The sequence below is a fragment of the Andrographis paniculata genome, unplaced genomic scaffold (genome assembly GCF_009805555.1).
Source record: "Andrographis paniculata isolate CXL003 unplaced genomic scaffold, ASM980555v1 Contig86END, whole genome shotgun sequence".
NCBI classification, from domain to species: Eukaryota; Viridiplantae; Streptophyta; class Magnoliopsida; order Lamiales; family Acanthaceae; genus Andrographis; species Andrographis paniculata.
This window is the reverse complement of record NW_026137624.1, coordinates 4,450,678-4,522,766: the sequence shown is the minus strand read 5'-3', so window position 1 is coordinate 4,522,766 and position 72,089 is coordinate 4,450,678. Positions and strand designations below refer to the sequence as shown.

At 28.4% G+C, this 72,089-nt stretch overlaps 7 protein-coding genes across 16 annotated transcripts; 2 read left to right on the top strand and 5 right to left on the bottom strand.

Moving 5' to 3' along the window:
* Positions 1 to 1,967: 1,967 nt before the first annotated feature.
* On the bottom strand, positions 1,968 to 3,861 carry LOC127242487 (xyloglucan galactosyltransferase XLT2-like). Its single transcript, XM_051262049.1, has one exon. It carries the CDS (start codon positions 3,725 to 3,727, stop codon positions 2,279 to 2,281), a length of 1,449 nt encoding a protein of 482 aa, XP_051118006.1. The 5' UTR covers positions 3,728 to 3,861; the 3' UTR covers positions 1,968 to 2,278.
* A 10,635-nt stretch (positions 3,862 to 14,496) lies between these two features.
* LOC127242102 (ABC transporter F family member 4) lies at positions 14,497 to 17,896 on the top strand. The gene is made up of 2 exons (XM_051261465.1): positions 14,497 to 14,639; positions 15,369 to 17,896. Exon 2 carries the CDS (start codon positions 15,377 to 15,379, stop codon positions 17,519 to 17,521), a length of 2,145 nt encoding a protein of 714 aa, XP_051117422.1. The 5' UTR covers positions 14,497 to 14,639; positions 15,369 to 15,376; the 3' UTR covers positions 17,522 to 17,896.
* Positions 17,897 to 29,893: 11,997 nt separating this feature from the next.
* On the bottom strand, positions 29,894 to 31,617 carry LOC127242344 (classical arabinogalactan protein 9-like). The gene is made up of 2 exons (XM_051261849.1): positions 30,943 to 31,617; positions 29,894 to 30,160 (listed from the first exon to the last, which is right to left on the bottom strand). Exons 1-2 carry the CDS (start codon positions 31,528 to 31,530, stop codon positions 30,074 to 30,076), a joined length of 675 nt encoding a protein of 224 aa, XP_051117806.1. The 5' UTR covers positions 31,531 to 31,617; the 3' UTR covers positions 29,894 to 30,073.
* Positions 31,618 to 39,086: 7,469 nt separating this feature from the next.
* On the top strand, positions 39,087 to 42,804 carry LOC127242350 (bet1-like protein At4g14600). 5 transcript variants are annotated; one of them, XM_051261859.1, is made up of 5 exons: positions 39,087 to 39,281; positions 39,714 to 39,763; positions 39,864 to 39,996; positions 41,995 to 42,051; positions 42,514 to 42,804. In XM_051261859.1, the coding sequence occupies exons 2-5, from the start codon at positions 39,741 to 39,743 to the stop codon at positions 42,673 to 42,675; spliced, it is 375 nt and encodes a 124-aa protein (XP_051117816.1). In that variant the 5' UTR covers positions 39,087 to 39,281; positions 39,714 to 39,740; the 3' UTR covers positions 42,676 to 42,804. The 5 variants fall into 5 exon arrangements, with proteins under 5 accessions (XP_051117816.1, XP_051117815.1, XP_051117813.1 ...); XM_051261858.1 differs by having other exon boundaries at positions 39,706 to 39,763; XM_051261856.1 differs by having other exon boundaries at positions 39,628 to 39,763.
* Positions 42,805 to 50,270: 7,466 nt separating this feature from the next.
* On the bottom strand, positions 50,271 to 51,533 carry LOC127241937 (probable membrane-associated kinase regulator 1). Its single transcript, XM_051261222.1, has one exon. The coding sequence runs from the start codon at positions 51,430 to 51,432 to the stop codon at positions 50,488 to 50,490; it is 945 nt and encodes a 314-aa protein (XP_051117179.1). The 5' UTR covers positions 51,433 to 51,533; the 3' UTR covers positions 50,271 to 50,487.
* Positions 51,534 to 56,745: 5,212 nt separating this feature from the next.
* Positions 56,746 to 59,055, bottom strand: LOC127241916 (protein CONSERVED IN THE GREEN LINEAGE AND DIATOMS 27, chloroplastic). Its single transcript, XM_051261185.1, has 6 exons — positions 58,656 to 59,055; positions 58,410 to 58,562; positions 58,252 to 58,329; positions 57,939 to 58,070; positions 57,183 to 57,355; positions 56,746 to 57,049 (listed from the first exon to the last, which is right to left on the bottom strand). Exons 1-6 carry the CDS (start codon positions 58,932 to 58,934, stop codon positions 56,887 to 56,889), a joined length of 978 nt encoding a protein of 325 aa, XP_051117142.1. The 5' UTR covers positions 58,935 to 59,055; the 3' UTR covers positions 56,746 to 56,886.
* A 2,853-nt stretch (positions 59,056 to 61,908) lies between these two features.
* On the bottom strand, positions 61,909 to 68,623 carry LOC127242473 (acyl-CoA-binding domain-containing protein 1-like). Of its 6 annotated transcripts, none has more exons than XR_007836803.1 (5): positions 67,918 to 68,621; positions 67,717 to 67,807; positions 67,579 to 67,630; positions 62,268 to 62,441; positions 61,909 to 62,182 (listed from the first exon to the last, which is right to left on the bottom strand). XR_007836803.1 is itself a non-coding variant. In XM_051262031.1 (4 exons), the coding sequence occupies exons 1-3, from the start codon at positions 68,421 to 68,423 to the stop codon at positions 67,580 to 67,582; spliced, it is 648 nt and encodes a 215-aa protein (XP_051117988.1). In that variant the 5' UTR covers positions 68,424 to 68,623; the 3' UTR covers positions 61,911 to 62,169; position 67,579. The 6 variants fall into 6 exon arrangements, 4 of the variants coding, with proteins under 4 accessions (XP_051117988.1, XP_051117987.1, XP_051117986.1 ...); XR_007836802.1 differs by having other exon boundaries at positions 61,909 to 62,169; XM_051262031.1 differs by lacking the exon at positions 62,268 to 62,441 and having other exon boundaries at positions 61,911 to 62,169; positions 67,918 to 68,623.
* Positions 68,624 to 72,089: the final 3,466 nt, after the last annotated feature.

Sequence of the window (72,089 nt, the reverse complement as noted above, 5' to 3'; positions counted from 1 at the left end):
GATGACATGTTATTGATTAGTCCTTGTGTGAATACTATCAAGCATGTTAATGACTGTTTGAGCAATAAGTTTGACATAAAATATTTGGGTAATGCAAAGAATATTCTTGGTACGAACATTATTAGAGATAGGGCTGCTTTTACACTTTTGTTAAATCAATCTGCATATATTGAAAAAGTCTTAAAACGATTCTGTATGTCCAATGCAAAGTCAACTAATGTGCCTCTAGCTTCTCATTTTATGCTAAGCAAAGACCAATGTCCTAAATCTGAATCTGATATGAATTATATGAAAGATGTGCCATATTCGAATGCTATAGGCTCTGTGATGTACTTGATGATTTGCACTAGACCTGATATTGCATATTCTGTGAGTTGTTTGAATCGTTTCATGTCTAATCCTGGAACTGAACATTGGAATGCAGTCAAGTGGTTATTTAGATATTTGTGTGGTTCTAGTAACCTAGGGCTAAAATTAGGAAAATGTGTTGAAGGAGTAAAATTGAAAGGTTATGTGGACTCTAATTATGCGAACTATAGAGACAATAGAAAATCTACAACATCCTATGTGTTTACTTTGTGTGGCTCATGCATGAGTTGGAAATCACAACTTCAACATATTGTTGTTCTATCTACTACTGAATCAGAATATGTTGAGATAACTGATGCACTAAAGGAAGTGTTGTGACTAAAAGGTTTGCTTTCTGAAATTGAAATACTGCGTGACAATGTGACAGCCTATTTTGATAGTCAGTCTGGAATTCAATCATGCAAGAATCCTGTTTTTCATGATAGAACCAAACACATAGATGTTATGTTTCATTTTATAAGGGACATGGTTGCAAAGGGGTCAGTTAAGCTTGAAAAAAAATACCTTCTCAATTTAATCATGCTGATATGGGAACCAAATCTCTGCCTGTTTCCAAGCTTCAGTTATGTTTAAATATGTAAAATTTTGATACATTGGATTAGAACCGTGTCTGCTCTTCATTGATAGCATGTATTATTTCTCTGTGATTAATATATGCTCTACAAAATTGACTCCGTGTTAAGATTGCAGGAATAATGGCGATGATGATAGCATGTTCCCACTTTCGATTGCCCTCCAATGTAACCACGAGGGTCGACTAGAAACAAGGTAGAGATTGTTGGTGTGTTTCAGCGTCGACCAACACCCAAACCCAGATCCGACCCGACCCGAACCCGAACCGACCCGGTTTGTCTTTATCTCCCTAAATCAAAACCGATCTCTCCCCCATTCTGTTCGATCTTTTTGAATCTTTCTCTTATCCGTTCCGTCATTCACGATGCTATCCCTATTTCTTCGAAATTGATCGAGTCCGCCATGGGTGTTGATAAGGTAAGGTTGTTCCCTACTCTTTTGGGTTCTATCCATCCGCCTCTCCTCTATATATATGGGTTTGGGATTTTGGGAGAGTGACGAGTTCGCTATTCTGTTCTATTATGTGAGCGACAATCCTACTGCCTTAGCCTATCGACTTCTTTCGTTATTTTTCCGTCCTGATACTGCGTGTGCGAGGAACGCTATAGGGTTCTTGGGTTACTTCGTGTTAGGAACCACCGCAATCGACACCTTTGTGGGTTACCTCGTAGGACAACTTGGAGTTGGCGAAAGAGTGGCTACGATCTGAGCCTACTTTACCGATTGATCTATTTTCTTTTCAATTCTTAATACATATTTTTGTTTTACATTCTTAATCATCAGGTTTTACCCGCACTAATTATTTTGGTTGAGAATCTGTGCAGATCACCCAAGTTCAGGAAGATCAAGAATCTCAACAGAGTCATTAATGATCTAATTTGTTTCTTTTAGCTCTAAATTCCAAATTTTTATTATTTGGATTTTTTGTTTTTCAAAAAAATATTTTTTTTATTACAAAACATTCAATTATACACTATTTTAATATCAAATTAATCATTAATGCAAAATTATTTTAATATCACAAACCCATAAAATGAAACATACTTTAAAAAACTTAAACTTACACAAATCGTTCTTGTTCGCATACTACTATACACAATAACAAACCTAATATAACACCAAACCTCATCTTATATTATATTATAGGGAAATACAAAAATAATGCATCTAAAATTGCATTAATCGAAAAAGGCTACACCCCAACCCCACCCACCGCACGCCGTATCTTTTAAAAACTCTATAATAATAATAATAATAACAATAATAATAATCTTTCCCATTACCCAAACCCCCAATTAATTAATTAATTAAATCCTCAAATCCTTCATTCCTCTTCTCACAAGAAATCATTCCATCCCCTTTCTTCCTTAATCCTCTCCAAAACCCCATCCACAGCAATCTCGAAGGCATCCTTAATCCCTCCGAAGCCATAAATAATCCTCGGAATAATCGACTCCACAATCTTCTCCCTCTTCCTCGCGATCTCCTCCTTACCGTACCTCATCAGCACCTCCTTGACCGTACAGTTCCCGGCTCGCACCTCCTCGTGCTCTATAAAAACCGAGTAGCTCTCCGCCTCCCCCTCGCCCGGCAAAAACCCCTCGTACTGCTCGTAAGCCGTCCGGGTCCAGAAAAAAACCGGCACCGAACCGGCCAGCATACAGTCGAAAACCGACCGCCGGGTGAAGCTGTCCCCGATCGGCTGCAGGCAGAACTCCGACTCCAGAAACGCCGTCACGACCACCGCCGTGTCCGTCGAGCACTCCGCCGCCGAGCAGTCCACCATCCGACACGATGATTCGTTCAGACAGTGCCGGAGGAGGATTCCTCGGAAGTCGTTGCTCACCCAGCCACGTGTCGCCCCGATGAAGGTGAAAAGCTTCGAGCGATTGTGGCCACGCGCGTACCTCTGCCACTCGATTAGGGCTTTGCTGTCCTTTGGGTGGAATCCCGTCGGGTACGGAACTCCGACGTCGTGGTCGTCGGCCGGCGACTTCTCGATGATGAACCGCGTCACTCTCTGCATCTCCGGCATGTTCAGGAACGTTGAGCCCCAAATTTGGTCGGGATCGGTGAGTCGCCGGAAGTCCCATGTGATCCGTCCGATTGCGGTGAAGTGATCTGAGCCGTTGGATTTGCGCCACTGTTTATGTTGGGCTAGCCATCGGAGCGCCGCCGCTGCGCGGCGGTCGCGGAGGGCGGTGTCGTTGTTCCATAAGTGTTTTCCGACGGCGAGTCCGGCGTAGAACGGGATGTAGAACGCCGCCGCGGAGTCCGGGTCCCGGGTGCGGCATTTGTAGTTGAGGATCCGGTGGTGGAAAATCACCTCCAGGCTGAATTGATTTGTACGGTACCAGGATCCGGCGAGGCTCCATGGCAGGACGCGGCGGAGCTCGGCGGCGGGGCGGCCGAAGCCGTGGTTGGTGGCGATTCCGCATTGCCAGTTCCACGGATTCAAATCGGAGCAGTTGTGGAGAACGAGATCTTTGTTGAACTCCGGCGGGAGATTGTAGACGTACACTTTTCCGGCGGGGCAATCCTGATGCGACGTCGTATTAGGTATATTAGCGTTTTCTGTAACGGCGGCTCCGGCGGCGGCGGTGGCGCGTTCAGGGAAACAGATCGGAGAATTGCGTGTGATATAAATGAAGAGAAATTGAATCAAGAGGAAAAGGCCTAAAAGCCATAACCTAGGGTTTGAAGAAATTTGAGACTGGCCGGAGTTCATGGCGAAATTGGGCGGTTTCCGGTGAAATTGGAGCTCCGGCGAGTGTGGCTGAAGCATGAGTGGAGTGAGGAGCTCTGTTTAGACGTAGATGCAGAGGAAGAAGGAGCGAGACAACACCGACAAGCAACCACCATAGCTAAGCCAAGGTTTTATGTAAACGGATCAAAACTGTGAATGTTAAAACGACGTAGTTTTTGTAAGTGATGACTGAGAATGAGATTAAAAGGTGATTGGATGCAGTGATTAAGCAACTTTTCGGGTGATTACGCGATCCACGGGAAAGGAATGGAACTACGCTGACACGTGTCGTGTTTCTACTGGCCCTCATTCATAGAGAGGTCAATAAATGCGGGGGTAGCGACCTATGTTTGTGCCATCATCCCCTATTGATTGCACATGTATTTATTTATTTACTTTCGATTCATAAGTTTTTTATTTCCGTTCATTTTACATAATCTATATTTTTAATATATTTATATATTTGAATTATATTTTAAATTTATAATTTTAATTAAATTATTAAAAATTATTTTTATTTTAATTTATAATTATTTTTATTAATATATTTTTTAATTAATTATTAATTATATTTTATTTAAACTCCAATAAGTATAATAACACGAACAATTTATCTTAGAGAGACTACGCTTTTATATTTAATGTAATTTTCAATTACTGCAGTGAAATGCACTTGCTCGACATAAAATCGTAAAGTTGTGTTCCTTTGTTAATTTTACTGTGTGTTTTTATTATTTAGTTTTTTTATTTAAAAAATATTAAATTAAATAATAATTATTTTTTTATACTATAAATTTATTTTACATTCAAAATATTGTATCAAGCTCTATTTATATTACATCAAATAACTATTCAAATTTAATTTTTTACTATTAAAAATCCAAACCCAAAAACTAAAATAAACAAACAAACACACCCTAAAGAATTACTGGTCGGTTAGACTATGTTTCTTCCGAAATTTTTAGTTTTAAATACTACTTTTAGTGATATATACAGAAAATTGTCTTTAAAATATAAAAATAATACTTCATCCCCCCACAATTTCAAGGAGCTTTTTTGGATTTTTAGTAAATTAAAAGATAATAATACCTTATTAATTAATAAAAATTAGTAAAAATGTATAATTTAATTGTATTGGAATAATGTATTTATAATTTATATAAAAAATATTTTGGTATTAATATATGATTATTTATACTATAATTGAAAATAATACTTTTGAAGAATAAACAAAAATAATAAAAATATTATTTTCAATTGAGACAAAAATATATTATATATAATATCGAAATTTTATTTTTTCAATAAATAAAATATAAATTTTTCGTTATGTAAAAATAATTTTATTTGATTTGATTTAGATATAGCTTTTAGTATAATATGTATTTTTTATTTTTATAATTAGAAATATAAAATAATGAAAAAAAGAAAAAACTCTCTCTCTCCCTCTCAAATTGAATGGCTCATTGTATTAGGACGATATTTAAAGGTAAAAAATTTAATTAATTAATAATATTGAATTATAATATTATTTTATTATATTTAATATGAATAATATATTATTAGTAGTTTTAATATATATGCTTAAAATAAATTTAGAATATATGTCTAAATATTTTAAATATTATATCTCAATCAAATATATGTAATATGTATATCATTTTTATAGAAAATCAATATTATAAATAATACAAATAAATAAAAAATATATTTATTAATTTATAATTAAGATAAAACTAATACCCTTTCCGTCCCAGAAGTAAATATTCATTTGCTTTTTGCACGTAATTTTAGAAATATTATTATTATATTGGGATATAACATAAATAAAGTAGAAATGACTAAAATAACCGTATGTGTGATATAAAAGTAATGACATTTGTGTAATATTTTGTAAGTTGTAAGGGTATTTATAATGTTAGGTAAATAGTACAATTACTAAAAAAGAAAATGGATACTTTGTTATGGGACGGACTAAAATAGAAAAATAAATACTTTGTTATGGGACATATGGGATATTATAAAAAATATAGAAGTTTTAAATGTATATAAATATATTTGTTTTCGAAAAGAGTGATAAAAATATAAGGGTTTTAAGTGGGTGGTACGTAATTTATTATGTTATATAGTATTAAGTTAATTAAATTTATTTATATTTGTTAAGTATGTGTAGATTTAGTAAATTTTACTAAAAATATAAACGTGTCAATTGAAGTAGACGGACAAAAAAAACGAGACAATTGAAATGAGACAGGCGAGTTTTGATTTAAAATTGAAGGATGTGTTATTTTAGTAAGAAAACAAACACGTTTCTTGAAGAGAATTAATATGTACATGTTTATTATTTTTATATTATCTACATAATTTTTAATGTCATATAAAAATAAATATTATTTCAAACTATTTCACAACAAACTATTCATTTTTCCATTTTAGTATTTTTTATAACAAAGTATCCATTACGAGTCTTTTTAAAGGCCATAAATGTTTGCTAATCTGAATATACAGAATTGGGTCTTTCTATTTTTTTGTTCGTTTGTTTTTTTTTTTTTTTTTTGGTCAGGAGGGTTTTAAAGTCCGCTGGTTTTGATTTATCAAAATTACAGTTTTTTAAAAGTTAGAATTTTGATTTATAATTTTTAAATTTGATTCGACATTGCCAGCTTATGGTTTTTTTTTTTTTTTTCAAAACTTTAATTTTAATTATGTTCAAGAAAAACTATTTCGACTCGAATGAATTTTTATTTTAAAAATTATATAAATAATTAGTGAAACATATTTTCGCAAAATTTGAATTTGAATTTAAATTTTTAAATAAATTTTGAAGTTGAGTTTTGTTAAACACCTTTGAAGTTAATTCAAACATATTTTCCCAATCTAATTGGCGCATAGAGATCATTAATTCAACTTAGTGAGTATATTCAAATTACCTCAGTATAATGAAATTAATTTAGTGTGTTTGTTTCGGGGATTGGATTGGATTGGATTTACACTATTCATCCAATTTTTTTCCTCAAAAATATCAAATCAAATACTTATTTTTTATTTTTTATATTATACTAAAAAATCAATTTTACATTCAAAACATCAAATCAACACCTATTTATACAACGTCATACAAATGTTCAAATTCAAAATTTTTACTATTCAAATCCCAACTCAAAAATCCCAACCCCCAAACAAACATTTAGGGTTTGTGTTTACCTCTCTGGCAACTCACCATCACTTCTGCTAGTTGATTTTGTAGAGGCAAGGAAAGCGCTCGAAGGCTAATTGGTCCTTGATTCGGAGTTCGTCGTCTCTTCTCATTGAAAGAAGACAATAAACATTATTATGAAGATAAAATATATTGAAGTATTATATTAAATATTTTTTCATCCTCTAACGGCACAAAGATTGAAGAAGTGTGAAATTAGATTAGGGTTTGTATTCTAATTCTATATATATTAACTATATATTGTATCTTTTTAAAATAATTAAATGAATTTGGATAAAAAAAATATTTATTAGAAAGTTTTTTTTATTAGAGAAAATTTTTACTTTACAAAAATAAAGTTTCATTTTAAAAATAAATAAATAAAGATTATTTTTCTAAATAGAGTTTTAACAACAATTTTTTTAGCTTGTTACCATTAAGTTATAAATGACTATGAAATTATAGAGGATAGTACATGGTTTTTAGCGATAAAATTAAATTTTATAATTAAAAGGCATGTTTTAACTATGAAAATATTTCGTAGTTAAAAAATATTGTAGCTAATTAAATATATTTTTGTAGTGATATATAATAGCAATGAAAATATTATATATATGTGGAGGTGTAGTGACGCTTGAAAATGAAAAAAGACCGAAATATATTGACTTAAATTTTATATATAGTTTAACACAAAGTGGGATAATCATTATATTATTATTAATGAGATCAAAAGCACATACTCTTATTCGTTAGAGCACAAGAAGAACATATGTAAATAGTAAAATGGTGTTTTATGATATTTTATACTTTTATTATGCAATTATAGTGCTCTGATTAAAAAAAAAATAATAATAAAAAATAACATAATAATTAATTCACTTTTGGCGAGTGCACAAATTTTGATTTGCAAAAGTACAAAAATAATCTATACGAACAATAATGATGTGCTTTTTAAGAAATATATTTCATATTCTAATTATGCAATTATAGTGCTCTTACAAAAAACAAGTATAATCAATTCTCTTTTACGAATAGAGACGAGAGATGTTGGATGACTCTCATTTGTAGATAAATAATTAATAGTGTGTATCCTAAAAGCTCTTAAACTTTTAGATGAAACGGTCATTTACATCATTTAATATTGTATAAGAGTCATGGTGCCTGTATTAAGTATTGTTATGTTTAGATTTTCGAGATTATCATCTCGATAGGGGAGTGTTGAAGATGTCCCACATTTGGTATGATGTGGAAACTCTCTTAACATATAAGGGTGAAGGCCACTCTACCTAATACCAATTGGTTTTAGGAAACCCTCATTAGCGTCAATCGCTGCAGTAGTGTCCGAGAGTTGGGCGTCCGTGTTAGGTTTTTACAGGAGCATCAGAATCATGGGTAGAAAGAGGTAGCAGAAAGCGAAATTATCTGATGTGGCTATCCGGGGTAAAAATATTGTTGCAAGTCTAGAAGGCAAACTAGATGGAGAATGCAAGCTTCCATATGAGATCTTGGAATCGATTTTTTCTAGGATAAACTTGAAAGGCAATATCCGCTCATCTATTGTCTGTACAAAGTGGTTATTTGCTGCATTATCTGTCAGGAAGACAAACAAGCATCCATGGCTTATGTATATCCAAAATTCGCACGATTTGTGCGAATTCTACAACCCTACTAACCGCAAATTTAATTACCTTAAAAGTGTCGGCAATGAAGAGCAGCGTTGTCTACTATTGCAAAGATGATTGAATACTCTATTTCTGCCTCATAAGTCGTCGCCATTTCCTCTTCCACCCTTATAATGGAGACTTGCTTAGGCTTACCTAAATTGCATAGGAACAACGAAGTGGCTGCATTTTCTGATACGCCAACTTCGCCTTCTTGTGTCATATTCTCAGTAACGCAAGACTGGGGCAACACCATCTGTATCTGCATTTTCCATCTTACGGATAATGAATGGACGAACTATGAATACGATGTCCAACAAGAGGTTGTGCAATTCGGTTACAAACAGATAACTTACAATGAAGGTACTTTATATTGCCTTAATAAAAGAGATTATTTGGGATATTACAACATTACAAAGTCTGCTTAGGGTATCCTCTATGTCCCTCAATCTGCTCAGCATCCAAGTCTTGTTGTCATACATAATGCATTCATGTTCCGATATTTTTTTATAGTGGATTACGCTTGGTTTGGAGCCCCCAGATGTAGGCTGGTGCAGTTGAACTAGGTTAACACCTTATTTGTGTCATTTACCATTATCTGCATTACTGTGTGTATTGGTAGTCCAATATGAAAGCAAACAACCAGTCTGTGGTATTAGTTTTACAGTATGATTGTAGATCTAAGTTTTTATTATTGATGTGCATAAATTGATCAAAATTCGGGGCCAGCAATACAGAAGTTCATGATTGTGTATGAGGGAGATATGTAAATGATCTACACTTTCTATCCTTCTGAGGAACCGCTTATATACAAGTTAAACATTGCGAAATGGTATTGGGAGTTAGCTGAAGGTTTAGGTGAGTTATCCTACTTTGCAAACCCTGTGAACTCCCAAATCATAACTGAAGTGCTTGTGGGGAGGAGACAACACTGCATTCATTTCTCCAAAGTCTTGTACCATGGGAAGCAATTTGTTACATATTCGATGTGTGACATGAGTTTCTATCCATCGAAGAAATGGTATAATTGAGAGAAGAAAGAAGTTTTTTCAGAATGTCTAGATTGATGCTCCTGAAGACACTTCAATCATCCTTTGAGTTGCCTACCTTCCTAATGTCTTCTTTGCAGGTAGCGAATTTGTCGTATGTCGCCGCCTTTGTTGTTTGTTTTATGTGTTTTATAATAAGCTCTGTGGACAAATTTGGATTTGAAACTTATATGTTGAGTGTATTTTGTTGTTGTTGTTGGTTTATGTTGCTATATGTTGTTGTTGTTGGTTTATGTTGCTATATGTTGTAATATGGCAAAGAGGACTTTTGGGATTTTTTGGTAAATTAATAAATAATAGTATTTTATTAGTTACTAAAAATATGTAAGAGTTTTTGATTTTTTTGCCATTTGACTTTATATATAGAATAATTGTATATGTAATGGTATTGATAATCAGAAACCACATGTGTTAAATGTTTATATTTTTGCGATATTTGATTGATTTTTATTAGATTATATCCAATTTGTGTATATATTATTTTTTTATGATTTGCATGAGAAAAATCATAATATTGGTAGAACCGGAAGAAAAAAAAGAACAAAAATGCCCAAAAGCTCAATTGTTATAAAATTAGGGTAAAAACAAAAGAAAGTAGAGTTTTGAGTGCCACTTTTCATGCCAGAAAGGAGAACAAGTGCAGAACAGTCTCAGGGAATAATCGTGCAATGAAAAGAAAGAGAAATCTTTTTTCAAGAAGATTTTGAGTTTTTTACGTTAATCCGATTAATCATAGACGATGTTTATCTTTTCTATCTTTACTTTTCCTCCTATGATTAACGAGTAGTTTATTTTTCTAGTTTATGAATGAAAGAAACAACTTTGTATGAATTTTTTATATTAGACTATGTTTTAATTTTATATTATTTCTTGGTTCCTAAGTATTTCTGTGTTTTTTTATTTTAATGTTTAATAATCTTTGATTTAGTTTGGTATTGTGTCCAAGTATTTTAATTATATTAAATATTAATTTTTAGACTAAATTAGGCGTTCGAAATTGCATTTTAATTTGGTTAAAGTAGCAACTAAAGATATGCACCACTAGGAAATCACATAATCAATTTTAAATAGTTATGCATTGGTAATTGTAAAATTAAATTAGACTCTTATAGTTCGTAAGACGATTAGGCTAGTAAATCTTTTGTGGCTCACTAGGGTTCTAGTCTAATTTGGGAAGCAGTTAACAGCTTACCTTGACTATCCAGAAATTAAGGAAGAGTTGGTTATACACGTGTACTAATTTATTTTGTCAATTTTATTTCTAGACTGAAAGCTTATTTTTATTGAATTTATCTTTTAACCGTAAATTTTTAGTTTGTTATTTTTATTTTTATTCTTGACTTCCAAACTCCCATTTTGTTATATATATATATATATATATATATGAAACAACTGAAATTCAGCTATACTACATTTATCTTTATCGTTGACGTAAATTTATTTTATTTAAATTTTGCAGCGTGTGACAAACATTGTCAGGTATGTTTATAATTTAAGTAGGGTGTGTTTGTTTGGGGGTTTGGATTTTGAGTTGGGATTTTAATAGTAAAAATTTTGAATTTAAATAGTTCTATGATATGATATAAATAAGTGTTGATGCGATGTTTTGAATGTAAAATTAATTTTTAGTATATTATAAAAAATAAAAAAATAAGTGTTTGATTTAATGTTTTTTAGGAGAAAAAATGGGATGAACAGTGGATATTAAATCCAATCCCCCAAACAAACACACCCTAAGAGTATTTTTATTACTAATGTATGATTTTTTTAAAAAAAATAATAAATAAATATTTTGAAGTTAGATGGACGAAAATAGTAAAAATAATGAATTGAATTAGGACGGAATGAGTATTAAAGAGCACAGGAGGAGTTTATTGTTAACAAACTCAATACAAATTTAAACAGAATTTATCTCAAAGAATGAGGAACACTTGCACTCCGAACCATGTTAATCATCAAATATTCTGATGTACACAATAGGCGAAATATATGAATAATACGCCACAATTACAAGGGATCTAAAAACATACTAAGCAACACATGAATCAACTAGAGGAAAGTCACTGTGCCCTCAAAGGAACACATATAAGTTCTCAACCAAACAGAAAGTATCAAGTAATCAAACCACAGAGCCGATACAACCTAAGTAGGAGTGATCCAGTGAATTAGATCACGTTAGGTGCTTTCCAGAGGTCTGTACACCAGCAATAATATACCGAATCACACAAACATATTAAACCGAACCGAGCACCGGCAGAATAAAGAAGAATGATAGAACATCTAACAATAACAAGTGTGAGTGTTAACAACAAGATGAAAGTGAAGGAATATCGATGCGAAAATCGATTAGAGTACGAACGAAGTAAAAGCGGAGTTAAGTGAGTTAAGTAATCGCGTGCATATCGTGCGAGTGAATCGATTGTGTAGAGAGTATAAATGAATGGTGATGATGGTGAGGTGCTCTGTGTGTGATGAGAAGTGTGAGGAAGATGGCGAGGCGGTGGCGATGCACTGTGTGTGAGGCGGCAGCGACGTGCACTGTGTGTGCAGAGAGAAAGTTAGGGCACGAATTTTGAGAGTGAGATATTATGATATTAGTATTAAGATAATATATATATATATATATACACGTGGGCAAGCCCAATAACCCATTTAGGCCCAAAGAGATGAATTATATTTTTAACACTTATGGAAACAATAATATAATGTTTTCGATAAATATATTTTATGCTCTTTTTATTTAATCACAGTAATTTTAAAACTAATTGTATACTGATATAGGCATATTTATTAATATTTTAATTAAAATAATATGCAGAAAGAACAAATAATATGATAAATTGTTAAACAATTCTTTTTTAAAAAGAAAAATAGCAACAAACATAAAGATAAAGAATAAGAAAGTACAACAATGGTGGAAAGTTACAGAAATTGTAACTAATTTTTCAATTTTACTCTTCTCACACATTTCCACAGTTGGATTAAAAAATAATTCGACAGATTAAAATTAATCAAGCGCAGTGCTAATTAACCGTAATCAACATAGTTACTGACTACCCTTAAAATTTGTATAAAAAAATATAGGCATTTGTAGGACAAGGAGTAATATATAATAATTTTACTTATTAATGATTTGAGTTACTTTTCTTTTGGCACAATATTATTAAGAATATTATATTTTAATTATAATTGATGATATTTATTAATTAAATGACAAATTTACTCATATTAGTTTATTTGTAATAAAATGATATTTATATAAGTAGTTGATTAAAAATGTATTTATAATATATAATTAAGTAGATAATTACTATATAAGAAAATATTGACTTTTATACATAGGCAATAAATAATAAAAAAAAAAATGTAATTTTTATTGCTAAACGAATGGATTATATTATTAAAAAAATTATAAATTGTATCCTAAATGATTAGAATTTTGCTCAACACATCTTTTATCTTTTTTCTTTTTTTTTTTATTTTATTTTTTTTCTTTCTGTGACTTTTTTTTCTTTTTCCTTCTTCAACTTCACTAGGTGAAAGTCTAACGCAGTCAGGTCTATAAACATTTCTTATAAAAAATATATATATATTCTATCTATTCACAAAATTATAAAGAAAAAATAGTTTTTGTAGATAAATAGAGTAATAAAAATACATCCTCCAGCTGGTTCGATGGCAGTTTTTGATTTGAATTACTTTTCCAAAGAAACTATAATATAATTTTGTTTCGATGTAAATATTAAAAAATAATATTATTTTAATATTAAAATAAATAGTTAAAAAATAAAATAAAAATATTATTAAAATTTTATAAAATGACCGAGAAATAAATAAAAAATAAAAAATAATTTATTATTTATTAAAAAATGAGTTCTAAAATTATAAATAAATAAAATCATTATTATTAATAGAATAAACACAAATTTATCGGACAATAAAACAAAAGGTAACAAAATTTTAGCAAACAAAGAGAATATATTTGCCATAAAAAGCAATTCGAGTTATGGTGGTTCCGGTTCAAGCTGAAACTCACAGTAATTTTTTACCACAATTCTGAGCAAGTCGCCACGTGTCAATAACCGAGTATATTTATATTTCAAATTTTGTAAATTTTATAATATAATTATATTCACTTTAAATTATCTTATTATTTAATATACTAATATTTTATAATTTTAATTTAAAAAATATACTTTAATTACTTACTAAATTTATTATTTAAAAATAATTATAAATTATTATAAATTAAGATTAAGATAACTAATTAACTTAATTAAAATTTAAAAAATAAAATAAAATTAAAAAGCTTAAAATAGATTAAAGTGTATAATCATTTTCCAAAAAATAAAGTGACATGGTATGTGGGACGGACGGAAACAGCAACATAGACATGATTTGTGGGACAGATAAAGTAATATCTATATTATTAATAATTATTTATTTTTGTAACAATTTAATATTTTTTCCGTCTCAATATAAATCTTTTTGTTTGAGTAATAGACTTTATATAGTATAAATTAATTATTTAATAATTTTTAAAAATATTAAATTATATTTAAATATTTTTAATATTATATTTTAAATCTTTTTGTTTGAGTAATAGACTTTATATAGTATAAATTAATTATTTAATAATTTTTAAAAATATTAAATTATATTTAAATATTTTTAACATTATATTTTAATAAAATATATACAGTATAATTTAAAGGGAGATTGAAGTGTCCTTCCGTATATTTTTCGTTCTTCCTCAATTTTTTCATTTATTACTTCTTTTTCCCTCATTTTTCTTCCCAGTCGCCGCCTCGTTCCAAATAGTCAGAACCGCTGTTTCGGTTCGAAACCGACCCGGTTTCGGTTTGAACTGTAGTAGGCGGTTCGAGAACTGTCAAACCGGCGGTTCTGAACCGGATCTAGACGGAAACCCTTCTTTTATAACATATCTCCGCCGTCTCTCTATCGCTCTTTAACGTGTTTTTCGGTTCCTGCACAGATCTACCAATATTTCATATCCACCGCCGCACGGAAGTGTGGGATCTCAGGTGACCGCCGTGGGATTAACCTGATTGATGATCGGAATGTTAAATTTTAAGACTCGAAGCAATTCCTCAATAGATCTTGTTTGATAGGAATTTTTCTTCTGATTTTGTTTGAATTTATGCTTATTATTATCTATTTTTGGGGATTTGATTGAGGATATCATCTTTTCTCTGGCTAATTGTTATGGATTTACGGATTTTGCTCTGATTTAGGGATTTCGACGTAGGGAGCTTTTTGCGAAATTGAATTAGGGTTTAAAAGGTTGTGAAGCGTTTTAGTTCATTCTCGATAATTGATGTGTAGAGCAGGTTCTAAGTAAAACCTCATCATTGAATGTCAATTTAATTTTATGTCGATTGATATATAGGGTTTCTGTACTTCAGATTCTTCCCCAATTTTTTGTTTCCTCATCTCAATTTTGTTTCCTCATCTCAATTTTCCTTCCAAAAAAATAAAATTCAATAGTTAATTTAATTTCTAACCTTAAATCAAACCAATATTTAGCTTGAAAAATATTAATAATAATTTTATCAAAGAACTGTAAGCAAATCCTGTGTTTTTGCTACTATAGTCATCATATGGCGAAGTTGGATTAGCGTGATCAACTAATTGTAGATCCACTAGAGTTTTTGTTTGAAATCTGTTCAGCTTTTATGATTGATTGTGCTTTTATTTTTGGATTAATCTTGTTTGCAAATTCATTCTTCTAACACTGAATTATGGTTGATTAGCTCTAGCAATGGGAAAGAAGAAGGCAGATGATGCTGGTACTAAGGCCAAGAGTAGTAAAGAGAAGATGTCCGTCTCCGAAATGCTTGCAAGCATGGATGCGAAGCCGGACAAGCCAAAGAAAGGAGCAAGCACTACTTCCAGTAAACCGAAGCCAAAAGCTGCACCAAAAGCTTCATCCTATATCGACGGTATAGATCTTCCATCCTCTGATGAAGAAGATGAAGAGATAAATTCTGAAGAAGAACAAAAGCTGAATGAGCGGCAGAGCAGAAGTGCAGCTAAGTCTCTTGATGTTGGTGCAACTGGTAAAGAGTTAAAGAAACGCGAAAAGAAGGATATTCTTGCTACTCAAGCTGCAGAATTGGCCAAAAAGGAGGCCCTCAGAGACGATCGTGATGCCTTTACTGTTGTGATCGGTAGCCGGGCTTCCATTCTTGATGGAGAAAACGATGCAGATGCTAATGTGAAAGATATTACGGTAGATAACTTTTCTGTAGCTGCTCGTGGGAAAGAACTCTTGAAGAATGCATCAGTAAAGATTTCTCATGGGAAAAGGTATGGGCTTGTTGGGCCGAATGGGAAGGGGAAGTCTACACTGCTAAAGCTTCTTGCTTGGAGAAAGATCCCGGTGCCTAAAAACATTGATGTACTTTTAGTCGAGCAGGAGGTTGTTGGCGACGATAAAACTGCTCTGGAAGCAGTTGTTGCTGCCAATGAAGAACTCATTAAACTTAGACAAGAAGCTGCATCTTTGCAGGATGCTGCAAATGCCACCAATGGCGACAATGACGATGATGAGGGGGATGATGTGGGGGAGAAGCTCACCGAATTGTATGAAAAGTTGCAGCTGATGGGATCAGATGCTGCTGAGGCTCAGGCGTCGAAAATTCTTGCCGGTTTGGGTTTCACGAAGGATATGCAGGGCCGTCCAACAAAGTCGTTTAGTGGTGGTTGGAGGATGAGAATATCACTGGCGAGGGCGCTTTTTGTTCAGCCGACGTTGTTGCTGTTGGACGAACCTACCAATCATCTCGATCTCCGAGCTGTTCTGTGGTTGGAAGAATACTTATGCCGGTGGAAGAAAACTCTGGTTGTAGTTTCTCACGATCGAGATTTTCTCAACACCGTATGCAATGAGATCATCCATCTCCATGATCTGAAACTCCATTTCTACCGTGGGAATTTCGATGATTTCGAAAGTGGATATGAGCAGCGCCGGAAAGAAATGAACAAGAAGTTTGAGGTTTACAGCAAGCAGGTAAAGGCTGCAGCGAGATCCGGGAACCGAGCACAGCAAGAAAAGGTCAAGGACAGAGCCAAATTCGCCGCAGCTAAAGAAGCCTCGAAAAATAAGGGTAAGAACAAAGTCGATGACGACGAGCCCGTGCAGGAGGCTCCTCAGAAATGGAGAGACTACACTGTCGAGTTTCATTTCCCTGAACCCACAGAGTTAACTCCGCCACTTCTTCAGCTGATCGAAGTCACCTTCAGCTACCCTAATCGCCCTGATTTCAAGCTCTCGAATGTGGATGTTGGCATTGATATGGGCACACGCGTTGCCATTGTTGGGCCAAATGGTGCCGGGAAGTCGACCCTACTCAACCTTCTTGCCGGCGATTTAACTCCCACCGAGGGTGAGGTCAGGAGAAGCCAGAAATTGAGAATCGGAAGATACTCGCAACACTTTGTAGATCTACTGACAATGGACGAAACTCCCGTTCAATATCTGCTACGATTGCATCCTGATCAAGAAGGACTCAGCAAGCAAGAAGCTGTACGAGCAAAGCTCGGTAAATTTGGACTTCCTAGCCACAACCACTTAACTCCAATCTTAAAACTTTCCGGTGGACAGAAAGCCCGCGTGGTTTTCACTTCCATATCGATGTCGAAGCCGCACATTCTGTTATTAGACGAGCCCACGAATCATTTGGATATGCAAAGTATAGATGCACTGGCAGATGCTCTCGATGAGTTCACGGGGGGAGTTGTGCTCGTCAGCCATGATTCAAGGCTGATTTCGCGCGTCTGCGAAGATGAAGAGAGGAGTGAGATATGGGTAGTCGAGAACGGCACTGTGGAGACATTCCCGGGTTCGTTCGAGGAATACAAAGACGAGCTTGTCAAGGAGATCAGAGCCGAAGTCGACGATTGATTCGCATTGTGAATCAAATTAGGTAAGTTTTTACTATTTGCAAACAAGTTTGAATTTTGCTGCTGGTTTATGCATTTAGTGATTATATATATATATATATATATTTTGATGGAGAAATTGGAGTTTGATCGATCAATTTTGGGGGCTGATGATAATAATTCTCCACCACTTTTTATGGCTGCTGAACTTTGTTATCTCTAAATTTGATTTTATTCTTGAGTTGAGGTAGTAGTTGCAGTGGTCGTTTAAATTTTATGTATACATACATATATATATATATATTTATATAGGTTCTTGATTGTGTTTGCATGATGATCCTTGAACTGCACACTTGTAACATTACTGCTGTCTTTATAAATTAAATATTTTGCTGCATTTACTTTTGTCTTTAATCATATTAGAATTTTATTGTTTGTTTTACATAGAATTTTGATACACTCTCTGTCTCATAAGAAGGATATTATTTTCTATTTTTGTCATTTTCTTATTTAGTAACTCTACAATTATTTTTACATCACATAATCTAATAAGGGCATTTTTGTCTTTTTTATTATAAACAATATAACACTAATATTCAAAAATTTACGTGCAAACGTTACTCTTCTTTCGGGATAATATAGTGTTTTGTGAAAGGTTGGGAACCGTGCAAACTAAATAGATGTGTGTTTGAAATACAAACCAAACACATGTTCCTATGTTTGCAAGTACTTTGTTTGTTTAGGGTTTAGTAATTTTTAGTGATTTTGCTGTGAAATATGAGGATTTATGAAAGTATTATAGAGAGTGATAAATTTTTATTTTTGTTGACTTATGTTTTTATTTATATATATATATATACATATCGGGTTGATGTGATCCCTCTTGGAAGCATGTTCTAGTCGGGAGGTTCCCGATAGGTTATTCGTCATGGCATGCTTTAGTTGATGCATTTTCTAGATTTCGATTAGTGGGGCAGCATGAGCTTTATCGTTTATGTCATAGACATATTCACATTCGTCCGATGGATAGACGTGATTATATTCGTCTGTTGATCCGTGGCCTTTGGATGGTGTGCGGGGCACCAATGCGCGTCTTTAAGTGGACGCTAGAGTCTAAGGCCACGGAGGATCCTTCTATTGTCCTGGTGTAGGTGACTTTCCCACAGTTACCGTTACATATGTATCACCGGAACATGCTCTTTGTGGTAGCATTGAGGCTAGGGAAACCTTTGCTAGTTGATGCTCCGACGGCTAGGAGAGACAGGTGCTCCCATGCATTGAGATTGATGTGTCACAGTCGTTGATCGACAGATTTTTTATTGATTTGGGGGATGCCAGGATAGCGCAGAGAGAGATATATGAGAGGCTCCCTCGATATTGTGCTTCTTGTTGGACGTTGGGGCATCTTGCTGTTGATTGTCGTCGGTCGGGACCTTCTCGGGTAGCGACGGAAGCTAGGAGAGGTCTCCGGCCGGCGGAGGCTGTGCCTCCTATATATATGTATAAGGCAGACACCATATTCATTAGTACATGTTTTGACAGTATATATATAATTCAATGTAAAGAATATGATATAATTTTATGTAGCAATATTAGACTATTCAAGATTGAACAGAGTTTAAGTAAATTTGATAGGCTTTGTGGTAATGTGTACATTTTTTTTGTTTTCCAGTGCTCACAAGGAATTTGTTCTGGAGTGATTTGAAAATGAATGACCCCAAAGTTGGGTCAATTTTCATGTGTATAAATAAACCGATATTAGGCAATTCAAAATTGAAAAGAGATTTAAGGGTGTGTTCGTTTGGAGAAAATTCTCAAATTTTATTATTCATCAATTTTTTTTTTTTCTAAAAAATATCAAATTAAATACTTATTTTTTATTTTTTTATATTATATTAATAAAAATATTTACATTCAAAATATCACATTAACGACTATTTATATCATATTATACAACTATTATAATTCAAATTTTTTACTATTCAAATTTCAACTTAAAATTCAAACTCCCAAACAAACACACCCTTAGGGTACGTGAATAGGCTATTCATGTCAATATTCCATCAATTTTGATCACAATCAAATCTATTTTTTTCATTCTTGGTCCATTCAAAAATAATTATCAAAATTGATCTCATACAAAAAAAATAAATTATCATTTTTTGTCCCACCGTTTAAACTTCAACGAAAATGGCTGATGTGGCCATAACGAAAACTGATGTGGTAAGTGATATGGAATAAATACGACCGTCTTAATTATAGCACGAGCGTGTTGTTTCATATTTATACCAACACTGCCGTGTTCAAAACTAAACACGCCCTTGTTCAAAGCATAGCAATAATTAAAAATGGAAATAGTCGGCCGAGCTATATAATATTTATTTTTTCAATTTAATATATTTAATTTTATATACATTGTTTTATGGATTTAGTAATATTTAAAATTATATTTTTTTTTCTACTTGTCTTACCATTTTTAATTAATTTATTAATAATTTTTTTATAATACTTTATTTTTATTTTTTATAAAATTATATTTCTTCGATCTCAATTCAAAATATATTTTTTTATCATTTTCATTTGTATCATTGTATTCTTTCCTATTTAAAAATAAAAATATAAAATCTTACACTAGAATAAATGTCAAAAATTTATATACTTCTATTAATTAATCAAATATTATTATTTTTATATTAACTACAAAATTCCAAAATATCCTTTAATAAAGGACGGAGGAAATATATATATATATTTTCGAAAGAAGTATATATTTTTTAATATAAAATTTGAAAATAATTGCTAATCAAACTTCGATTTGTGAATATTGTAAGACCTTTTGGTTAATTACTTTCCCACATGATAGCATTAATATGTAATAGTACTAAACTATCTATGATTCAATGTCTTTCTACTACTCACTCTGTATTATTACAATAGTTTTATTTATTATTTTTATTCATCGAAAAACATTAATTTCATTTTCATAAATAATCATATATCATTATAAAATTATTCATATTTTTTCATTATTATTATATAATTGCCGCTACTTTTTACATTAATATATTCACAAAGGTAAAAAAATATTTTACCCGTACTTTTTACTTATTACAAATATAATATCAATATTTTTTAAATTTCGTGTCAAACCCAACTCATACTATAGTTCTGGAACGGAAGTAGTATTAAATTGTGTAAACCAAATTCAGAGACAATGCAACATATTTGGGCGTGTGCGAAACATGACTGATTATTGAAAATGGACTCTTTCCATATTTGTTTTTCTAACATACATATGTGTATATATATATAGGTGAGGATAGGTGGCTATAAAAGGAGAGTAAATACAAGAGACAAGTGGCGGCTAAAATTGAGCATTGTATTATAACAATACATCGTGTGCTATTAGATAACACATAATATTATAATAAATAGTATAATATATATTAATATAATACAAATACAATATATGAATAAATTGTGTCAATTCGTATTTTTGGATCGTGTTCGTGTCAGGTTGAGCCATGGGGATAACAAAAAAACTGTCAATTCGAACCCGACCCGAACCCGAAATCTGACCTGAAACCCTAGACCCGAACACGACACAAATTCTTTCAGGTCAGGTTCAGGTTGACCTGAATTAGTTTCAGGTCATCCAAAACCCGAACAAACCCGATACGAACCCGACGCGAAACAAACCCGAAATTTTTTTAAAAAAATTAAATTGACCTAAAAAATACTATAATTTTTATTTTTATTTTTATATTATTTAATATTTAAAATAATATCAATATTACTATAAATTAAAATAATAATAATAAAAATTTCAAGTCAACCCGAAACACGAAACTCAAAACCTAATCCGATTTTTATATTTCAAGTTATCAGGTCAACCCGAAACACGACCCGAACACGACACGAATTTTTTTCGTTTCAGGTTCGGGTCGACCCGATTTTTTTCAAACCCGAAAAATCCAAAACAAACCTGAAAAATTTCAGGTCGAACAGGTTCGATTTTTCGGATCGGGTTTACTTTTGACACCCTGGAATAAAACACACATGCTATAGTCTCAACAATACACAATATTACTACAGACAACACACAGTATTACTACAGACAACGCATTGTATATGTTAATATAATACAAATACAACACATAAACTAATAACACATGATATAGTCTCATACAACACACAACAATTGATTTTATCACGTGATATATTTGTATATATATATTTATTATATATAACATGTGTTGTATGTAATACTAATATATATTGTTTGTATATATAACCAACCCAGTAAACAAATGAGAGACAAAATATCAAACCCATTTATTTTTGGGTAAATTATATCACACCCCCTTGTATTTTAGTAAAAATGCACAAAACACTTGTATTTTATTTATTGCGTAAATTTTGCACGAAACACTCTATTTGTCCAAAATTGATAGCGTAAAATTTACACGGAACACTCTCTTTGTCCAAAATTGATATTTGATTCTCGATAAAGACCTAAATAACGCAAGTTTTATACAAATAAAAAACACAAAATATCTTAAATATTTTTTTGAATAAAATAATTAAATAAATAGTTGATTAATCTTTCATTTTATAGTTTTTAGAGATAAATTGTTATCTCATTTTTATAAAAACTATAAATATAAATGATTGATCAATTATTTATTTATTTATTTTATTCAAAAAAATTATTTAAGATATTTTATGTTTTTAATTTGTACAAAACTTGCGTAATTTAGGTATTTATTTAAAACTAAACATAAATTTTAGACAATAAAAGTATTTCATGCAAACTTTACATTAATACAAGAGAGTTTCCGCAATAAATAAAATATAGAATGTTTTATTAATACAAAAAAGTGTTAATTTACCCTTTTTTTTTTTTTTTTTTTTACTAAAATTTATTAAATCTAATGTTTAATTTTATTGAAAATATTATTTCTAAAATAATCTAAAAACAATAGCAATGCAAGATTTTATTTTTATTTATTTATTTATTTTATATATATATTTTTGACAATATCGATGCATGTGATGTGTGATTTCCGAGAAAGAGATAGACTAAATAAGGCCCTATATCTATACCTTAACCTGTGTCTATGTTCCCCAATTAAGTGTCTTTAATTTATTTTGTAAAAAAAAGTGAAATAACCTATATCTCATAACTATGATTGTTTTTTACGCAAAATTTTAAAAATATTAGTATTATATTGAGATATAATAAAAATAAAGTAAAAATAATTAAAATAACATTATTAGTATTATATTCCCTCCATCCCTTAACAATCTATCTATTTTTCTATTTTGGTCCGTCTCATAACAAAGTATTCATTTCCTTTTTTTTTTTTTAGTAATTGTACTATCTACCTAACATTACAAATACCCTTCTAATTTACAATATATTACACAAATGTCATTACTTTTATATCATACAATACTAATATGGTTAATTTAGTATTTTTACCTTTATTTATACTTTATCCCAATATAATATTAATATTCCCAAAATCTCGTGCATAAACAAAATGGATAGATAGATTGGGGACGGAGGGAGTATGATATAAAAGTTATGACATTTGTGTAATATATTCTAAGTTGTAAAGGTATTTGTAATGTTAGGTAGATAATACAATTACTAAAAAAGAAATAGATACTTTGTTATGGAACAGACTAAAATGCAAAAATAAATACTTTGTTAAAGGACGGAGAATATAAGAAATTATGTACCACTTTGGTATCATAATGAATAATATTTATTTTTTATATATAAATTTTTAAATATTAGTATTATATTGATTTGTAGTTAAAATGATAAAAGTACACTTATTTTTGTATTATGTAATATAAAAATAATGAAATTTGTGTAATTTATTATAAATTGTAAAAATATTTATTATATTAAATATGTAGTATAAGTTCTAAAAATAAGAAATAATACCCCTACTTTGAAACAGACAGAAATAAAAAATAATCTGCTGAGACTGAGGAGTATATAATATAAAAAATAATAAATAAAAAATATCTACAATATACTATTTTTATTTTTTTTTGAAAAAGTAGATTGATTTATCTCGTTCGTCCAATTATATTCTTATATTTTTGGCACTAGATATATATATATATATTCTATTACTTTCATCTAATTTAATTTTTTTTTTTTTCAAAGTTTAAAAAATACTTATATTCTTCTATTTTTGACGCGCATATATATATATATGTATATTCTATTATTTCCATCAAATTTAACATATATCCTCCGTCCCTTAATAATTTATCTATTTTTCATTTTGGTGTATCCTATAATAAAGTATCAATTTTTTTTGAATAATTGTATTGTCTACCTAACATTACAAATACCTTTCTAATTTACAATATATTACACAAATGTCATTATATTTATATCATACAATACTAATAGGGTTAATTTAGTCATTTTATCTTTATTTTGATTTTATCCCAATATAATACTAATATGGTTAATTTAGTCTTTTTATCTTTATTTTGATTTTATCCCAATATAATACTAATATTTCTAAAAGTGCAAAAAGCAAATAAATATATAGATATGAGACGGAGAGAGTATATTTATCTTTTTGTACAAAATTAATAAAAATGATAAGTATTTTAATTATAATAGGTAGTTTAAATATATATAAAGATAATGTTGTTGTTGTTTGGTGTAAACCAGTAAAAGTAATTATGTGATTATAAAATAGATATATTTATAAAAAAAATTAAATTTTTAAATAATTATTTTGTAATTGAATAGCTAAAAATAAAAATATATATGCTTTTAACTGGAATAATAAAAATATTTATCAAATTAATTATTCCATAATATCCTAGTAGTTAAAAAGTAAAATAAATATAATTAAAAAATGTATTAAATAATTAATAATAAATAATTGGGTAGATAGAAAAAATGATGATAAATTTGTTACTCCCTCAATCCCGCAGCATATTATAGCATGATTATTGTAGGAGCGTAAATTTAGAAAGGATATGATTAATAAATAATTTAAAATATATTAATAAAATAATTACAATATAATACACTTAATTATAAATTAAGATAAAAATAATTCAATAGCATATTTAAAATTAATATATATATTAAAAATTTAAAATATAATTAAAGTATATAATACTAATTAAAAAAAAGGTAATATAATATATGTGACGGACGAAATTAAAAAGTATATCATGATATGTAAGACGGTGGAATATTATTTGTTAAAGTAGAAATATATATATATATATGTGGAAGTAAGAATAAGAAATTTATATGTTGATAAAGTTATTTACTATTATAAATTATGTATAAATTTAAAAACTATTAAAAAAAATGACATAATTATCTTAGAGGAATAAAATATTTTTCTTTATTTTTGTCGTTAAAAAATATATATATTATGATTTAATTACTAAGAAAAACAGTAGTATATATATTTTTTTATAATATTTTTATTTTTTTAAAAAAGAAAGATAATTAGATGTCAAAGGAAATCAAAGTACTACCACTTCTATTTATTTTTGTGCTCAAATATACAAATGCATATTTTAATGAGAATTAGTATGAATTAATATTTTTTTTATATAATAAGAATATAAATTAATATTTTATTCACCCCGCCACATATTATTCATTAATGATTATTTTTTATTTTTAGTAAATTTATCGTCTTAAATATATTTAAGAAACATAAATAATTTAATTAAATATTTAACTTTTTATGTAGGACCAACTCAAAACTTTTTTGTCTGTATATCTCTTTAATAAATAAATATTTATATTATATTTAAAACTTCTCATTTTTTATAGTATTAATTTTAAGTTCATTATAAATAATTATAAATATATTTTTTTATTTATTTGTATTATATAAAATTTTGTTATCTACGAAATAATATTCATATTGCATATATTTTATTGAGATATAATTTTAAAAATATTTAAAATATCAACAATATTATTAATATCATAACTTATTAATCTACACTATCTAAAATACCTTATCTCTGACCAAATGGGTCTTCCTTGTTGGGACAAAGAGTACTATGTTTCTTTACCGGAAAAAAAAAAGAGTATTTTTTTTATAATGATTTAAAAATAAAATTAAATATAAATTTAAATGACATAAAAATAGTACTTCGTTCGAATCAAATGTATCTATTTTATTATTTTTATCCGTCCAAATAAAAAATATATGTTTACTTTCGTCATAAAATATCTTCAAATTAAATACCAAAATTCGCCCTTTTTCATTCCTTGTTTTTTTAATTCGGATAATATTAATAATAAAATAAATTTTACATTAATATACCTAAATCCGTATATAAAAATGAAATGAGACATTTGACTCGAATAGAAAGAGTATATACTCCCTCCGTCTCGCAAGAAGGTTGTCATTTAGTTTTTGTGTCATTGTACTTAATATTAAAAATATCTTTATATTTAAATAATTTATTCGAAAAATATCATTGTATTTGTATTATAAAAGGGACGGAGAATATATATATTTTATCAGTAACAATATATATTTTGTCATTTAAAACCTCAACAAACATTACTTATTATTAGAAATGGATCCTTATACTTTATTATTTCCATAGAATTTTAAAATTTACATATTATGCCCTGTATATTAAATATTTCATCCGTCTCTTAATAAATTATTTATTTTTTTATTCTAATTCGTCCAATAACAAAACATTTATTTATATTTTTAGTGATTGTATTATATACCTAATATTACAAATACCTTTTTAATTTAAAATATATTACATAAATATCATTGTATTTCTATCATATAATACTAATAAGTTTAATTTGGTTTTTTTAACCTTTATTTCTAGTACATCATAATATAATACTAATATTTCTTAAATTTCGTGCAAAAATCAAATTGATAGATAAATATGAGATGAACGGAGTATTACTTTCTGCTTCTATTCACAAAATATTTACATTTTTATTTTAAATTGTTTAATTATAAAGTAACTATTGTTTTAGTAACTATAGATCCTTTTTTTTTTTTTTTAAATATTCTTAATTTATTATAGCATTATTACTTTTATACCAAAAAGTAAGAAAAAAATTATTTTACATTATTTTTAATTACCCATTATAATTAAAATACTACTCCCTCCATCCCAATACAATAGTCCTGTTTACTATTTTTATCCTTCCCAAAACAATAGTCTTATTTTCATAAATAACTATATAACTATAAAACTACCATTATTTTTTTATTATTATTACATAATTGTCACTACTTTTTTACACTAATACACTCACAATGGCAAAAAAGTCTTTTACCCGTACTTTTTATCCACTACTAAAATAATATCAATATTCCTTAAATCTCGTATCAAACACAATCCAGAGTATAGTTTTGGGACGGAGGGAGTATTATTTTTTAAACTCCACACTAAAAATAAATATATACTGTTAAAATGGACGAAAAGAATACTCCATCATTCTCATAACAAACTATCAATTTTTCCATTTTGATTCATTTTATAACAAAGTATCAATTTTTTTTTTTAATAATTGTATTATCTAACTAACATTACAAAATACCCCTACAACTTACAATATATTACACAAATGTCATTATCGTTATATCACACAATACTAATAAAATTATTTTAGTCATTTCTATTTTATTCCTATTACATATCAATATAATATTAATATACTTTATACTCCGTATAAAAAACAAACGAACACTTACTTGTGAGACGAAGATAATAGTATTTCTTTACTAACATATAAATTGATTTGAAATCAAATATTGATTTTAATTTTATTTAAATAATACTTCATTTGGTTTAATATTATATGAGTAAATATAATGTATTTTTATTAGAAATCATACATAATAAATATTATTGATTTAATGAATAGATAGTGGAGTATTAATTATTATGAAGTAACCAACCAATCCTCGCAAGTCCAAATAAATTATAAATATATATTGCCATTTATTTACCACTACCTAAATACTCCCTCTGTCCCATAAAAATATGGGACCTATTACAGTAAATATGAGAAGGTAAAGTATAATTAGTAAATAATTAAAAAATATATTAGTAAAAATAATTATAGATTAAAATTAAAATAAGTAAATAGTTTAATTAAAATTAAGAAAATTATAATTAAAAATGCGATAATTATATTTCCAAAAATAGAAACGACAAGTTATGTGGAACAGACGAAAATAAAAATAGGGACAAATTATATGGGAATGAGAGAGTAATAAATTGATTGATTTCTATTTACATTTCCATTATTACAAATTTAATTTAAATGAAAGACAACCAACATACCCTACCAATACAATGCCATTGACCGTTGCCTCTCTACCCCTCTCATCAATGCGACAAACACCACTACTCTTTCAAGTTTCAACAAATGTATTTTTTTTTTTAAATAAATTTTTTATTAACTACTCTCTTTAACAATCTATCTATTTTTCTTTTTTATCTGTCTCATAATAAAGATATTAATTTCTTTTTTAATAATTGTACTATCTACCTAACAATACAAATACCCTTTCAATTTACAATATATTACACAAATGTCATTACCTTTATATTATACCATACTAATACGATTAATTTAGTCTTTTTACTTTTATTTATATTTTATCTCAATATAATATTAATATTTTTAAAATTCCATATAAAAAACAAATGGATATATAAATATGAGAAATAAAAATACAATAATAATAACAAATTTGAAAAGGTAAAAAGAATATATTCACAACTCAAGGTGAATTTCCATTCTACATTTGAGGTATTTTTTGTCTATTTAATTCTTTTTTTTAACAAAAATATTCCATTATTATTTATAATATGTATATATATATTTTTTCTTTGGCATACTTTTTAATTGATATAATTTAATATTCTATTTATTTGCAAATGTACTATAACTATTTAAATGTTTAATTTATTCCAAATTCTCTCATGTTATTAATTCATTCTCTTTTTTTGAAATACTTTTATTTTATATCACAAAATATGAAATTTATTCACAAATATACCACAATTAATTTATGTACTCATGTTTTCTATATTATTTTTTTTTTTTCACCATATTAAGTAATTTATATAATTTTCAAAATATTTCGTTATTATGATGAGTTATTCATTATTATTTGTATTCTGAAATCGATTTGAAATAAAATATTAATTTAAATTTAAATTTAAAATAATATTTTCATATAATATTTTGTGAAAAAATATTATATTTTTATTGAAATTTTTACAGATAAATAATATTTATTTCGTCCATTTAATAAATTTATATTTATATTTTGTGTCATTCTATTTAACATTAAAAATATCCTTATATTTTTATAATTTTTTTTATATATAAACGTCATTCTATTAGTATTATAAGACACTAATATAACTATTTTTATTATTATTATTTTTAATTTGTACTATGTTTTGATATAATAAATAATATTTAAAAGATCAATATGAAAAAAATAAATATAAATAGAGTGACGGAGGCAGTATTAATCTTACAATTTCAAAATAACAAACATATAGGTGGTATTTGTTATGTGTTTTGGTTTGAAAAATTATTTTGATACGAAATATAGAGAATTGTATAAATAATATAAAAATAATAAATATATACTCCCTCCGTTCCGAACTATAGTTTAGGTTGTATTTGACACAAGAGTGGGTAAAAATGTACGGATAAAAGACTTTTTTACCCTTGTGAATGTATTAGTGTAAAAAGTAATAGCAATTGTGTAATAATAATAATAAAATAAAGATAATTTTACAATGGATATAATTATTTATGAAAATAAAACTATTGTTTTGAGACGAATAAAAATGATAAACAAAACTATTGTATTGAAACAGAAAGAGTATAATATATTAATTTTTTAAAAAAAGTTATGTTAAAGAAACAACCCCTGAGTTAATTTAATTTAATTTTTTTTTATTGTAACATATAAAAAAGTTAAAAAAGAATGTAGTTTAATATAGCAGTAGTACTTTTAACTTTTGGGTAATTTTATTTTACTTTTATGTATTTCATAATTTTGCTATTTTGTATACATTATATATTATATTTTTAAATATTATTACTCTTATGCTTCTTGCACACTACTTTTATTTTTCTTCAATTCAATAAATCCCACAACAAAAGGTAACCGCAATCATCGCCACCCTTTAAATGCTCAAAATCCATAAATCAATCAATGGAATTTAAATATCACAAAGTAGGGACAAAAAAAAAAAAAAAGCAATACAGATAAAATAAAATAAATTGAAAAAAAAAATAAAAATTAACAACAGGTAACAGATCTGCCCCTCAAAAATCTCATCTTCAAAACACATATCCACAAAAGACCAAATACATAAATATAAATATAAATATAAATATAATAATTCTGACTATCCATCCAACCAAATCAATAATAATAATATAATAATAGTGTCGATGGGGCCCACAAGCTAAGGCACATTTATGAGATTTTTTTTCCAGCCAAAATAAATAAAATAATAAAAATCTCATGCCCTAAAACAACAATAGCCATCCAAACAGTGCCCCTCCAATTGCCATACTCACCACCTTCTGACCTCCCATCAATGCGTCTGCCCCACTCTGCACATACACAAATTTGTAAGGCCCTGTTTGGTAGGTAAACCATTTTTCCAAAATTCAATATTCCAGCTGTACTAGCTCATAATACTAATTATTTCCCTAATTATTTAATTATTCATTGTCCCTACATACAAATCAAATCTAGCAAGCGAGTAAAAAATAAATCTACAGAGTATCAGCAATATTTAAACAAGTTTAGTATCTAAGCATCAATAAATTAACAATTTTTAGTGATCTAACTATGTGGATTATTATTAATAAATTCATTTTGACTCTCACTGTACCGCACCGCACCGGAGAGGTCAGCAGGATTCGCTGTGTCCTAATACGGACGAGTTCTCTACGGTGCGGATTTAACTACAGTCTAAAATGCATATGAGAAACTGTACTGTTGTTATAGCCAAGACAGGAAATGTAAACTGTGTCGGAAAGCGGACTGCAGCTGGCACGAGGTCGTCACGTGACGATAGTGCTATTGTGCGCTGACCGAACTCGGCGCATTATAGCAGAACGGAGCTAGAATGCACTGAGTCGGTGAGGCGAACATTGTACGAGGTGGTGAGAATGTGGTTAGGGTTAGAGATCTGGAAAAACCGACAGGTGATTTGTTTTTGCATTGTCCTTTTTTAGTGAAGCAGATGTGGAGATCGTGCTGAATATTTATCTAAAAATGCGAAGATATTGCCGGAAGATTCCAGATCTGGAAACCAACAGCAGATCCGGCGCACCTTAGAGAATAGATGCATAATTACGTTAGAATGTAGCAGAGAGAAAATGCGAACCTGATCGCTGAGCGACGGAGCCGGAGAAATAGAGTCCGAACCGGCCGGTCCGGGAGCTTCGGTCGGCGGCGCGGGTGGACCGAGCAGAGCCGGAGCTGGAGCAGGAGCCTGAACCGGTGGTGCCCCAGCCGGCGCCTCAGATGGCGGAACTGAAGCCGGCGCCGGCGCCTGTACCGGCGGCGAAGACGCCGCCGGAGGAGTCGCGACTGTCGGTGCGGGAGACGGCGGAGACTGAACAGGTGCAGGTGTCGGTGGTGAGCTCACCGGCGAGGTAACCGGTGCGGTCGGCGGAGGAATAACCGGAGCTGAAACCGGTGGAGTTGCCGCCGGCGGGGGTAAAACCGGTGCGACGGCGGGGGGAGTAGAGACCGGCGTAGGAGGAACTCCGGCGGGAGGACTCGACACCGGCGCCGGCGAAGCAGCTTTAGTCGGAGGAGCAGCCGTTGTAGGCGGTGAAGCAGTAGGCGGCGGAGTTGAGCCAGTAGATGCGGCAGGAGCCTTCGCCGGAGCCGACGCCGGCGACTGACCGCCGACGGTAACGGCGACGATGCAAACGAACACTACAAAAAATGCATTTCTCCGATCCATATCGACGGCCGATCGAAATCGCAGCAATGCAGCGTAAATATGTGAGTAGAAACTTCCCGCAACAGCGTGCGAAATAAATAGCGAAAAAACCCAGAGAAGAAGGCCGCCCGCGCGTGGGACCCACGCGAGAGACGGAACAAAAATGTGTGAGTTTAACAGACTGGATTGGGGTCCACTTGGCATGTGATCGTCCGCGATCTCGCCACGTGTACCATCTTAATAAAATTAAATCAAAATTAAAAATGTAGCGTAGCCATTACAACATAAATAAATAAATATATATTTACGGCCATAATAATAATTTGTGTAATTATTATCGTAAATAGATAAATAAATTGAAATGGGTTAATAATAAGTGTGTTTCTTTTGGTTTTTCCCCGAAAAATTTAGTTTAAATTTGATATTAAAATAATATAATGAAATATAAATATATTTTTTCGAAAAACGTAAAATTTAAATACTTTATTCGTATTATTAAAAAATTGTTATTTTTTATTTTCATCCGTTTCAAAACAAAGTTACTATTTTTCAATTTAGTAACTATACTATCTATTTAACATAATAAATACTTTTTTAATTTACACTATATTACACAAATATCATTACTTTTATATTACACAATACCAATAAATGTATTTTTGTCTTTTTATTATAATTTATTATAATACTAATATTAAAAAATTTACCTATAAAAGGTAAACGATAATCTTACATGGACATGATTAGTAAAATTTAGAAAAATTAATTAAAAAAAAAAAAAAAGGCCCAATAAGACTGGTGTCGGAAGGAATCGCAATTCCTTTCCATGAAACACAGCTAAGTCGCATTTAGAGGAATAAATACATCAACATCGCACGTAACTTTCACGACACGTTTTCGAAACAACAGTAAAACAGAAAACATTTTTTTTTGATTCGCATAAAATTATGGTGACAAAGAAGTGAATTTATTCATTAATTGAAATTTAATTTTTTTTAAATTACAGAGTAATAATATTGGTGCGGTGCGAAGGGTGTGACGGTGTATTATTGTCTTGGAGTATTAGGAGGAGCAAGAAATGGTGACAGCTGGAATGGGTAGTGCGTGGGGCCGGTGGGTAACAGACAAATAGGATAAGGACACGTGTCTGGAAGCGGCGATGAGGGTTACGGGAGCCTTGCTAATTTTAGCTGGAGGGGCATCGGCATCGGCAGGCCCGACCACACCACACCGACAATGTATGGGCCATTATTGCATTGCGTTACATCTACTTGTAATATATGTATGTAACATTGTCCCTTTGTGTACCAATACTATATATATATATATATATATCTATCTATTATTGAAATATTACTATAAAAAATAGATCCGTTTAGATTGGAATTTTAAATTAGTTTAGAGTTTTAATTATTTTTTAAAAAATAATAAAAAATATTATATATTTAATTTAATATTTTTTGAAAAGTCTGTATTGATAAGTAATAGCTATTAGAGATGACGATGAGCCGAGTCCATCCAAACTCAAGACTCGGCCTAAATAAAGATAATTAGATCCCAAGATTTGAATCGGATCTAAGAGATTATAGTTATAGTAGTTGCTTTATTTAAGAGATTTGTGGACTATTATAAATATATCAGAGTCAAATTCACTCCGGGTACACCCATGACCCTATTATATTTATATAAATTTTGATGTATATGTCTGCACCACGTTGCTACTATTACTTCAATATTCACTAACAGAATTTTGTTTTCCAATCTAACAATGTTGAATTATGTTTCTGATTCCAACAACATTGAGAACTTTATTTCCGACTCTAACAAGGTTGATAGTCTTATTTTCAACTATAACGTCATTGAGAGTCCTGCTTTCGATTTTGATTCAATAGATGATTCCGACTACATCATTTTTAGTCTATTTTCAAACAAACTCAAATTGGTTCGATTTTAACTTGATTTTGAGGAGATGTGTTAAGATATATTTGGAATATATATTATATTTATGGTAATTTTCTTATTTAATAGATTTGTAAGTTATTATAAATATATATATTCTTATAATTGAAATAAAAAATTTCAATTTCAATTTTATATTCCAACATAACTGATTATACCTGGATCTGATCTTATACCCAATAAGATCTGACAGATCCTATAGGCCTGAAATACTTTTACAAGTCTTAAGATTTTAACTTTTAATCCAATACATATTAAAATTATCGGTCTTTTTATTTTTAATGTCAAAAATATATTTTTGCATGTAATTCTTTTTAAGAAAGTTTATATGACTTTTTCTCTAGATTTCTTGTCCTCTTGTAAGATTGTTGTTTAGGGTGAACTTTATATGCGTTGAATAAATATTCCATGCTTGGTATGTAGTTTTTAGCTTTGTCTTGTTAAAGTTTGATTTTACTACGAGTGATCACGATTCTGAATTGTTTTTTAATCCGTTGTCTTTAAGGATTGTTATGCTGCCTTATGTTGATGATACACTCATCAGAGGAGTGGATGCTTATGGTATTTCTGATCAATATACGTTTCTATGTTAGTAGCTTGATATGAAAAGTTTGGATTCACTTTGCAATTTTTTGGGACTTGAAGTCTTTAACAATTCTGATGTTTTTATTCATCTCATCTTATCTTCCGAGTTGGTCTCACTGACTGTCAAACAATATCTACACCACATGTTTGTGATCTTCGGCTCATTTCTCGCGACGGTTCTCTTCTCGAAGTTTCTATGTTCTATTGCCAACTTATTGAAAGTTTGATTTATTTCATTGTCACTCATCATACGATTCATATTATGTGTCAATTCATGGTTGTTCCAAAGACTTCTCATTAGTGTTACATATCCTTAGTACTCTCCCCTATAATTACACTTCTCGGCTCATTTTTTATTGACATTTAACGATTACTCTACTGTTGTTTAGGTTGGTGACCCTACCGATTGTTGTTCCACTACTGAGTTTTGCTTCTTTTTTGGCGATTTATCATCTTCTAACACAATAATATACATACTTTGGTTCATCAATCGAGTGATGAGTCTAAGAATCATACCCTTGATAACTCTACATAAAAAAATATTGTCGTTGCATCCGTTACTCATTGATCTTAATGTACCTCAATTGTTTTCTACCGTTCTTCACCACAATAGTTAGAGTATTATAAATATGACATATAATGGTACTTTTTATAAGCATATAAGCATATTGAGCTTGACTGTCAATTGATTCGACTATATGTTGCCCATGAATTTATACAACTAATTGAATCAACTAACAACTAATTAAATCAACTAACAATTATCAACTAATTGTTAAACACTCCCTAAATACAACATACTATGTTTTGAATATGAATTCTAATTTTCAAACTATTAAGAAATTAAATTAAAATATTATTTGATATAATATAAATAAATACTTATTGCCATATTTTAAATGAAAATTAAAATTTTGTAATATATTAAATAAAATTAGGTGTCATAATTTTATGATTTTAGAAAATAAAAAATAAAAAATAAAAATAATTGATAGAATAATACCATCGGCGAATTAATTAAACTTGTTCTAAAGTTGAGATGATAGCTTTAGGCACAAGTTTACTAAACAAAAGAAAAGGACTCGACACGACACTAATGCCGTTAAACCTTTTTTTTTTAAATTGATTTTGCTAATATAAGGCTTGTTTTACAAGTATGCACAAATATATATATATATATATATTTATATATATAACCAAAAAAAGGAAAAAGAAAAAACATTATGAAATAAAGGACAAATTATTTTGTATCATGGCTCATCAATTATGTCATCGATCATAATACTAATAATATTTTCGAATGCTTTTGTCAGCTCCTTCGCAATCGGTTACGAGTTTTCTTTTAGGCATTTTAATAGTTTATATATATATATATATATATACTCCATCCCTCCCAAAATAAAGAATTTATTTTTCTATTTTAGTCCGTCTCATAACAAAATATTCATTTCTTTTTTTTAGCAACTGTACTATATCTACGTAACATTACAAATACCCTTACAATTTACAATATATTACACAAATGTCATTATATTTATATCACACGTACTAGTAAAGTTATTTTAGTAATTTTTACTTTATTCCTACTATATCCCAATATAATACTAATATTTCTAAAACTACGTATAAAAAGCAAATGAATATTTATTTATAGGACGGAGGGAGTATATGACATAAGTTTATTTTTATGGGTGTGTTTCTTTAGGTCGGTTTGGAGAAATTTGAGTTAGAATTTGGTTTTTATTTGAATTTTAGAATAAATTTGAGTTTATTTGTTTCTTTTGTGTTTAGGTTTGATTTGAGTTTTGAGAGTTTTGATATATATTGATTTGATAGATAATAATATAATAATATAAATATGTATTAAATTTAATTGATAAAATTAACAGTAGTATGATTTGATTATAAATTTATATTACTTCATCGGTCTCATAACTAAGTATTCGTTTGTTTTTTGCACGGAGTTTTAGAAATATTAGTATTATATTGGGATATAGTAGGAATAAAGTAAAAATAACTAAAATAACCTTATTAGTATGTGTGATATAAAGGTAATGACATTTGTGTAATATATTGTAAGTTGTAAGGGTATTTGTAATGTTAAGTAGATAGTATCGTTACTAAAAAGGAAATGGATACTTTGTTATGAGACGGACTAAAATGAAAAAATGAATACTTTGTTATGGGGAGGAGGGAGTATAATTGAATGGAAAGAACACTATGTTTTCATCCCCAAGCAAATCTTTTTTTCATATTCAATTTTTCTCTTTTATTTGAATTTTCCTTATAATGAAATTACTATTTTTTTTTATCGGAAAATAAAATTATTGTTGTTGAAGCTACATTTGATGGCACATTACGAGTTCAGAAATGTCTGTGAAAACTGTTAAAGTTACACATATTGTATTCGATGTTGAGTTATTTTTTTCTGAAATTATTTTAATGTCAGTTACTGCTGTTATACATTGAAAATTATAGTATGTGATGTATAATTATTATAGAAGAATGAGTAAATGAATAATAGAAAAGAGGGCAATGAAGCATACATAATCTAGGCTTAAAAAATTTTCGACAAAACTTTTATCTTGAGGTTTCTAATGCCACTTATTATCGTTATGCTTTGATTCTTGTAATCGAGACAAATTCTTATATATAAGATATACATAAAATTATCGATATTTTATAAGTTGCATTTTGTTCAATTTGTTGCTTAATTCGTGCAAATTTTGGTGCAACAAACTTGCTAATAGCGCATATTTGGTTTCTACTTTGGTTGTTTTTGCTCGCTATTTGTTGCGATATCAAAGTCTCTTTTTTCGTGCTCAATGCACTGTAGCAATAATGAAATTTTTCTTAAAATCTGCTAATGAAACTGAATTGTGTTGTGCAATTCGTGAGAAGAACTTGACTGGAACAAATGTAGAGAGAGAGAGAAAAGAGTGCATAAATTATTATTATTATTATTATTCGATATTCTATAAGTTGCACTTTGTTTAATTTGTTGCTTAATTCGTGCAAATAATGAAAATTGCACAGATTCAGCCGTCACATATAAATTAGTTCATTATTATTTTAGGATCATATCTATATTTTATATTGGATTAATTATACAACTAAATAAATTTGACAGAAATAATTATCCAGTGACAGAGTTGCTAGTGTGCTACCATCGTGACATTCCGAAAATTACATAGATGACAAGTGGACATAAAGATCATTTTACGATCATAATTAGACTTTGTATTGAATTAGTTTTATAATTAAAAAAATGTAAATTATTTTTCATTTGTCATCCATACGATATTCGAATATTCGAATAGTGCATAAGAATCCTTTTTGCCAACCTTTTTTTAATTGTAAGATTAATCACATAAATTTTTTAGTTGTGATCTTAAAATGATAAGGGTCACATATAAACATAAAAAATAACTTTTCCATCTAAAATGTTTTATTTGGTTTTTTTGTAATAAATCAAGAAGGGTGTGTTCTTTTTTATCTTTTTCTCATACAAGATTTTTCAAAAAAATTAATATACTATACATATTTATTATTTTTATATTTTTTACACAATTTTTATATTTTACATAAAATAATTCTTTCCAATCATTTCACTGAACAAACACAACCCTTATGTTTACTGGGGTAAAAAATAAAATGTATGATGTAATTTTGGTAAATATAAGTACAAGTATGAAGTAGTAATTAGGTGGTGACCACATACATTATAGATTAAAAAAAGAGTTATTAAGATGTGAAAAGCAAGACAAAGAAAATATATTAGAATAGTAAAAAGATTTAGTAATGTGTGATTCATTGGGGTATGTTTGTTTGAGAGTTTGAGTTTTAATTTGAAATTTAATAATAAAAATTTTGTATTTGAATAATTGTATAATGTGATAATTTCAAAATTGCATGCTGAACAAAGAGAACACGACCATGCAAAAATAACAATTTTACTATTTTTACCGAGTGAGTTGGAAATGCTTTAAGACTGTCAATTTTATTATATGAATTCCCCTGTATATTTGTAAGATTTTACATTTAATTTTACTATTCATTTTTTTTTCAAAAACATCAAATCAAACATCCAATTTTTATTTATTTTATTACACAAAAATTTAATTTTACATTCAAAATATCACATCAAATCACGATTTCAATTCAAAATCAAAACTCAAAACCAAACTCTCACAATTCAACACATTTTAATTTTCAATGAAATAAATTTTTGTTTAAATAATTTTTAGAATTTTAAATATATTTAAAAATAATAACAATTAATATTTAATATAACATTATTTCAATAAAATACTTATTAAAAATTGTAAAAATATCTTTTTTTTTAAATAAAGTCTAAATTTAGTCAATTTTTACTATACTGTTTTTTTGTCTCGTATCGTAATCGTTTATTATTTTAGGACTTTAGGTAGAAGTTGCCTAAAATGTAATTTTTTTTCGTTAAAATGATCATTTGGCGTCAATTCGCAACGCTGGCCCACCGTTACAGACAAGACGCTGACATGACTGGCATATCAACACCATATAGATGACATATCATCACTGTATAGATGTCACGCTATTTAGTGAAATTTTTTCTTTTAAAATCTTCTTTATATAATATATTGATGAACTATTATTTTAATTCCATATATCACCACGTCAGCCGTATTAACGCCATGTCATCAACGGGATGATCCGACGAGGTGGCACCAAAAGATTATTTTAACAAAAAATAAAAGAATTAAAAAAATTTACTTAGGGTGTGTGTTTGGGGTTTGGATTTTGAATTGAAATTTGAACAGTAAAAATTTTGAATTTGAATAGTTATATAATATGATATAAATAAATATTGATGTAATATTTTTAATATAAAATTAATTTTTAATTTAATATAAAAATAAAAAATAACTGTCTTGATTTGATGTTTTTAGGGAGAGAAAAATAAGCTTGAATAGTGATTTAAATCTTATTCCCCCGACAAACACACCCTTATTAAACTTCTAAAATGATGGTCACTTGAAAAGCCCGTTTAACTTAAAATTATATCATAAAATAAGATCCTAATCTAATCCAACTCCCGCCTGTCGACTTCGTCTTCGTCCATCGTCCTCGTCGGCCGACATCTTCTTCATTTTCCTCGACCTCCAGCTTTGCCTTCGTCCTCATTGGCCGATTGACCAGATTGAAGCTCGATTCGGACGGAAACACGCATATACCGTCGGAAACAGGTGAAGGCCAACGCAAGCCCTGGATTGTCACTTTCCTCAATAGATCTTGTTTTGATAGGATTTCTGCTTCTAATTTCGTTTTAATTTATTGTTTTAGTTTTATATTTTTTGGGGGGATTTGATTGAGGATTTTATCTTATCTCTGGCTAATTGTTATGGACTGACGGTTTTTGTTCTGATTTGAGGAATTCGACGTAGCTTTTCGCGAAATTGTATTAGGGTTTAAAAATTGATGAGCGTTATAGTTCAGTCTCGATTGTTGACTTGATAATTGGTTTGTAGAGCAAGTTCTAAGTAAAATCTCGTTGTTGAATGTCAGTTTAATTTTATATTGATTGCGATACAGGGTTTTCTTACTTCAGTTTTTTACCCGATCTTTTACAATTTTCCTTAAAAAAACACCACGCTCAATACATGATTCTAGCTCTTCAGCAGATAGAAATTCCAGCCTCTTCTGCAATGGCCGCCCCTTTCAGATCAAGGTATTTCAGTGATATACCATGTAATTATCTTTTATTAATGTTTTAGCTGTAATGGATAATTTTAGCGGTGCATCTCATTGGTACTTCGTGATTGAAACAGGGATGGGTTAAGCACGAGACCAGCGGCATACGGTGGCAGTTCCGATGAAATTCAGTTACGAATCGATCCGATGCACACTGACTTCGAAGATGAGGTCTCTGGACTGCGGAGCCAAGTTCGAAAACTTCGAGATGTAAGGGTTTATCTGTTTGTTTGGTTTTATTTTTATAATTGTTTCTGGTTTTCCATGGAAAGGTTGATCCAAGAATATCTTCAGTGTAATTATAATTCTATGAATAGTATAATCTTCTGCTCTTTGGGTGTGTGTATCCTTTGAATTTTGTTGCATAGGTCAAGTCTGATATGAGTCTTGGAGGATTTGGAAATAGCCTGATGCTTTATTGGGGGGACTAAATCGAATCTCTAAATGTTTTAATTGCTTGAAGAAGGGGACATTTCAATCTTTTTTCATCAAAGTTCTTGCTAAAACTTTGTCGGCAAATAAAATTCATTTTGTGTTTTTAACCTTTTGCATGAGAATTAAACGTTTTAGCTGATTTTAGTGGGGGACCCTTTGTGTTGGAAAATTCTGTTAACATAATGATGAATAAATGTACTGGTAATTAAGGAATGATTGTGTGTAGTTAGTCACTCATTCTGATAATTTTCTAATTTCTGGGTTAGTAGCTTAGGCCAGGCTAAACAATCTTCTATGAATTTTGCTGTTGTGTGTGATTATTTTGCATGACCACTTCTATCTTTGAGCCATAATTCTAAGAAACATGCTGCAGTAGTTTGCTTAATACAAAAGCATTATGATCTGAAGAAGTTCATGATCCGTTAAATTTGTGCAAGCTTATTATTGGTTAAAAGTTTGATACAACTAGTGGATAATTGAAAATTGTTTCTTTCTATTAGGCTTTCTGAATTTTTATGCTTACAGAATTTGTTAATAGTTTTTGCTCATGTCATATGAATATTTTCTAGTATTGTTTTATGAACTCACTGTCTAGTGTGTGTGTTTTAATAAGAAATAACATTTGCTGCATTTTCTTTCTGCCATATTATGCATTTTTCTATTGTGTATTTGACATTTCCTGTGGATATCTTAGCTGTAGACTTATAGAATTATTTAGTCATAGATCTTGCATATTCTTTAGTGAATAGATTGGCCCAACTATCCATCCGCCTCCTAACATCTCAATTTGTGTTTAACTACTTCACTTTTATTATGATTAACAAGTCAATAATATGTTCATATGAAAATACTAAATTTTAGTTGAAACTGAGGCTCCGGTACTTGGTGAACTCTTCGCAGAAGCTGCCGGGATTTCTGCCTGATGTCAGTTATAAAATTATTCAAAATAATGATTTGGGACCATTAAGTTCTTTTTCTATGGCTGTTCTTGACTTTTCAGAAACTCAGCGGTGGGTTTTATCATCATGCTATTTTATACCCATGAAATTCAAATATGATTTTTCCTTGTGAACATCAATACCTTGACTTTTATTTAATCATCTGATAATTCTTAAAAGCCGGATCTGAGATAAATTTAAGCCCCCACCCCCAATCCTTGGTGTTTGTCTTTTCCAGATTGCCGCCGTGGTTGCTTCTGTAAAATGTAAATTACCTTGGTTGAGTATAATAGTAATTATTTATGTCATTTAAGTTATTTTATTATGGCATGCATGCTCCTATACACATTCACAAATTCATTGCATTGCCTTTTATTGAAGTTCTTTTTTTGGTAAAACAAACATTGGCTGACTTTGGGCTACAGTTGTTGAGGCAGAATGCACATGCTTTGGGACAGCAATAATGAATAGCATCTTTCTTTTTAGTTGGCTTGTTTTCATACATATGTATATGATATTGCGAATCTTAATGTTACAACATATACTATATTGTGGAGTATAACACGTGGGCTTGTATATTTGATAATTTGATTGCAACTGCATAAAATTCTGAAATTTAATGCTTGTATAGCAACAAACTGACATTTTTGCTTTAGAGTGTCGGTGTTTGATGGTTACTTTTAGTTTTTGTATTTTTATGGATCAAAATGATATACTAATATAAACCGAATATAGCAGGGGATTTGAATTTGTAGATTGTCGGAAAGAGTCTCCTCGTGCTATAATTTGTACAGCATTTCTACTTTTGACTTTGAATTCTCATGGAATTCTGCAGGTAGCTCAAGAAATTGAGACAGAAGCAAAGTTCCAAAATAATTTCCTCAACGATCTGGTACGAAAATCAATTGACTGTTATCTTGAGTATTTGAACTGTCTACTCAACCATTTCCCCCAGAAAATCTATTAATGCATATGATTTTGAGAAATTAGCTTCTGATTTGAGACACAATGTCTGTCTTTTGTGAGATATTTGCCACTACAGCATGTAAATAATTCTGTTAGATTTTGCAGTCGAGTGCAGACTCTTTTTCATTTTAGCCGAAATAATCCAGACTCGTTTAGCCCTACTTTACACTGAGGCAATCTCTTTATATAAAGTTTCGTACATTTCAGTCTTGTGGTGATTCAATTCTCCTGCTAATCATAAGCTGGCGAATAACTTAATTGTCCTAAAACGTGAAGAACCACAAGTAATTTTGTCATTTTCATCCCATGGAACTCATGCCTTGTGCACGCCAGGGTTTAAATTTTATATACATGATTTGACACGACACGGGTCTTTTACATGTAACAGCAAATGACGTTGATTAAAGCTCAAGCAGGGGTGAAGAACAACATGAGGAGACTAAACAAGAGTATCATTAAAGAAGGGTCAAACCATGTCATGCAGGTCATTCTTTTTGCACTCGTACTGTTTTTTGTCGTCTATTTCTGGTCTAAATTTACTCGTAGATGAACAGATGCAATATATAATGTTGTGTGCTCGATCATGCTGACTGTTTGTGATGTTGCAACAAAGGATCAAAATGTGTACTTGTAAAGGATTGAATTAGTACCGGTTTATATAGATAGTTGCTTGCAGATTTGGGTCGCTTGTGGATTTATGATTTTCATTTTCGTGTTCGACTTAGGAAAGGGCATGCTATAATAGAACTCCTAAGCTTTTGAATAACAGCACCATTCTAGTTTCTCTTAGTTGTGCACTTGAGCACAGATGTTATACAGGAGGATTCAAAGTCATCTTTGTAATTTTTTAACTTGTAGAATTGTGATGATGGTTCACCCCCTCACGCTATTTGGTCACCCTGTTATTTTATTTTATTTTATTTTTATGACGTAGGAAGAGCCTGCTCTGGGTAAATCTTAAAGCCGTGGGGTTTCGGACCCATGTATTGTTGTTATTGTTATTATTATTTAAACTTTCAATCAAATTTAATAGCTTAAAACTAGATTTAGCAAAACAAGTCACAACGTGGGAAGAGCCTGCTCTGGGTAAATCTTAAAGCCGTGGGGTTTCGGACCCATGTATTGTTGTTATTGTTATTATTATTTAAACTTTCAATCAAATTTAATAGCTTAAAACTAGATTTAGCAAAACAAGTCACAACGTAGGAAGAGCCTGCTCTGGGTAAATCTTAAAGCCGTGGGGTTTCGGACCCATGTATTGTTGTTATTGTTATTATTATTTAAACTTTCAATCAAATTTAATAGCTTAAAACTAGATTTAGCAAAACAAGTCACAACGTAGGAAGAGCCTGCTCTGGGTAAATCTTAAAGCCGTGGGGTTTCGGACCCATGTATTGTTGTTATTGTTATTATTATTTAAACTTTCAATCAAATTTAATAGCTTAAAACTAGATTTAGCAAAACAAGTCACAACGTGGGAATTCGCAGTCGTTATCCTTCGGGTGCGCTTTTGGTAAACCCTCGGCCGAACTTAGTAGCCTGCAAACTAAGTCCAATAAGGCAAGTCATACTAGACAAACTATGTGTGGTAGACAAGACTCGAATGCATCGGAATTTAAAGTTTATTCCCATACCACTAGGCTATTCCTTACCGATTTATTATTATTGTTATTATTGAACGTGGAAATGGTGCGCGTCACTTCAATTCCGCAATATATTTTGATTTTCTCTTTTTTGAAATTTTCTTTGTTCAGTTCTTTAGTTTGAGATCTTTTTCTTGGTTTGAGGAATGTGAAATAGGAATATAAAAAATAATAATTTGGGTTGAATAGTTGATTTTTTGTGGAGAATAGAACATAAATATTATTCTCTCCGTCCCAAGCACTGTGCGACATTTGGATTTGGTACGAGAATTTAGATGAGGAGTATTAAATATGGTAATTTGAGATAATTTGAATATTAAGTAATGTAATTGGAGAGAGAAATGATTATTTATTAATTTTTTTATTTGAGTGATGTGGTGGGATAAAATGAAGTATATATAAATATTATTAATTATTTCTAAATTTGGAAATATTGCAATGAGTTTGAAACAAACAAAAAAGGAAATGTTACAGAATGTTTGGGACAAAAGAAGGATTATATTGAAATAAATTACTTTGATGAATAAATCCTTAATTTTCAACTTCACTGTTAAAATATAATACTTTCGTTCATACATGAGTTTTAAAAGTTTATGAATTTTTGATACGATGTTTTACGAAATAGCATAAACATTTGAAATGATTTTTTTATTTATTTATATTTTAAGTGTGTAAATAGAGCCAAATTATTTTAATGAATGCAAACGAGCAGAACTTTTCATTGACTCAATGATATTTGCATGACTTTATGAATATTGTATAGTTTGTTAAAAATCATGTATGATCATTCTTATGAGTTCTATTATCGTTTGCAAAGTTAATTGTTTAGGGAAAAAAATTTTACTATGTAAATAATATATATATATATATTTCATAGAAAAACGTTATACTGATGATTCAAATAAGATTTTGTATGAGGTTGCATTTTCGGGTAGTGACTACGGATTTTTACGTCATTAAAAAAAAAAAAAAAATATCTTGCATGGTTTGAACTTTGATCCATATCTATCTAAAGACTCCAATACCAACCATACAAGGATTAGATAAGTTAATAAATTTAAGTAAGTAAATTATATCACATATTTTTATTAAAATCCGATATATTATATATTGTATAATTTTTGTGTGTGTGTTAGCATTTGCATCGATTAAATACTCTCTCCATTAAAAAATAGCAATAATTAAGAATCATATACCTATTATGCAGATGACTTTTGAAGATAAACATCACTTTTTTCTTCTTCTTCTTTTTTTTTTTTTTTTTTTTTTATAGATAATATTAAAAAAATTATCAACATCATATATATTAATATTTCTTATGAATAGACAACTATATTAAAAATTCACAACGTGTATATTTATGCAATATTAATAGGTACAGTAGGAATGCAATTTTAAGTAATATATAATAAATTTCACCTATTTTATGAGATAAAATTGAAGAAGTTGTTAACAATATCTATTTTATTTTATTTTTTTATTGACAGAAATTTATATTATAATTTCGTAATATTTATTTTTATTCAATATAAGGTCATCTATACAATAAACATTCGATTATAAGTTGTCATTATTTTTGTATAGTTACAATTTTCATAATTTAAATTTTGGTATAATTATAATTTTGTACTGTTTTAATTTTGTGTTATAATATTTTGGAATACACCTTGTAATTACTATAAATATATGTGTTGAACCTATGTTTAAACATGTTTTATGCTTGTGAATTTAGTTTGTCGATATATGTGATTGATTTCTTGAGTTGAATTTGTATTATTGTTTTGTGAATGTATTCAATTTATTAATTTTTTGGGAGAACAATATTCGACACTTTCCCTCGAGATGATATTATCTCGAAATCATAAACAAGATCAATACCTAATGACATAGCGGAAACGCAATAACAATAACACTGAGATGGAGATAACAGAGTTCCCTGTGATACTACGTATACTAGGTGAGAATTCAAGGAAAAATCTCAAAATATTATTAATCCCAAAAACTGTCTTCCAGTACCAAAAACTAGGTTTAAATAGTTCTAAAAAGGCTTATAGCCCAACTTATTTGCAAGCCCACATGAAACTAAATAAATATAATTGAGTAAAAGTCCAACAATACTTAAATCTTCACCTTTAATGCACGAACTCGATCAAACTTATCCATGAATATTAAAGCGGTTTCATCTCCATCACCTAATACGGACACAATGACTCTAATACTATATTAAGAAGGAGATTCAAAATTTAAATTTAAAACCAATTGATATTAAATGAAATAATCCTTCACTCTTATATCAAAATAGGAGTTTCCACAAATTTTCAATGTGAGACGACAATATTCAATACTATAGAAGCCTGTATGTGATTGCGTGTTTATATGTGATATTATTTTGGACTAACATATATTTGTGAGTGAGGGATAAAATACGATAAAATCAGACGAAGGATAAATAAAAAATGACATTTTATTGGCTCGTTCTATAGTATGACCCATCGGTCCATTCATGTAAGTCGCAATCTCCAATATATACATATATGATATATCCCTACATATTATTTTAAGTGTTGAGTGTAGCAAAGAGTAGCATCGCGTGTGTGAAATTCTTTTCATTGATCCAAGATTTTTTTATTTTTTTGGTCGAAAATTGTTTCCGTTTAGTTTATTCTTTCGTGTGAGAGTTTCTTCAATGAATGGATTCTTTATGAGCCAAGGCTATAAGTTTGCCTTTCTTTTTCGAGATATTACATTTTGATAGAATTTTCGAATTGTATATTATTATTAATAAAATTATGACCTATTTATAAGTGTAATACACACCATATAAATATAAAAAATATATTTCAACATCTCTCTCAAGTTTAAAGTGGTATTATAAAAACTAACTTAAAAGTTTCAACACTAATCGAAGATGATGTAGCCAATTTTTTTTATTAGATCAGAGCCGGAAGCAGAGCTCACAATAGAGTTCAAGTCGGAGATAGGGCTCTTAATGCCGTTAGCGTCTGAGTAGAGTCCTAAATGTTGTTAGAGTCGAAATTATAACTCTCACTGGAGTTAGAAAAAAACGATTTCGGAATCATGCAAACAATCGAAGGAAAAACATAAGACTTTATTAAAAAATAAAACAAATTTCATAGCAACGAGAATCTCAAATTGAGGACGCCTTTCGGGTATATTTCTGGTTGAGTGTATCAGGAAAACAATGGTTGTAATCAGTGGTGGAACCAAAACCCGAATGAAGAGGGGTTATTTTTTTTTTTTTCAAAAATTCAATATACCGAAAAATCAGTATGATAAATATATTTATTGATACCATACTAAAATTTTGATACAGTATCTCGATATATACCATTTTACACCAAAATACTAAAATTTAAAATAATAATTTTGATATCAATATATTAAATTATTTATATATATCGATATGTCGAATACTAAAATGCCGAAATTATTTTAGTATATATTAAAAATATCAAATTATATATTATTAACGTACTAAAAAATTCATGATATTAGATCATAAAAAAAAAATTTAGTATAATTTTTTTTATATATATATTTTTACTATATATTATTTAAAAATTATATAAATTATAATAAAAAATAAAAAGTGAGAATAATCAAGGGGTGGGGTAGGGGAGGAGGGAGCCCCCTTGCCCTCACATAGTTACGCCCTGGTTGTAATACATGTTATATTTGACAAAATTTCATAATTATATATTATTAATAATAAAATTAGAGACTTATTTACAAGTGTAATATAGACAAAATAGATACATAATCTCGAACTAATCTAAAATAACATAAACCTAATACAAAGGGCATGGATATTAAGATACATAATATTTTAATATAATTTGAATATCTTTTATAAAAGTAAAATTAGAACTTTTATAGAGTTAGTACTGTAATTTTAGATTAAAATAAAATTTATGTAACAAAATATATGTAATTCATCAGTTACAATAATACAAGTATATAAAAAATAAAAAATAATAATTTAAATATGGTGAAAACACACTTTTCAGAGAGGAAAAGAAAACTCCTTATGTCCCAAAAATATAGTCTTATTGTGTGTTGGACACGAGATTTAAGGAATATTGATTATATTTTGATAGTTGGTAAAAAGTAATGATAAATGACTTTTTTGCCCTTGTGAATATATTAATGTAAAAAGTAGTGGCAATTGTATAATAATAATAAAAAGGTAGGGATAATTTTACGGTGATATGATTATTTATGCAAATGAGATTATTGTTTTGATAGGGACAAAAATGGTAAACAAGATTATTGTGTTGGGACGGAAAAAATATTAAATATAGAAAATTTCTTAATACAGGAGATTTTTTGTGAGTTCTTGAGTTTTTGGTTTGTTCATTAGCTTGTTGGTTGGATCCCCCCCTAAGTATGGTTACCCTAGATCCTATATTGAGGATATTAAGGTTTAAAGTACCCTACTACAAAGACATTTTTTAAGGTTGCAATGGTGATAAAAATTGTGGGATGCGGGTTCTTAATTATCCGTAACAGATGAATGGTTAAATGCGCTAGTCTTCTAACCCTTTCCTATCTTACCATTCTCTGCTATATTAAACCCGACCGAAAAATCAAACCCTTATTATCTGAAATTTTTCAGGTTCGGATTTGCAAATAATCGGGTCGACCAGAATCTGAAACAAAAAAATTTATGTCGTGTTCGAGTCAAGTTTCGGGTTGACCTGATAACCCGAGATATAAAAATCACGTCGGATTTCGGCTTTCGAGTTGACCTGAAATTATTTATTATTATTATTTTAATTTAATATAAAAACTAAAATAAAAATAATCCTTTTTAGGCTAATTTAATTCTTTTTTTTTAATTTTCGGGTCTGTTCCGTCTCGGGTTTGTTCGGGTGACCTGAAACTAATTCAAGTCAACATATATTCGACATGAAAGAATTCATATTGTGTTCGAATCTAGGATTTCAGATCAAATTTTTAGTTCGAGTCGAATTCCAATTGACAATTTTTGTATTATCCCATGGCTCAGCCTGAACCAATACGACCCAAAAATTACAAATTGACGTCCCCAGTCTCCTAGGGGGGACTATTATATCCTTTACGGATAGATGATTGTTCAATTTGATTCTCCTTCTGCGAACTGCTATTTGTATGCTACAATTTTAAATCATTTTATACCGTGTTATGGGATCAAAATTAATTAATATTAATTAATTCTATTTTGAATAAGATTAAATTTATAACAATTGTTTAATAAGATCAAAATTGATTATTTTGATTTACAAATTACCAAAAATAATTTTTTCTAAGTATTTAAATATAGATAATCTTGTCTTGTGTTTGTATCTTGATGTAACGTACCTTATTTGTTTATTAATAGATTTATTAAATAAAAAAATTTGATTTTTTTAGTTGTCATATAATTTTGAATTTTTCATACGATTTGAATTTTATAATTTGAATTTCAATTGGGCAATACATATTTTTTACAGGATTTTGAATGTATTTGAATTCAACAAAATAAAATCTATTTATTACTCCTTATTTATATCACATTATATTACTCCAATTTAAAAAACAGTACTACTACTCATCAATTTATCCAATAAGTAACAATGAAAGATAAATAGAGAATGTTAAATATTTATTTTTATTTTTATTCAAAATATAACACCAAATCAAATTAAAGTACGTATCCGCAACTTTTATTTATTTGTCTTCATTTTTATTTATGATATTTTTTCTGGTGGTAATAAATTGGACGAACGATATTTTGTATTTTTGTACTTATCTTCACTAGATCATAGAGAGTAATATTCTATATATTTATTTTTGATGCAAAATTTTATTTTAATTGTAATAAATAGTTAAAAATAATATATATATATTTTTATATAAAAGTAATAATGTAACGATAAAATAAGGGTATTTATGAAGAAAAAAAAATGCTTCATCTGTCCAACTAGAAAATATACATATTCTTATTTTGCTACGTTCAATTACAAAATAATTATTTTACTAAAATAACCCCCCCCCTTTTTTTTTTCCACAAATACCTTTATTTTACACCACATCATTACTTTTATATAAAAAAGTAATAGCGAAGATGTCATTACACTTATCCACTATAATTAAAATAATTAAGTTGAACACGAAATTTAAGGAATGCCCTTGTGAATGTATTAGCGTAAAAAGTAGTGGTAATTGTGTAATAAAAATGAAAAAGTAGTGATAATTATGTAATAAAAATGAAAAAGTAGGGATAATTTTATGGTTATTTATAAAAATAAGACTATTGTATTGAGACGAACAAAAATGGTAAATAAGACTATTGTATTGGGACGAATAGAGTAAATATATACTTTCTACTTGGACAAAAGGAGTATGATATTTAATGAAATGATTACTTTCTAATTCGATAAATTATCTTGATAGCACATAATTTCAATTTCGATGCTCTTTTTAAAAAATTAAAATTCAACAAAGCATGAAAACTGTGACAAAAGTAACGCTATAGTATTTATTTATAATGATAAATGTGTACAAAATTGGATTTGCCAATATTATTAACAAGATTCACATAAAGATTTCCGAATCACTAATTTTGTCGCATGCATAAATTCGAATTGATTCGACAATTAAAACTTTACCTAATTGATAATTACACTAAAATAACAACCACATAACAAAAAGGGCATATATATATAAAGAACGTACAGTTAAATCCTTTCTTCTCCTTTTGCGTCTACGGTTCCGTTCGGTGCAGTTACGTCCGGTGAGCTTTCTACAGTTAGCAACTTTAGCCATTCTGAAGTGCGATTTTCAGAAACGCGCTTTTTCGTCGTCTTCTCCGTCATTGTACGGATCTCGTGTTGCTCGTCGTTCGCGCTTCTTTTCATAACCACGACTTTAGAAGGAACTGTATCAACTGCATCCAACAAACAGTCGCAACCGCTTAGGAAATTGCTCCTCTGTTTCTTCTTATCGCTTCCGCCGCCGCAGCGGTTGCCGGAGGTTTTGTTGGTTGTGCGAGATTTGGCGTTGTGAAGTGAGATTTTCGGAGGAGTTGCGATCAATCCGCGCCGGAAAATGCTCCAGGCGGAGGATTTGGTGGTGGTGGTGGTGGCGGCGGTGGTTCGGAAAATTGGTGGTAGTTTTGGCGACGGACTTGGATGTGAATGGAAGAGGTTTAGAGGAGGTTTCCGGTGCTTATCATCGGCGGCGGCGGAGCTTCCGCTACCGCTGCTGCTGCTTGAGGAGCGACGGCTGCTGATACTGCTGCTTCTGCTAGAAATTAATCCTCCGGCGGAATCTAGACAGTCTACAGATCTCGAACGAGAAATTGAGCGATTGAAGATCGATAATTCGCATACAGAGCTTACCGAGTGGCGGAGCGGCAGAATCTGGCCGCGGAAGAAGAGTTCGTCGGCGGCGCACATTTCTGATTCCTTCGGAACGGAGCAGAAATCGAATTCCTCTTGAGATTCATCTGGTTGTGTAGATTTAATCTCTTCGCCGTCGATTAGCATCCTGGATTGGTCGATGAGCGGGAGATCGCAGAGAGAAAGAGCTTCGTCTCCGTCGTCGCAGTCTCCTCTGTCATTTTCCGGCGCGGAATTGAGGAATGCGTAGTAAACTTCGCCGGCGGCGGCGGTTTCCTCCATGGCTATGGCGGATTGAGAGAGAATTGAGCTGAGGGAGAAATGGAAAATGGGGGTAGGGTTTTTATAGGGTAGGCCAGTAGAGGGGCGGACAATAGAGAAGATAGACTCGAAAAGTGGTCAGTAAAAAACGAACCACCAAAGTGAAGAAATACTTAATTAATTGGAATGAAAATTATTGATTCTTTCTTAATCCGGCTGCTGAGCCGTTTTATTTTAATTAATATTTTAATAAAAAATAGAGTATTTTTGATAAAAAAAATTAGTAATAATTTAACTTTTGTTTATTTATTTTATCTAAATAAGTATGTCGAGATAGTTATTTTGAAAAAGAATAAATTAAATAATTTATATACACAAATAACCCATTGTTTTGATTTTATTATCCGAAGAAATCACACTTGATTTTGTTGAACAAAAAAGTAACAAAAATATTTAACATATTTTTATTTTTGGTTTCAGACACAAGTCAACCAATCCAACGATGTGTGTTGTCTTATATTAATATTAATTAATATTAACACATTGATATGCTGAATAAATATCATTAGTCAGCCTTTGAAATGGTATAAATATAAATAAATAAATTTATATTGATATAATATAAATTAACAAAAACATGACAATAGCTCATAAATTATATAAAATAAAATTAAACAACATATATTACGATTAATTTCAACTCAACAAAGATATTCATACAATTAACCTTAAAAAATTTAATATGTCCTAAGTTGTAGATTTACATGGAGAGGCTTGGGGCCGGCCACAACAACTCCAGCCCCAATTATTTTTTTTTAAAGAATGAATTAAATTTTTATTTTTATTTTTTAAATATAATTATGCTAATTTATGCTCAATATTTTAAGATTTATTATTATTATTTTTATTTTTTTATAAAAAAAATCGAAAAAGATAAAACAAATCGTTAAAAGTTTGGACCTTATATTCTTTTGAATTTAGAAACTGATTCCACCATTGTTAGCATGTAAAAATTTCCTCACCCAATCTATTTTTAAATAATAAGATTTCTTATAAAAATATTATTAAAAATGTAATATAATATATATTATACTTTTTTAAAAAAAATTAATAATTTAATATAAAATATTAATTTTTTTATATTTTTAATACGATTTGACATACCTACTGTTAAAAGAAAGAAAAAAAAAACATTCATAAAAAGAAATACTGTACAAAATAAATACACCTATAGTTCACTTATCTCAATATATTATATTAATTAAAATTAAGTACTGTGTATATATTTTTTATTTACTAATCTAATTATGTTAATAATAATAATAATAATAATAATAATAATAATGACAATGATAACATGCCCTTTGATTTGGTCATAATATGTATATTTCCAAAGTTAAAAGGCATATTCAATTTCGCAGATAATAATAATAATAATAATAATAATAATAATAATAATAATACGGTTGTTTGTTTATTATTTTAGTTTCATGTATCTTTTATAATATAAAAAATTAATATTTTATATTAAATTATTAATTTTTCTTTAAAAAATATACTTATGTTTATTAAAAATTATATCAAAAAATTATTTAAATGAACACCTTGGATTTGTTCCGTTGGTTTTTTTATAAGTACAATTTCCTATATATATTATAAAAAATATATAATATATAAAATCCATGAGGCAGGATCCGATGCTGATAGACAACGTTCAACATCATGGTGATTGATTATTAGTCATTTGATTATAAAAATTAATCTAAAGACTTGTATTAACTTAAGTGTTTAAGAGTGATTTACATACTATTAATTTATCTAACCGTCTTTTGCCTTTTTTATTCTTCCTCCTACTGTATTTTCAAAATTATGTAGAAAAATATACTCCAACAAAATTTATAAACAAGATCGATGGAGACGAACAAAATTTATTTGTCGTTATTCCAATCTCAATTATTTTTTCAAGAAGCAACAGAGACATTAAAGAAATTAAAACTTCAAATATTTCATCTCCTTCGCCAATACCAGAATATGCATTCAAAATTGTTCAATTATGTAAGCGAAATCTGGATGATGAAGTTTAAATCACCAATACCTCATTTGATTTACCGGAATCGATTTATTGACTTTTTGTTTTTTTAGTCAAATTTGGATAATAATTTATAAAATTGCGTTAAACTAATTATTTTTATAATTTTTCTAAGATTTACAGGGTAGGAAAACTATTAGAATCTCGTTTGATATGTTAATAATTTTTATCGATATGTATTAGCAATCATATTTGAATTAAATTATCCAAATTATTGTTAATTAAAATAAATTAGCATCCCTTTCAGTTGAGTTTAGCATTTACGTATACATGAGAAGCATTTCATATAATCATATTATGTTACACAACACTATATTTGATTAACTTAAATACATAACTCAATATTTTACTATTTGTGTAAAAGCATTTTAGAATTAAACAAAAAATAAATTGTTTTAATTTTTTTTAGTATTTAATATAGACATGCTTCATAGATTGACATGCAATAAAATTCACAAAATCAGATATTGCATCCAGTTTTTATTGTGACTTTGTAAGTATGCATAGGAAGCTTTGCGGTTAGGATTAAAGAACTCGTGTCATATTCAATATATGAAATATTGTTGCAACAAAGCAAAGTATAAATAAGACAACAATTTGAAATAAGATCAAATTGATTCATCCAAAAATATATATCAAATTAGAAAAGATCAAGACAATACATCATACTCATGAGACGAAAATATACAATACAATATGACAAATTTGGTGAATACATATAATTTGTTCATATGTGGTCCACATATATATATTGATCAAAAAATATTTTATTGATTACTTACAAATATATTATTATATTACGGATAGTATTTTTATTTTTTACAACCAACGTTATCTATTGTTAATTGTAACAATATTTATTATTTTATTATTAGAATATTGGTATATTAAGGATAATATATTAACCTTTTATAATAATAATATACATATAGTTACGGGTGTGTTTGTTTGAGGGATTGGATTTTTTTCTACTATTCATTCAATTTTTTTTCCCTAAAAAATATCAAATCAAACACTTATTTTCCATTTTTTATATTATACTAAAAATCAATTTTACATTCAAAACATCAAATCAACACCTATTTATATCACATCATACAACTATTCAAATTCAAAATTTTTACTATTCAAATCACAACTTAAAATCCAAACCTCCAAACAAACATTTTTAAAATGTTTGAACAGGGTATGTTTCTTTAGATAAATTTGAAAAAAATTTGGTTTTAGTTTTGTTGGGGTGCAAATCCAAGTCCCACATCGAAAGTTGTGAAAAAAATTTCACACTTTATAAGTCCCAAGTGAACTCCACTAGTACGAGGCATTTTGGAGAATATCCAATAAAAAATCTGTGGGGGCTCAGTTCAAAGCGAGCGGACAATATAATAGTAGTATTAAGTTGACCAAGTCTCGAACAATCTACAATTGCTTTGTAAGTATTTTCAATAAAACCATTTATACCACAAAAATTACAATAAAATAGTTTCAATTATATCGACAGTGCTTATTATATTTTATTCAATTCAAGGGTGACATAAATTTAAAATTTATAAATCCAAGTTTAGAATGGGACATGGACCAACTTTGAATTTGCATCTGTCAAAATTTAAAATAAGCAAGTTGGTGATATTTTAATTTAGAATTTAGTGTAACTCATGTTTTCCGTGATGGTTTCTGACATGTCACCCTCACACAAAATCTACGTCCTTAAGATACCCAAAATATCATAAACCATATTCTTCATATAATAATAATAATAATAATAATAATAATAATGGACTTATTGGGCTTTTTGGGCTTAAATAGAAAGCCCATTAATAAACTTTATCGGGCTGTGGTAGATATCATGTCGATCTGGTGATGTATTCAAAGGTGTGGTTGGTTGGGAAATTTTGTTTCGAATTTTACTATTTATTAATTGTTTTTCAAACGTAAATGACATCGGATCAACACCATTTATGAAATATTACACAAATATTTAAATTTAAATTTTTATTATTCAAAATTCAAACCCAAAGTTCAGACAACTAACAACATACGTGTGTTTTTGTCTTATTATATTTATTTTTGTTCAATAATAAAATATTTTGCTTTTAAACAATACCCTCTTCATCCCAAATCAAATAGATTAGGTTTTTGTAATATATTAAAAAATAATAGTATTTTTATTAGTTAATAAAAGTATGTAATGTAATTTTTTATATTTTTTTTCTTTGTATAAAGTAATTGTATGTATAATGATATGTTTGTAATTTAAATAAAAATTAAAATGTATTTTAGCATTAGTATATGTTTACTTGATATTTTGAAGTTACATAAACAAAAATGGTAAAATAAATATACTTTAAATTGAAACGTAGCGAGAGAGTATTATATTCTAACATTTTTTTTTTGTTGCCAATACGTCTATGAAATGAAATGATTTAATTGAATGCATAAAAAAAAATTGAGTTTGTTCGGGGTTCATTTTTCTCGATGGGAAAATCTTCAATTGGAGTAGTAAGATATTATATTTACGATGAGATATTTTATGAGAAGAAAAATTATATATATATATATATTTTAAAATACAAAGTTCAAATATAGAAACTTACTGTTTAGAAAAAAAAAAAAATGTTGATATCTTGATTGAGTGAATCATGCTTTTGAAAAGTCATTTGTTCTAAATCAATCTCTCATGCTTTGTAACACCACACTTAGACATGTTTTTATTGAGTTTGCTCATCATTAAAGTTTTGATATCAATATTGCATATTTATTTAGTGAGAATTTTAAGAAACCCTGAAATTGATGACCCCAAAAATATTGATTTGATATTAGTGCTAAAATTGAAGTAAGGAAACTTGGAGGTTACATTCACACCGTTCGAAAATATTGACAGGGCATTAAGTTCGGCCGAGGGTTTATCCAGTGTGCACTTTCAGGTAGCGGCTGCGGATTCCTACGTCATCTAGAAAAAAAAAAATATATTGACAAGGTATTAAGTTCGGCTGGGGGTTTTACCCAGTGTGCACTTTCGGGTAGCGGTTGGGGGTTTTACCCAGTGTGCACTTTCGGGTAACGGCTGCGGATTCCGACGTCATCCAAAAAAAAAAATTGACAGGTTTAATTATATTTGCAATTGGGACTTTATCTATACCTAATATTTCATGGTGAGGAGAAAGCTTGAATTTGATTTGGATGTAATTTTTTAGTGTTTTGGTTTTAGTCGGATTCTTTTTTTTTTTTTTTATGAAGAATTATGTCGATTATATTAAAAAGTAATATTTTATGTTGAAAAAAATAAGATGTTTTATTACAATGTGTTCTTTGTGATTTTTTTTTAAAAATTACATACTTTACGATATTTCATATTATTTAGCTAAAATATATTTTGACTTTTATATCAATCACTTAAGCAAATCTTCCCATTTGCAGTATTGCCCTCCCGCCATAGCACGGTAGAATCGGTCCGTGCAATAGACCGGCCGGCCGCCGGCTGCTTCAGCTGCCGCTGCCGCCAGATCATCGTCGGTCATAATCTCGCCAGGCAATCTTAATAGTTCCTCTTTCCTAGTTAAATTAATCAAAAAAATGAGAGAAATCAAATTAAATTCACATATATATATATGTATATATAACATTTTTATTTTTTATTTTTTATGTCTCCATCTTCTTTAAGTATATTTTTTTGTCAAATTCTTACCGCAATTTGAATTTTCCGCTGACCGGAATCTCAGACGGATTGTCTCCGTTAACAAATGTATTTCGAACAAAATCCTCAACTGGTGTAGCGAAAAAGAACAATGCTACGGATGTTACAAGAAGTGCCCCTGTCCCGACTAAAGTTTGTTTCAACATTTTAACGACTGGTTTCACCTACACAAATTAATCATGGAACACAATTGTTGGCTTAGCGATATCACATAGATATAGACAGACAATACAAGGTAAATGTTAACCTAATATAAATACAATTTATGAATGGATACTAATCAATATAGTATATGATACTCCTCTGTCCACGAAATATTCGCTCGTTTAGATTGAACATAAATTTTAATGAATATAATCTTATATCGGTGAAAGAATTTTTTTGATAAATTGAATACGTAAGTAATTGTGGTTGTAATATTAAAATGTATAAATTAAGATATGTATAAAATTATTTGCTATAAATGAAATATGCATATTTATCTAGACAAAAAAAAGAAAAAAAACACACAGACATGAAAAGACAGAAAGTGTAATACATAATATGAATAATCCCAACACAAAATATATATTATTATATTAACATAATACATATGCAAAATATGAATCGACAACCCTATTATGGTAACAATACAATTATAATTTTTAAAATTTCAAAATGATTGTATTTAATTTGATATTTTTTTTTAAAAAAAAACAATTAATAGTTATTGATTATAATATTTTATACGAACAGAGTTAGTTATACCTTGTAAGAGCCGAGTAATCGATCACGGGCAAGAATCTCGGGAGGCTTCACCCACATTTGGCCGTCATACCATCCGGTTTCCTCGTACGGTACGACGGCCGACAACAATCTGTCCCCGACATAACTCCATCCCTATATATATATATATATATATTTGCATATCATCAATCAAAATGATCTATCACTTGATTGGTAATAAGTGCACATTTATTGATGGATGATCGATGATCATGATCATGATCAATCTCTTGTTCATAATTAGTTGAATTCATAATATATTAATTAGTACGATGTTTGTTTGTTTGTTTGTTACCAAGTAAATCCTTAGGACAATCAGTGAGACAAGAAAAAGAGTTCCTGTTCCAGCAGCCAGCACAAACCTTAGAGGATCCTACACAATTAATTAATTAATTAATTAATTAAAAAAGCAAATCCAATTTCTTAATTACAAAGAATTAACTAATTAAGTACCTTGGCAGGGCTGAAGCTTGCGGCGGCGATAGGGAGTCCCAGGACCGTGAAGGTGAGGAGCCAGAGTCCCCCAACGCGCAGGAAGAATGATCCGGGACCTAAATCAGCCCAGGAATACAAGGTCCCGTCCTTGAGCGACGAATACTCATTTACCTGTGCTGCTTTTAGCTTTACTTAATTCAAACACCAATTAAAGAAACAATTTACGTTTACATAAATTAAATCAACTGTCTACCGACGACGGACCGGTCGTTGCTCAAAGGGGACCTGGACTTCGAGTCCCGGATCCCAGCTCTGACCAGGCGTGCTGCCTCCTCCTCCGCCAGTCTGGTCTTGGAGCGCCGCCCTAACGACGGCGATCCTTCGGCGGAGATTCCGATTCCGATTCCGGCGAGGAGACGGTGTAGCTCTGAAGAAATTAGTGGTAGTGGTAGTGCACAATAATAAATTGGAATTGGGGGCGGGGGTGGGGGTGGGGGTGGGGGTCAGAATCGAACAATACAGATTATAACTCATTGGAAGCATGATTCCTCAGATCGATCGAATTCTAAGAAATTACATTAGTCGGATAAGAAAGACTTCAGAGATTGTGAATGTGAATGTCAATGTGTGGTGGGTAGCGTAACACGCTCTATAGGCATGCCTCCACGGGTTTTGCCTCCTGTTCTTGTCTCTCATACTATCATTGTATGTATTTAATGTAAAAAATATTTTTATATTTATATAATTTTTTTTTTTTTTTTTTTTTTTTTTTTTTTATAAACATAGTTTTATTAGTATTATAAGACACCAATAAAAATATTTATCATTTTTTCTTGATTTGTATTACATTTTGATACAATAATTAATATTTAAAAACCAACATGAAAAAAAAACAAATGTAAACCTTCAAAGTAGAGAGAGGAAGTATTATCCATTTAGATAGTCATTACAGCCGGCAAAAATAGACACAGCCCGAAATTCTAATTCAATTTTGGCATGAAAAAATTGTACTTAGATCTACAATAATAAATTTGAAAATTTTCGAACTGTATCTAACCGGATACGATAATAAATCGGACTGTGCTTGAGATCCTAAATCGGACCGTGTCTGACCCGGCCTGATTTTATAATTTAAATATAGTTAAAATAAATAATTTTTATAAATATATTAATGAATGCATATATATCAAAATGTGAAGTATTGTCTAATGGTCGTGGCACGGAAAAATCAGGCCGTCCGATATTGCCACCTCTATTTTTAATCTCACGTGTTTGCTTAATGATACAATATTTAAAGTAACCCATTAGTTGAGTGAGTTAATGTGTTATAATATTATTTTATATAAATGATATTGGTAGATATTTTTTAAATAATAATTAAATAATTAAAATATTATATTAAAAGTAAATTAAAATATATTTTTAAATATTTTAAAATTTTTATATCTCAATAATAGTATATGATTTTGCAGAAAGAATACAAATAAATAAAAATCTATATATTTATTCATGATTAATACAATTACCTTTATAAAAAGAAAGTAATGTTTTTTTTAAATATATAGAAAATTAATTCCTCCATTGGAAGAATAGGCTAATTTGTCTTCGAAATTTAAAAAATATTAATATTATAATAATAGTACGCAGAAAGTATGAATAAAAATGAATTAGCCAGTTAAATATTCAAGAGAGAAAAATTAATTATTTTTTTAAAAAAATTTATTATAATTGATGTATCAAATTTTATAAATATAAATTTTAATTATATAATAGATAATTTAATATATGAAATAAAATTTCTTGTTTTAAATTATATTTAAATTAAATTATAATTTATGCATAGAATTTAATACATATATTTTCAATTAAGCTAGATATTTTAAAATTCTTAAATATAATTTACAAAATTTTAAAATAAATTAGAAAATTTAATAAAAAAAATATATATTTACATTAAAATATTTTATTTGATAATTTTAACAATTTAAAAGCATTTTCAACTATATCATATTCAAACAGTTTATTTTTATTTTTACTTTTTTTTTTAAAAAAAATGCTTTTATATAAAAAAACATAATCAAATTGCTTGTTTTATTTATTTTTAAATCAATTCAAACTGACCTAAATTAATTTATATTTGTTAAATATGTTTAAATAATTATAATTTACTAAAAATAAAAATATACCAAATAAGATTAGATAGATAAAAGAACATATCAATTAGACTAAATTTGTCGAATGTAAAAAGTAATAATTATAAAATTATGTTGGAAATTTCAAAAATCCTAAACGTTGGAATAATCTAGCTGACCATATTATATATATATATATATTTTTTAAGTGATGACTATTTTCTATTTTTAATAAATTTATTCATCTTAAACATATTTAATAAATATATATTAACTTAATTAAAATCCTCAAAACTCTTTATTTCTATATTCTCAATAAAAAAAATAGTTTTATCTATATTTAAACTCTTTATTTTTTATAAAATTAATTTTATGTTAATTATAAATAAATAAGTATTTATTTATTTATTTGTATTATATAAAATTTTATTATCTACAAAATGATATTCAAAATTTATTTTATTGAGATATAATATTAAAATACTAATAATACTATTCATATTAAAAATAATAAAATAATATATAATTTATTATTAATAAATTATTAATCTACAATATCTAAAATACTAACTGAGTCATCAGAGGAGGGAGGAGGGAGTACTTAATTGCTATGATTGTTGTGCATTTTATAATTTAAAAGTTGCAATTGTATTTCATAATTACTTAAAATAAAAAAAAAAAATAAAAAAATTTATTAGGTTTGTTTTTTTTTAATATTTTAAATCAAAATTTATACTATTTATTTGTTACAATTTTTAATAAAAATAAATTATTTATTTTTTCAAAAACATAATATTAAAATATTATTTAAATAAAAAATTTAAATTAATTTCAAAACACAGCAAAACAAAAAGAGAAAATTGAAAATTGCAATATATATATCTTTGAAAGAGATAGCAAAGCAAAAGACAGTCGATTGACTTTAAAATATGGTGCATACTTTATTCATGAACAAATGGGTATTAAATAGTACATAAATGTCATAGAACGGGGAGGAATAGAAAAGCTTAAGAAATTAAGGAAATTATTTATTTGATTAATTACTTACACGCGATATTACTACGACAGTATATCATTTATATTAATATAATATAAACAGAGCGTATGCATCAATTGATTGTAGCTCAACACATACTCTTATATAATATGTGCTATAATTATGACAAACAACATATGTTTTTATTATAAACAATATATGTTGTGCATAACAAAGATATGTATTATTTTTATATTTTATGTGTGCTAATTTGAAATATCGATACAATGTCGTAACCCTTCCCTTTTATTAAAACCCATTACTTTTTCTTTTTTTTTTTTTTTTTGTTGTTGTTATATATGTGATCTACTTAATTAATTATGAATTTAATGGTCGATTTAGATCATTCTCAATATGCCCCCTTCATTTAAATTCTCATGCCTAGTTAGATTATTTGCCATGGCCATTGCTTTAACATTGTCACAAAATAATATTGTGGCTTGAGATTGCTTATGATCTAAATCACTAAAACTTCTTTAACCACCGTTAGACGTAGTCAATCAGTACATATTCTTTTGCACATGCATAGGCCGCAGATGGGAACGGTGGGCTCAAACTCGAAACTTAGCCAGACTTTGATACCATGTCGGATGCAAAATGACCGTCTCATCTGAAAGTTCAAACTGTTAGAAAACACAACTATTATTTATTTATCTGAAAACGGAGAGTCCCCAACAAAAATGTTGCATTGTAAGGTTGTGCATGAACCTTGAAATTAACCCTACTGTATATGCAAGATCCGCTCGAGTGTGCACGAGATACATGAGTCTTCCTACTAGGCTTATAACCTTCTTTGCTTCTTTCATCATGGTTTTATACTTTATTAACCGCTACCCGAAAGTGCGCATTGGGTAAATTCCGTCGAACCTAATATCCTGCAAACTAGGCCCAACAGACAAGTCACATTAAACGAACCATGTGTGGCAGGTGACCTGAGGCGTCGGGGGTTTGAACCCATGACCTCACGGTTACACGTCCAACCCCCACACCACCATGTCAAAAAAGTAACATGTTTGTTTGTGGGTTTTGGGGTTTTGGGCTTGGATTTATGAACAGTAAAAAGTTAAATTTAAATATTAGTTTGATGTGATGTTTTAAATACAAAATAAATTTATAGTATAATAAAAAAATAATTATTTAATTTGATATTTTGGAGAGAAAGAATAATCTGAATAATAAAAACCTATATTGAAATATTGTCCATTGAAATTGAACTTCTTACTCTAATAGCCTTCTTCCTTTCAAGTATATCTTTAAGAATCATTGTCGAGTGCATGTAATCGAATTCTTTGGTAAACATTGCTAAAGTACAACATTCAGCATCGTCAACAATTCCCTCTATTTGAATTGTAAAATTTTTAGGTTAAAATAATTATTTGTGTAATATAAATAAGTATTATTTTGATATTTTTAAATATAAAATTAATTTAAATTTAATATAAATATAAAAATATTAAATTTAATATGTTTTAAGGAATTTTTTGTAAAATAATAAAAAATTGAGTACCGTTACTTTATTATTATGCCTATTAGTATTTTGAATTAGGCGTTATCTTTACAATTTTAAATTAATTTTTAATGTAACTTAAAAAAAAATTTGATATTTTTATAGTTGGAAAAATTAATTAACACTGAGATTTGATTTTGAATTTTTTTTTTCTTTTTTTGCTTCAAAAAGATAAAAATAAAATTCATTATTATTATCATCAATAAGTAAGAGTAGAAAATATCAAATTTCATTGTACTGAACTTTATATATAATTTTAGCATTTTCGGAATTATATACTGAAAATATTATATACAGTTTTGATATTATATCGATAATTATTTGGTATATTGATACAAAAATAATTAATTTTTTAACATTTTCCTAAAATTATAAAATTATTTTAATTTCGGTATTTTCGGATAAAATATTATACTATGATACCTAATTGTATATTATATAAAAATATACTTGATTGTACTATATATGGTAACAAATTTTTCGGTATATTAAAAATATATATTGATATCGTACCAAAAATTCGTTATATACTGAAGTATTGAAATTTCTTTTATTTTCGATATATACTAAAAATATCAAACTATATATTGTTACCGTACGAAAAAAATTCGATATAGTTAGTTCGATATAGTTATCTAATCATACGGAAATTTTAGGTATACTGAATTTTTTTTAAATGCATGCTATTTTGATAACTCAATATTTTTTCCATCAGTAAATATGGTATACTAATCATATATCATATATTTATATATATATAGCACAAGGCACTTTAATTCGTGCACTCTCATAATTTTGGAATTTTTTTTTAAATAATAAGTTTGGATAATTAGTTAAAATTTTGTTAGGATTACAACTAATCTAACCAAATTCAGATTTATCGAGATAATAAATAACAAAAATATGTATAAAATTAGGGTTTTGTATTTCTATATATACCTAAGAGATTAAGCCAAAATCGTCCTAACAAAAATTATTATGAGATTCTCGTCCAACACTGCACAGTTTCGTAAAAACGGTGATCCCACTTCATTGACCGTCGGATCAATCAGAAATTTTCAAAAGTGTTCGTAATTCGTTACTTTTTCAAATGTTTGGATTATTGATTGGATACATATAGTTCGACCAAAATGACAAAGTTTTCAGGTTTGTTTTTTATCTTTATTTTTCTTAAATATTTGGTTTTTGTTGGTTGATTTAATGATGATTGAGCATTTTATATGTATTCTTAAATATTCTTATATTTTATATATTAACGCCTAATTTTTTATTTTTTTAACTGGAAGTTTTCACGTAATTATTTTTTTTTTGTATTTTACTATACGCATATAATTTGTTATCGTCCAAAAGAAGTGAATAATTTTCCACGTGTAAACTATCATTATCTCTTTTATATATGTATATAATTTTTTATCCTTCTTTAGTGAAAATTTTATAATAAATTTGTTTTGTTTGACTTATAAATTTTAAATTATACAAAATTGTTCACTAATTAATTTTTTAATCCATACTATATATATATATATAAAATCTCAAAAAAAAAAAAGAAAGAAAAAAAGAAAAAAAAGTAGAAAAAAAAATCAAGTATAGTATTTTTTTGTCTTTTTATTTATTTATTTTATTTTATTATGTATAATAATATTATTAAATTAATTTTAATTTTTTTTTAGTAATCGATTCTTTTTTATTCTTATTATATTTATTTACAAATTTATTTAGTTTCGAGTAATTCTAATACTTCATTGTTATTGTATACATATTTTTCATTTTTATTATGTATGTACTTACTATTTTATTTAGTTTCTAAAAATAATATTCTAATACTCAATTATTATTGTATATAGATTTTTTAAAATTATCTATTGTGTTATTCTTATTTTCTACTAATAATTGATTTGATTTCAATTATTATATTATGCATATTTTTCAATATTTTAAATTATATTTAAATTTATAATGTCTATTATTCTTATTTTCTAATAATAAAATATATTTCATTCTTATTGAATATTTATTTTTTCTAATTGATTTGATTTCAATTATTATATTATAGTATATTTTTCAATATTTTAGATTAAGTTTAAATTTGTAATTTTCTAATTTGAAAGAATATTTATAAAAATCATAAAGAAAATTATGGTAACTTTTAATATATATATATAAATATTTTTTTAGTTATTACTTTTATTCTTATTATCTATGTATGTTTTAATTATACATTGTATTATTTTTATTTGCTACTAATCAATTTTTTATTCATTATTATTTAATTAATTTGGTTTTGAATATTTTATTAAAATATTTTTTTCCTAATTTATAAAATTACTATATTTTAATTTTAGTACTTTCATTTTTATTTTGTATGTATGTTTTTATTTGTTTTTTGTTATTTTTATTTTTTACTAATCAATTCTTATTTATTTTTATTCTATACTTATTTTTTCTAATTAATTTGGTTTAGAATATTATTATTTTAATAAGTTCTTTTTTTGTTGAAAATTAAAATTATATTCAAATTTCGAGTCTTTTGTTTTTATCTAATATGATTTTTTAATAAATAGTTTTAATCGAACTTATATTTTACTTTACTTTTAAGAATGGATTTTGTAATTTATAATTTTTATTATTTAATAATCTGCAATATTTATTTTTACTTTTTTTAGTCTATTTGTTTTTGTTTTTTATTTTTTGTTTTTTTTTATCAATAATATGAATTTATTTCAAAATTTATTGTAATATTTCATTTAATAACATTGTAAATAAATATTTTAAATCTAACTTAAGTTTGAACATTGTTTTCAACTGAATCCTAACTAACAACAAACTTATTTCAAATTTATTTTAATTTTTAATTTAAGAGTGATTATGAATAATTATTTTTTATTTCTATTATGTTTTGGTTTAAATTGAAGTATATATTTATGAAATTTTAATTCACTTACTTAATATTCTTTATTTGGTTTTAGTTACAGTATTTTTATTTATAATTTATTTTTTAGATAAATTAATTTTGTTATCTTTATACAAAGTTTTATTGTCAAAATAAAATTTATTATTTAAAATATAAAATTAAATTAATATCACAATTTCTATAATTACCCGCCATAGGCTAGTTTAATAGTACAGTATGATATTATTACTTTATATTGATTTGACCAAATCAACATCTTAACCGCCGCTATAATATATTCAATATTAAAAAGTTAGGATAAAAAAAAATTAATTTCAATATTTTATTAAATAAAAAATATTTAAAACAATATATTGTATTATAATTATTAAATCAACTAATCAAATTAATTAACTATATAATGTAATATTTCATAAACTTATGTTGCTCAAAAGAAATAGATTAAACAACTATCAATATGTATTATTTAGTCTTAATTAGCAAATACTCAGCAATTTTTATACAATACAATTGTTAGTGGTGTGCATTCAGTCTTCAGTTCAAACTGACCCAAAGTTTCAATAATGATCGGTTTTCAATATATAAAAATTGAAATTGAAATCGAACCAAAGTTTTTCGAAATCAAATAAAACAAACCAAACTAGTTCAGTTCGGTTTAAAACAGAGTAAACCGAACTTTTATTTATTCATATATATTTTCAATATACAATCAAAATTATAATATATATTATTTATTAAAATCTAATCTTTTTATTATTTTTAAAAGTTAAGATTTTTTTCAATTAACCAAAATTAAAAGTTGAAAATCATAACCAAATCGAAATAGAAATTTATGAATTTGATTTTGTAGTGAACCAAATCAATTAATCGATTTTTTCAATTTGATCCGACCAATGCTCACTCCTAATAGTTATACCAATACCAAATTTAGTACTAAATTACACAAAGTCCTTCGTAACAAATGATATATATATATATACATACAGGGTGGATGCGAATTTGGTCAAATTTAGTCTTATATAGAAATATCTATTGTACGGTTTATATTATATTGTATAAATATATTTATTAAACCGAAATTAATGATATAATATAGCTGTGAAATTATATTATATACTGTTAGAATATGCCTAATCATGCACTGCTTTGATAAAATGTATTAATTTGATCAAATAAGTATTATATTGATTTGACTCGATCAACATGAAAATTAATTTCTTTTTTATATATACTTTACTCCAAATTACAAGTGCTTCATTAAATATAACACAATGTCGAATGGGAAGTTAATTAAACAATACAATAAAACAAATTTTCTAATAAAGAGATCTATACCTAAATTCCTATCCAATAATAATCATGCATAAATTTTCTTATCAATAAATCCAAACAAAAAAAAGCAAAATTAAGAAAAAAAAAAAAAAAAAAAAAAAGGAAATTTAGAGTTCTTTAAACATCCAATTTGCAAAAACAAAAAACCTTCGTAACCCCCAAATTGATGCACGATTACGACATACTAAAGCAACTTTTTTCGACCAAAACTATGATCAAACATCTTCAATGTACGAAAAAAATATACATTAACAAAAGGGCCTTTTTACCTCAACTTACGCCTCCGAAAGCTCGAGCAGAAGCTGCCTCGCCGACTTCTTCCTATTCATAAACAACGATATTCAACCAAGTTAAAATCCAATGAACTTTCGGATTCTTTCAAACAAAAATGAATAAATCGATCAAACCTTCCATTGAGGAATTGCTTCGGACAGAGTTTCAATGTACTTCTCCATCGCGCCTTCCCGGCTCATGTCGCCGAGCCTCTGCCATGCTTTCCTGACATTGCACAAAACTCAAAACTCAAAGCTCATTCATCAATCAACATAACAAATTAAACAATGCATTCGATTGGTAATTTCGGATCATCAATGGCGTCGATGAATTACCATTTGGAACGAGCGTTGAGGTTCAATGCCATAGGCTGTGATCCATGGCAGGGACCTTGAAGAGCAACTTGTTGAAGGGCGTAGAGGTCCATATCCATGGCGGATGATAATCGATGATCGCCATTGCTGTTGCAGTTCACAAACGCCATTGCCTTTCCAAATATCTGCTCCAATTCAGTACTCTCTATCCCTTCCCAATCATCCCCAATTTCCCCTTCTTCTTCACTGCGAAACCCTAATTTCGCGCAACCGCCCCTGTTTTCAGTAGAATCTCCCCTTTTTACTGCTTCTTCTTCTTCTTCGACTTTTTCTGCAACCACAGTTTTTTCATCGAATTTCTGAAAATCTCCATGTCCGGCGGTGACTTCTTTTCCAATTTCCGATTCAATTTCGCCGGGCACGCAGCATTTGCTGCGGTTTTGTACGGAATCTAAGTGATCGAGAATGAGGAAAACCAAAACAGAGGAAGCTACAACGCAGATCAGGAAGATCTCAACGACATCCATATCTGATGAAGAATGGATCAAAGAGGAATGTGCGTAGTCCCACAGTGGACGAATTGATTAAAGTATTTATGAAGAGGGAGAATAGGAATTTTGGTAGGGGATATTCGCAGCGAAATTAATGGGATGAAGAAGAAGAGAAGGACCCACACGTAACGAATTCTATCCAAGTCCAAAAAAAACTTATCCATTAATCAAACCTTAATCTGCATGACCAGAGATGACGAATGATAATGAAAAACCCTAATTGCAAAATTCATAACCAATTGGAACGATGATGATGCCGCAAGGAACTCAAAATTGGGGCTGGGCAGTTATGCTGACGGGCAAACCCAATATGGACCGGGCAGACCAATAATAAATTTTTATAATTTATTAAATGTTAGATTATCAAATATAATATATTTATATATTTGTAATTTGATGAATTAGTAGTATTTTAATATCTTGATTTACGAAAAATATATAAATTAAAAGTAAAATTATAATTTAATATTACTTTTATGATTTATTTTAGAATTATATAAAATAGATCTAATGATTTTAATTTTTTAGTATAAATAAATATTTATATTTTAAATTTTGGTATTTTAAATATAATTTATATATAATATATACATTAAAAATAAAAATACAATTATATTTTTAAATTTTAGTTCAAATATAATATATAGATTAATTATTATTATTAGGGATAACAACCAGCGAGTTTGGGATAAGTATGCAAGTCTCTGGACTCGCCCTTTAGAAAATATTAGACTTTAGATCCGCCGTGCTCTGAACCAGAAGGATTAAAGATTAACCTGATAAATTCTTTTTTTTTTAAAATCAACGGAAAATAATATATTTTATTTTAACAATTTAATACTAAAAAAATATTAAAACATCAAAAAAATTATAGTTCCAAAAGCAAGAATAATCAAATATTAATGGTTGTCTGCAGTAATGGCAGTCAACAGCGAGCGAAGCCACAACAATAGTCTCGATTACGAAGAGAATTGTAAAAAAATAAAATGAAAGACAAATTTGATTTAGGAATTATGGTTTAGTTTTATGTTTAATTTTTTTATTAATTATTTAAATATATATTTATTTTAATAATTATCAAAAATATCCGAATTCGAGTATGAGGTAAACGGTTTTTTTGTAAATCTCGTATTTCCGTCCCAAACCCAATTGAGTTTAATACTTAAAATTCACAATCCATCCAAAATATATTTTTAGACTCGAACTCGCCCCTTTAAAAACAACTCCGGGTTTGACCCTCCCTATTTAACATTCCTATTTATTATTAGGAATACAACAATAATTTTAATTAAAAAAATACAGTACTTTAAAAAGTCAGTTCAAAAGAAATAATTATCGGCAAATTGTTTTTATTATTACACGATAATAGTAAATACGTTGCATATTAATATTCATTTTAGAGTAACATGTTATATTTATAAAATATAATTGTCAATATTACGGTCAATGAATAGTTATCGATATATATTTTGAATGTAAAATATATTATCACAACACAAATTCTCGGCCTCTTGTTAAAAGGGTGTCATCGCTAAAAGAGGAAATCTTTGTGGAAGCAAACATATAAAATTTTATAAAAATGTTGTATTAAAGATTTTACGTAAAAATATTTACTTTTAGAATAAATTATTTTTATATTAATTTAAATTTTTTATTTATTAATTTGAGTAATTATGTATTTATTTATTTATTTTACTTTTTTTACTATTTAATTTATTAATTTTCAAAATATATAGATAATATTATTTTTTTTTACTAATAAGTGTCTTTAATGATACTATTTATTAGAATAAGCTTTTGAAAAATAAAATATATTAGAGAATTTATTTAAAATTATAGAATTTTAACATATATATATATATATATTGAATTTGTATAAATTCACTTTTATTAATAATTTATTTTTATTTACAATATTACATCAATTTATATAAATTAAGTTAACTAATTTTTATTATTCCTAAAAACGCAAAAAATCCCAAAATAAGAGAACACAACAAAACAAATTAATTATATTTTGATCATAAAATATAATTTTATTACTAAATCTTAAATTTTTAAATATTTGATTTTACTTTCTATAATTATAATAATATAAAACATATATATTTAAGGTCCAATCTTTTTATTGTCTTCAATTCATAAATATCACGAACATGTATGTCAACACACTACAATATAAAGTAAATTTACACCACAAGAATCTTATATGTGGATAATTTTTGTGAAGGAACAATGTGAAACTCAAACACGAACCTCCGCTTTTATATTATGTTAATGACTATCTCCTTAATATGTAAACTGTTTTTTTAGTTCTATATCTAACTTCCTTTTAAGACTTTAAGTAAATCTCGTCTGAAAATAGTCCTGTAAGTAAAAACTTTTCACTAAAGACTTTGATCTTTATGGAGATGATTTTTGTACTCCAGTTTGACTTTGCCGTACTTTGGAGGGCTTTGGTCTCCATGCAGACAATTTGATCGTTGCTTTGGATTTGATATCTTCTTTTCACGATCCGATGTTTTGATCTTTGAGAAAGTGGATTTAACACTCCATATCGCTTTTGGCAGCATATTTATTTGACTTTTGGATCAAAGAGGGGCCGGGTTGATACTTTTAACGAAGAACGGAATGAACGCCTTGAAGCTTTGAAAGAAACTTTGGAGGCTTGTCTTTGGCTTGACGGATCTTTCAACGGCTTTTGGAGCTTTGATTCTTCCTCTGGCTTGGGCATACGACGAAAAACGTTAACTTTATCGATTTTTCAACCAATATTGGATCATTTGTCCAAATCGGTGACTTTTCGACGAATAACGCTTCGAATGATACGAAGAACAATGTAGAACATTGTAAAGAATTAAAAGAGACCTACCCTTGCGCAAGTATTCAAATGAACTTCGGCGTCAAATGAAGAACATTGTAAAGAATTAAGAGAGACTTACCCTTGGCCAACATGAATATTTTATAGTCTTTCATTTTCCATCGGATATCGTTTTCCATTCGTAAAAAATTTGGTTGTGTCTTTCTTTTCTCACAAAGATCTTTATATTATTTCCTTTATCGGAAGATATTAATTTAAATACTTCGTTTATTTACGAGATTAATTTATTTTGTTGTCAAATTTATTATAACTCTATTTATGCATGTAATATTTGTACGATATCTTCCATTTTAAGCCGACATTAATGGTTGATATTTATTGTACAAAAATTAACCTATGTGCATAGTTAAATATCACACATTTATTATATCAAAATTTTATTTTCTTCCAATATATATGATATTTAATTTTAGTTTAGGGATTTAAATTTTAATGCATACAATTATATTAATATTAAATAATTAATAATTTAATAACAATTATCAATATATAATATACTTAATAATATATTTTATAAAATATAATATTAAAAACTATATTCACAATATTTATATTGAAAGTAAACGAATTGTTTTATATTAATATTAAAATTTGTTAACTATTTTTTTTTATAGGAAATTTGAATTATGCATATATTCTTATCTAATATAGGATATCGGTGGATCTAACAATTCTGTATTTTTTATTTTGTATTTTTTTTTTCAATTTTTTTATATAAATGAATTTGTATTATTATATGATATATGATACATATCTATATA

Coding starts and splice junctions, on each gene's coding strand:
- LOC127242487 (XM_051262049.1), bottom strand. CDS start 3,727: ATGCTTCAGCCACACTCGCCGGAGCTCCAATTTCACCGGAAACCGCCC.
- LOC127242102 (XM_051261465.1), top strand. CDS start 15,377: ATGGGAAAGAAGAAGGCAGATGATGCTGGTACTAAGGCCAAGAGTAGT.
- LOC127242344 (XM_051261849.1), bottom strand. CDS start 31,530: ATGGATCGGAGAAATGCATTTTTTGTAGTGTTCGTTTGCATCGTCGCC. Junction 30,161..30,942: donor CTCCGTCGCTCAGCGATCAG/GTTCGCATTTTC, acceptor GTGTATGTGCAG/AGTGGGGCAGACGCATTGAT.
- LOC127242350 (XM_051261856.1), top strand. CDS start 39,696: ATGATTCTAGCTCTTCAGCAGATAGAAATTCCAGCCTCTTCTGCAATG. Junction 39,764..39,863: donor GCCGCCCCTTTCAGATCAAG/GTATTTCAGTGA, acceptor TGATTGAAACAG/GGATGGGTTAAGCACGAGAC. Junction 42,052..42,513: donor ATAATTTCCTCAACGATCTG/GTACGAAAATCA, acceptor TACATGTAACAG/CAAATGACGTTGATTAAAGC.
- LOC127241937 (XM_051261222.1), bottom strand. CDS start 51,432: ATGGAGGAAACCGCCGCCGCCGGCGAAGTTTACTACGCATTCCTCAAT.
- LOC127241916 (XM_051261185.1), bottom strand. CDS start 58,934: ATGCTTCCAATGAGTTATAATCTGTATTGTTCGATTCTGACCCCCACC. Junction 58,563..58,655: donor TCCCCTTTGAGCAACGACCG/GTCCGTCGTCGG, acceptor AAAGCAGCACAG/GTAAATGAGTATTCGTCGCT. Junction 57,356..57,938: donor GATTACTCGGCTCTTACAAG/GTATAACTAACT, acceptor TAATTTGTGTAG/GTGAAACCAGTCGTTAAAAT.
- LOC127242473 (XM_051262031.1), bottom strand. CDS start 68,423: ATGGATGTCGTTGAGATCTTCCTGATCTGCGTTGTAGCTTCCTCTGTT. Junction 67,808..67,917: donor CTCAACGCTCGTTCCAAATG/GTAATTCATCGA, acceptor GTGCAATGTCAG/GAAAGCATGGCAGAGGCTCG. Junction 67,631..67,716: donor AAGCAATTCCTCAATGGAAG/GTTTGATCGATT, acceptor GTTTATGAATAG/GAAGAAGTCGGCGAGGCAGC.